Source organism: Tachypleus tridentatus, chromosome 13 (genome assembly GCF_004210375.1).
Source record: "Tachypleus tridentatus isolate NWPU-2018 chromosome 13, ASM421037v1, whole genome shotgun sequence".
Lineage (NCBI taxonomy): Eukaryota > Metazoa > Arthropoda > Merostomata > Xiphosura > Limulidae > Tachypleus > Tachypleus tridentatus.
Genome location: NC_134837.1, coordinates 3,586,344 through 3,658,432, shown reverse-complemented (window position 1 = coordinate 3,658,432; position 72,089 = coordinate 3,586,344).

Here is a 72,089-nt window from a genome sequence, read left to right as displayed (position 1 = left end):
AGAGCACAGAATGTGCTTATATATATGTACCTCAAACATTTACTACCTTTGTTTATCTTGGAATATTTTGATAATGTAAAATAATAATAAAAATTCCTTAGACTCTATTAATCTCTTCAAAGATACCACAGAATTATATTTACGAAATATTTATATATATATATATATATATTGGAAAAACAAGTAGAAAAATGGAAACCAGATTCAAGGAACACAAAAAGTCACCTTCGCACGTTTTCGAACACTGCAAGTCAAATAAACACAACATAACCATAGAAAACACTCAAATACTAAATAAAGAAACAAACATAAACAAACGCAAAATTAAAGAAGTCTTACTTATACAACAACTCAAGCACAAAATAAACAAATACAAAGAAATATCTTTATACCTATATTAATAAATATGTCCAACAACTAAGCACGCCCTCTACATTCCTACTCTCAACTACACAACCGCCTTCAAACATGTGGTCAGCTATAGGTCAGTATCTCTTTTTTTCTTTGTGAACCTAACGATAATCGAAGAAGGTCGAAACGGTGTTTGTTCCTCTACATAGTGTTTTCTTTATCCATACCAACCATTTTTACACACATAATATTAATTATTATACATTAAAAATTAAATACAACTACTTAAATAGATTAAAATAAAATGTAATTGCAGAATGTATATACATAATTAATCTAATCTTATAAGAACAATTCGTATAAGATGGTAAAGTGTCCCATAAAACCTTATATCTGCAAGCATACGTTTACATCTTCTTATCTTTGTTATACGTATTTATTCTACTTAACTCTGTTCTTTGAAATTGACGTCCAAGTGCTTGGGAGAATCCATAGAATGTTAACAACATGTTTGATCTAAGTTTGATATCATAGTTCGTGGCAGAAACTTGTTGTGATAGGAAAAGCAGTGTTCATTTTAGTGTTTGATTTGGTGTGTTGCTTTTTGTTTTCTTTGTAAATTTCACGCAATGCTTTGCGTACACGAGGGCAATTTGTGAAAGCCGTCCATATTTTAGCAGTGAAAGACTAGAGGAAAGGCAGATAGTCATCACCACCCACCGCCAACTCTTGGGTTACTCTTTCATCAACTAATAATGTGATTGACCGTCACATTATACAGCTCAAACGGCTGAAAGGACGAGCATGTTTACAGTTACGGGGATTCGAATTACGATTCGCTCGCCCTTTAACCCCTTGACCATGGCAGATCAAAATAAATAGTGACGCTATAACTGTTATTATGATTGGCTAGCCATCTGTACAATAACCGTTACGTAATTTTCAAATCGAGGATAGAGGACATGCTAACCAATGATATTCAGGTTGACAGGTAGTCCCAGTTAGTTAAAATTTAACGAAATGTACGAATGGTTGATTTATTTCGAAACTATCTTGAACTAGACAAGTTTAAAGTTTCGAAAAGTAATTACGATCAACTTACTTATGTGTTTTGAAGTGAACTGCTATTGAAAACAGAAGTCGTTCCAATGGACAAGTCACATCCAATTAAATCACCAGCTTATCGAATGTCTCCAGTTCTACCTTTCACGTAAAAGGCCGATTCACCTGTACATCAGAGTATATTATTTATTGTACTAGATGTAACCAGCTCTGTACTGACGAAACATACATAGATTTTATAAATGACAGATTCTATAAAAATCTCCGAGTTTTACACAACAACATCCTCGACCACTCAGTTCCCAGACAGTTTAACTAACCTGTACACAGTGGTACTAAAGACGTGAGGTACTCATTTTGTTACATGTATCCAACAACAAATATGGGCGCGAAAGTCTAGAACATAAACTTATATCTAAACTAACTACTACACACAGAACGTATTTATTACAAGTAATTACAAGTTCCATCTACATCTTTTTGCCGTTCCTATTAACTTGACACTGTCTACATATATTTCCATGGTTATTGTTACTATTAAATAAACGGCCCGGCGTGACCAGGTGGTTAAAGCACTCGACTCGTAATCCGTGGATCGCGGGTTCGAATCACCGTCGCACCAAACATGCTCTCCCTTTCAGCCGTAGTGGCGTTATAATGTGACGGTCAATCCCACTATTCGTTGGTAAAAGAGTAGCCCAAGAATTGGCGGTGGGTGGTGATGACTAGCTGCCTTCCCTCTAGTCTTACACTGCTAAATTAGGGACGGCCTAGATATCCCTCGTGCAGCTTTGCGGGAAATTCAAACCAATGAAATAAATAGTTTACCATTTTACGAATTCATTCTTCTTACTTTCTTGTTTCCTTATAATTTCTAGAATCCAAATTATATCACTTGAATACTTGTTTTCTGTTTTTAGTGTTCTTTATAGAACCACTTTAACAATGTGTTTCTTATAACAATATTTTTAACGCGTTTCACTCAGGTAGCCCGTGATTTAGAATCTCTACGTATTCTAACCCTCCAACTATTCTGTCTGAGCATTTTTTCTACATAACATGATTTAAACTGCCAGATGAAGGGCGTCTGCGTGAAACGTCACAAATACACGGTTTTGTCATATACGTGTTTTTACTTATTTTGAACACTTGGTTTCATAAGTTTTAAAATATCTTACTATTTCGTTAATATCAGTAATGTGCTGATAAAAAAACGATATATTATAATCTTCCAGTCGTCTAAAAATAGTCTCGGGGTTAGGTAGACTTTTGGTAGCATAGGAACAAATATATTTAACATTTAACAGGGATTATTTTATAGACTGAAACTTACGTGAAGGGACTACTAGCATGGCTGAACTAAACTCGATGTAGGAATACAATGAATAATTATAGAAGGGTTACCAGGGTGGTTTTCTCTGGATAAATTATGTTCCTTCCTGAAATTTCAAACTTGTTCTACACCACAGCAGATATAGTGCGTATTTCATGTTCGGTGAGTCAGGGATATATTCAGAACCCCAGACTATTCTATACTTTACTTGCAGGTTTTCCCTGATCGTTTCATATTTAACCCTGATGGGCAAGAGGTTTGTGTTTTGCTGTTTCTTTGTGTTCGACGTCAGCTTTTGTTATATGTGGTGAGTTTTCCTTCGATGTAGATTGGTATCCGGAACTGTATAGTATTATATCTGACAAACTACATAAGATTAAGTTGATTTGTAGCTCACAGCTACACAAAGGGTTATCTCCGTTCTATCTACCGGGTAGAATTTAACCTCCGATTTTAGCGTTGTACGCCTGGAGACTTAACACTGAGTTACCGGTGGCCATTACTCAGAGAACATTACTGAAAGCTAGGGAGGTATTTGTTACACGAATTAATTAACTGGTCATACAGTAGGGTTTTAACAAACTTCAAATATGATAAGTGTTTATAATTCTGTTTTCATTTAAAATTGTTGAGTTTAATTAACACACAATCAATATTTCAGTTAAATTAATTATTTGTTAAATTTGTAGTCAGTTCTACATATTAAACTAATTTAGTTAAGTTGAAATGTTAGAATATTTGTTCTATAAATAGTAGTTGTTAAAAATGACATAATAATATTTCATTTTCTGTTTAGATTAAGGTGAGTTTTGTGTCCGATATTATTATTAACCAACATTTCAGAAGTTTTATGATTTACGTACTTTGGTGGTCTGTAATTTTAGTTAAATAATGAAAAAAATGTATTTTGCTTTTAATTTCGATTTGTATATATTGTTATGTTGTAAATGAATATACTTTAGATCTCAAAGTAACTTAGTTGATTCATATATAAGATAAAGTTAATATTTCTGAGGGTCGCGGGGTCGCATACCCGTCGCACCAAATATGGTCACCTTTCAGCCGTGGGGGCGTTATAATATGACGATCAATCCCACTATTCGTGGGGTAAGGGAGTAGCCCAAGAATTGGCGGTGGGTGGTGATGGCTGGCTCCTCTAGTCTTACACTGCTAAATTACGGACGGTAGCGAACATAGCCCTCGAGTAGCTTTGCACGAAATTCAAAAAGCAAACTATCAACTTTGTCATTGTACGTGGATTAATAAATTATCAACATTATGTTGTTGTACGTGGATTAGTAAATTATCAACATTATGTTGTTGTACGTGGATTAGTAATAATATCAACAATATGTTGTTGTACGTGGATTAGTAATAATATCAACATTATGTTGTTGTACGTGGATTAGTAATAATATCAACTGTATGGATTACGTACCTCTAACATACATGTATAAATGCTGAAATAAAACAAATGATTTTTGTTCTGTGGTAGTGACATTTTTAGCTTATATTAATTTTCTTGAGAGATATAGACTTCATGATCTTAAAACTCTATACATACGTATAACAAATAACTTGTTGAGGATCATTGTTATTTATAATGCTATCCTAAAGCTTCATCAAACTTTAACATTAGTGCATTGCTACAGTGAACAGTAATATTCTATCGTTATATGATGTGTTTCAGTAGAGCACGTTTGTTTGTGGAATATACCACTTCTAGTAAACCACATTACACAGGGCCACTGCGAGAGACACTGTGGTAGACTGTGGAACGTTTTGTGGTCTGTTCCGTCGGCCAATCAGATCGTTCACATTGTACATACCAGCCTGATAAATCACTGGTTTTATTACTGATCACAAACCAGCCTGATAAATTACTGGTTTTATTACTGATCACAAAACTGTGAAGTGGCTTCCACAAAAATAATTCATTGGAGTTTCCAAACTTGCTTCTTTCTCTATATTCTTATGAGCTATAACTTTATATATATATATATATACAGTGATTATATAATGGTTTTACTTGACACGTATTTACATCTACAGACGGGTGTGTTTATGAATTTATCCCACACTAACTTTAATTTTTATGAAATGTATAAATAAAATGGTGAGCAGTGAAACCATGAGTTTCAGGGTTTCTATCAACAGTTTCCTTCTCTAAATTCATCTCCATGATATGAAGATGTAAGACTTTTACAGCATGTTAAACCAAAACACTGACTTTGTTATCACTGGAATAAACTGTTCATAAATTAACTGTTCATTACAATATGTTAATATTCTTTTCATGGTTATTATATTACAGCAGATTCAGTGTTGGTGTTTCCCATTGGTCAATTTGTAACATGTACAGGGTGGCCCGTAAGACCCTACCCATCCATATATTGTGTCCAAACAAAGTTATAATACTAATGATGAGTTGAAGGCAGCTGTTACCGCGGCATTTGGAACAATAACACCTGCTATGTTGAGGAAAATGTCTGACAGAACATGGCATCGCATATTATGCAGCGAGAATGAGGGACAGCACACAGATACACTGGATACATAAGATATATGGATGGGTAGGGACTTACGGGCCACCCTGTAGTAAGATTAAATGAGGGACAGCACACAGATACACTGGATACATAAGATATATGGATGGGTAGGGACTTACGGGCCACTCTGTAGTAAGATTAAATGAGGGACAGCACACAGATACACTGGATACATGAGATATATGGATGGATCGGGACACCCTGTAGTGTAAGTAGACATTTACTTCTATTAACTAAAGTGGGAACTTCTTTAACAGCTTACGTTCTTCTCTGGTAGTGAGAGGAACTAGAAAATATAGTGGTGTTATTGGTTTGAGAACTGTAAAATATAGTGGTGTTATTGGTTGAGAGAACTATAAAATATAGTGGTGTCGTCGTTTGTGAGGGGGACTGGAAATTATAGTGGTGTCATTGGTTGTGAGAACTGTAAAATATAGTGGTGTCATTGGTTGTGAGAACTGTAAAATATAGTGGTGTCATTGGTTGTGAGAACTGTAAAATATAGTGGTGTTATTGGTTGTGAGAACTGTAAAATATAGTGGTGTTGTTGGTTGTGAGGGGGACTGGAAATATAGTAGTATCGTTGGTTGTGAGAACTGTAAAATATAGTGGTGTTGTTGGTTGTGAGGGGGACTGGAAAATATAGTGGTATCGTTGGTTTTGAAGGGTACTAGAAAATATTGTGGTGTTCTGATAATTAATATGTAATTTTTTATTTCTTCTTGTGTAAAACTCCGCTTGTCATAATTAATATGTATTTTTATATCTTCTTGTGTGAAAATCTGCTTGTTATAATTAATATGTATTTGTTATTTCTTCTTGTGTAAAACTCCGCTTGTTGTAATTAATATGTATTTATTATTTCTTCTTGTGTAAAACTCCGCTTGTTATAATTAATATGTATTTGTTATTTCTTCTTGTGTAAAACTCCGCTTGTTATAATTAATATGTATTTTTATATCTTCTTGTGTAAAACTCCGCTTGTTATAATTAATATGTATTTTTTATTTCTTCTTGTGTAAAACTCCGCTTGTTATAATTAATATGTATTTTTATATCTTCTTGTGTAAAACTTCGCTTGTTATAATTAATATGTATTTTTATTTCTTCCTGTGTAAAAATCCGCTTGTTATAATTAATATGTATTTGTTATTTCTTCCTGTGTAAAAATCCGCTTGTTATAATTAATATGTCATCTTTTTTTCGGACCGTTTCAAACATTTCTTGTGTTGATGACCTCTTTTCATGAAAAGTAGTTCTATCTTCTTCACCTTGTTGAAACTCAAAACTCTAACTTTTTTGTAACCCACATCTTCTATGCGTCAATTAGAACTCGTCTAATACAAAAAAAAATCACGTATATTTTATGAGAGTAGAAATTATATTAAAATACGCTGATTCTTTACCAAACAACAACAACTGTTAATTTAGTATTAAAGAACTGTAGTTAAGTTGTTCACTCACTCTGTGTTGGGAACATTCAAGAAGAACAAGATGAGGTTAAAATCGTGAAGTTCTCACTGACATCTTGTACAATTGCGTTTTGCCATCTCTAACCCAATGTAACCCGAAAAGTACCAACATCAATGATCTGTACCACAGGTGTAATTTTCCGTAAGAAAAGAAAGGTTAAGTCAATGATTTTATGTAATAGGTCAAACATGGCATCTCGTGTAACTTGGTGTTTTGGCTCGAGATATTTCGCTCTGTATCGTTATTTCTGTCTATCACTCACGTGCGCAGTTAGTTGATCACGGAACATAGCGTCTGTTTCTTCTCGCGATGTAGCATGCACGTGAAACTTAGCACTTAACAACAATGTGCTTTACATTTCTATTGTATTTTCTTTCTCTAGTTTCGTCTTCTGCGTTAATTTATTTAATGCATCTCGGAGTGATTTCAGGATTCACCTTCATCTTAAGTTTTATTTTCTAGATATATCTCTTCCATCTGAGGATAGAGCACACGTCTTCTTTAGATAGGTAACATGTACCTCTTTTTGTGTTTTGTTATTGGGAACTACAAATGACCATTTGATATTTTCTTCTGAAAGTAGATTTATAAAAGAAGACTTCTTGTCTTTCAGAGTATTAACTTTCGATGAATTTTGTTCATTTGATTTCTGTTCGTTAGATAATAAAGTTATAACAATAAAACAGTGATATAAGCTACACTTTAATGGACAACAATGAACCAGCGGACTAAAACAGTAATATACTTTTATTGTTGTACGTAGATGAGAGAAGCAGTACATATCTCTTTCACATATAAACTACATGGACACTATGTGGACACCCGACCATCACACCCATATGTGCTTGTTGTACATCTCATTCCAAAACCATGGACATTAACATGAAGTTAGTCCCCCTTTTGATGCTATAATAACCCCCACTCCTCTGAAAAGGTTTTCACTAGATTTTGGAACATGGCTGCGGTAATTCGCTCCTATTCAGCCACGAGAGCTTTAGTGAAGTCGGGCACTGATGACGGGCTTCAAGGCCTGGCTTGCAGTTGGCGTTCCAATTCATCCCAAAGTTATTCGATGGGTTTGAGGTCAGGGCTCTGCACAGACCAATCATTTTTTTCCACACCAACCTCAGCAAACAGCGTCTTTATGCACAGGGGCATTGCCATGCTGAAACAACAAAAGAGTCTTCCCCAAACTGTTTTCACAAAGTTCGACGCACACAATTATCTAGAATGTCATTTATGTTGTAGCATTAAGATTTCCCTTCACTGGGATTAAAGAGCCTCGCCATGAAAAACAGCCCCAGACCATTATTCCTCCTCCACAAAACGTTACAGTTGGAATTATGCATTCAAGCAGATAGCGTTCTCTTGACATTCGCCAAACCAAAATTCGTCCGTCAGACTGTCAGATAGTGAAGCGTGATTCATTACTCCAGAGAACTCGTTTCCACTGCTCCAAAGTCCAATGATGGTGTACCATACACCACTCCAGCGGACGCTTGGCATTGCGCATGGTAATCTTAGGCTTGTGTGCGGCTACTCGGCCATGGAAACCCATTTCATGAAGCTCCCGACAAACGGTTCTTGTGTTTACGTTGCTTCCAAGGCAATTTGGAACCCTGTGGTGAGTGTTGCAACTACGGACAGACGAATTTTATGCGCTACGCGCTTCAGCACTCTGCGGTCCCGTTCTGTGCGCTTGTGTGGCCTACCGTTTCGTGACTGAGCTGTTGTCGCTCCTAGACGTTTCCACTTCACAATAACAGCACCTACAATTGACTGAGGCAGCTCTAGCAGGGCAGAAGTTTGACGAAAGACTTGTTGCAAGGTGGCATCCTATAACAGTGCCACGTTGAAAACCATTGAGCTCTTCAGTACAACCTATTTTACTGCCAATGTTTGTCTATGGAGATTGCATGGAGATTAATTTTATGCACCTGTTAGCAATGGGTGTGGCTAAAGTAGCCGAGCCCACTTACACGAAGGGGTGTCCATCTACTTTGGCTATGTAGTGTATTAGTGGGGATTACACATAAGACGAATCTGTAACGTCCTATTTGTTTGTGTGTGTGATACGTCAGCGAGACTGTTCAGGTTCCAACAATTAGCCTAGAGTAGAAATTATTCTTTGACGTGTAACCAGTATAAAAACTTATATATGTGAACATGTTACCAGTATTAACCATTGAACAACGTTATATATAATCACCAGGTGCAACACGGGTGACCAACCATTGAACAACATCATATATAACACCAGGTACAACACGTGTGACCAACCATTGAACAACATCATATATAATCACCAGGTGCAACACGTGTGACCAACCATTGAACAACGTTATATATAATCACCAGGTACAACACGTGTGACCAACCATTGAACAACATCATATATAATCACCAGGTGCAACACATGTGACCAACCATTGAACAACGTTATATATAATCACCAGGTGCAACACGGATGACCAACCATTGAACAACATCATATATAATCACCAGGTGCAACACGGATGACCAACCATTGAACAACATCATATATAATCACCAGGTGTAACACGGATGACCAACCATTGAACAACATCATATATAATCACCAGGTACAACACGTGTGACCAACCATTAAACAACGTCATATATAATCACCAGGTGCAACACGTGTGACCAACCATTGAACAACGTTATATATAATCACCAGGTACAACACGTGTGACCAACCATTGAACAACATCATATATAATCACCAGGTGCAACACATGTGACCAACCATTGAACAACGTTATATATAATCACCAGGTGCAACACGGATGACCAACCATTGAACAACATCATATATAATCACCAGGTGCAACACGGATGACCAACCATTGAACAACATCATATATAATCACCAGGTGTAACACGGATGACCAACCATTGAACAACATCATATATAATCACCAGGTACAACACGTGTGACCAACCATTAAACAACGTCATATATAATCACCAGGTACAACACGTGTGACCAACCATCAAAATTATAATACACCACAACTAACATTTATCACAAAAGAACAACAATATTAATATAGACCAGTACAGATATTTATTACGAAACAACAACAGTATTACAATAGACAGTGTAAACATTTATCTACAAAATAACAACAATATTACGAGAGACCAGTAGAAACATTTATCACAAAATACCAACAATACCACGATAAACCAGAACAAACATATATCTCAAAACAAGAACCTCAGAAAACATTCCATGTATCTCCTAGATAACGGAGTACCTTAGAAAATGGTACACATTTCTGCTGGGTTCCCTTACCGACGTGAACGTATATAGATTTTTGTGGCTACGTTCAATATTGTTTCTTTGTACACAAACGTTCTTATGATGAAATACCAAATACAATATATTAAATAACGACGTTTATTCCATATGTTAAACCTAGTGGGGTGAAGGGCCACCTGCGTCAGAGTTCCGAGCTAACGAACAGCGTCTTTTAAAACATTTATACACTGTATGATGTAATTATTAGGGGGTCCAAATGTTATTATTGTGTCCTGGGCCCCATTTGACCTAATCCGTCCCTAATTATTAGGAGGGACTCCAAATGTTATTATTGTGTCCTGGGCCCCATTTGACATAATCCGTCCCTAATATTAAGGGGCTCCAAATGTTATTATTGTGTCCTGGGCCCCATTTGACGTAATCCGTCCCTAATTATTAGGGGGGCTCCAAATGTTATTATTGTGTCCTGGGCCCCATTTGACATAATCCGTCCCTAATTATTAGGGGGGCTCCAAATGTTATTATTGTGTCCTGGGCCCCATTTGACATAATCCGTCCCAAATTATTAAGAGGGCTCCAAATGTTATTATTGTGTCCTGGGCACCATTTGACCTAATCCGTCCCTAATTATTAGAGGGGACTCCAAATGTTATTATTGTGTCCTGGGCCCCATTTGACATAATCCGTCCCTAATTATTAAGGGGGCTCCAAATGTTATTATTGTGTCCTGGGCCTCATTTGACCTAATCCGTCCCTAATTATTAGAGGGCTCCAAATGTTATTATTGTGTCCTGGGCCCCATTTGACGTAATCCGTCCCTAATTATTAGGGGGGCTCCAAATGTTATTATTGTGTCCTGGGCCTCATTTGACCTAATCCGTCCCTAATTATTAGAGGGCTCCAAATGTTATTATTGTGTCCTGGGCCCCATTTGACGTAATCCGTTCCTGATGTTAACGTTGCAAGTGAAAGAACGTCGTTCATATCATTTGTGTGAAAATACTTCCCTTAAAGACAATTGTGAAAATACGTGAGGGAGACACGAAGTGATATGGCAGGAAACTGTCATGTTATCCAATAGACAGGGCACATTTTAAGATCACTAATCGAAAATCGAACGAAAAATGTAAAGGAAGCTATTGAATGTGTGAGGTTAATAACCTTGGAGATTTTGTTAAACGAAAATTGAAACATATTCCGTGATCCGTTCCACACAACAAGAAACATGATTTCATACAATGATATTATTGTTAAATTAATATTTACAATGAATACTGCTATGTACTTTCACCTGGATTTATATATATATATATATGTATATTGTATTTGGGTTTGTTTGTAGTCAAGCACAAAGCTACACAACGATCTATCGACATTGTACCTATCAGAAGTATCGAAACTCGGTTTTTGGACTTATATCAGTAGAGGACAAACCCACTAGAAAATCTGTTCATTGCATCTAGTGTTTAAGGAAATACTCGTTGTATTTTTGTAAGTGTGATTTTCTGCACGTTAATATACAATATTTAAACACAGTATCCTCGTGTATCATCTCTTCAATATATTTTAAGCTACAGATAAAATTATTAGCTATATGTTGTGTGTGAAAGATGCATACTTCACTTTTGGTTTATCTCGCTTCTGTTACTCTGTACATTAGATTTATTCTTAAAATTATGAAATCTCTGTAAACAGTTACCGATGTTCAAGAAAATACGTACTCATATAAAGACGAGGCTCAAATTACATATCATCGTATGGACAGAAACTAAGCATGTTAGCCTATTTCTGTATTATATTGTAAATTATTTGTTGTAATAATTGTGACAGTTTGACCGGTTTTCTTGTAGTTTTCGTTTTTCTATTTTATAAAACTATTCTCCTATCAATCTAATATTCAGGCACATACAATGTGTAGGTAAAAACTACATACGTATCAAATAATACTAAGTCAAAACGTACAAACATATATTACTGACGTATTTTACGTCATTAACAATCGTGTCACAAAGACTAGGCCTAACTAAACCATCTAGACGACCTCGCTGACCACTCGCACCAGTTATACAGGTTCACACTAACAAAGATAACAAAATGTTTATTTAGGTTTGTTTCTGGAATTTCGCACAAAGCTACTCGAGGGTTATCTGTGCTAGCCGTCCCTAATTTTGTAGTGTAAGACTAGAGGGAAGACAGCTAGTCATCACCACCCACTCTTAGGCTACTCTTTTTACCAACGAAAAGTGGGATTGACCGTCACATTATAACGCCCCTACGGCTAGGAGGGTGAGCATGTTTAGCGCGACGCGGGCACGAACCCGCGACCGTCGGATTACAAGTCGCGCGCCTTACGCGCTTGGCCATGCCGGGCCCTGTTTGTTTAGGATGATAATTTAAAAATTATTAATTGTTAATCACATACAACCGACAGAAGATAAACCATTGTAAAAAATTAATATTTTAATGCGATAAAATCTCAGAAGTTTTCCTAATATTGAGGAATAGTACGTTATCAGCGTATTTGAGTTTTATGAATAATTGTAGAGAAATTTCATAAGACGATGCAAGTGATAATAACCTAACGATTACTTTGTTCTCGAATTTCGTGCAAAGCTACACCAGGGCTATCTGCGCTAGCCGTCCCTAATTTAGCAGTGTAAGACTAGAGGGAAGGCAGCTAGTCATCACCACCTACCGCCAACTCCTGGGTTACACTTTTACCAACGAATAGTGGGATTGACCGTCACATATAACGCCCCCCACGGGTGAAAGGTCGAGCATATTTGGAGTTATAAGGATTCGAACCCGCGACTCTCGGATTACAAATCGAACGCCTTTAGCACCTGGCCAATCCAGTCTCCTAACGATTACTGGTTATACCCTCTTCCCGGGTTGATATGGTTCTGTATAATACACGCATTGAACAATCTTACCAGTAGTGTATGTCATGTTTGTCGAAATAAAGGCAAAGAGTATGATAAGTATTCTTTATTTTAGATTTAATGTAACAACACCTAAGTAATAAAAAACTGTTGAGGTTTGAATATTCCTAGATTTTAATAAAAGTTTAGAATATTTAAATAATTGATATACAGATATATATACATATGATGAAAACATCTTAGGTTTCAAAACGTTGAGATTAAAACGAAGGTTTGTTTTTGCGTACAGCTACACGAGGGCTATCTGCTCTACTTAAGTTGTGTGAGACTAGACGGCAGGCAACTCTTAAAGTACTCTTTTACCAACGCATAGTGGGATTGACCTTAACATTATAACCCTCACACGGCTGAAAGGGGACGATGGGGATTCAAACCCGCGACACTCAGATTATAAGTCGAACACCTTAACGCACCTAACCATGCCGGGCCGTGAAGAAACGAAATAAAAACTGGTGATAGCTACACTTATAACATTAGCTAGCTGGGCTGCGTGTTAGTTTAACTTGGGCATAATGGATGATAAAAAGTACCATTTGTCTCGATATGTTATATCACGTTAGTTCCAAACATTATGGAGACACGAGGATGACTTGGGAACCCACTGCTGCTCGTGCACATTACATATAATTCCAAAGCAGAAAACGTGTAATCACATCCACTCTTCCAACAGTGATAAATGAAATACATAACACTCTTTTCAAATACTTCTTCTAAGGAACTTTCTGGTAATTTATAAAATTATCTCAGTAGGCAGATGTTAACAAGTGGTTATTTTTCCCTTTGATGAGCGACATCTCGTGGTAATATATTGAGATATTCGTGAATTCCTCCTTAGTTAAACTTTTGCTTTTTTTTGTCAAGAGCAAAAGTACACAACGAGCTTTCTGTGGTTTGCCCACCACGGGTATCGAAACATGAATTTTAGCGTTATAAACCGTCTAACGTACGACCGAACAACCCCAGACAATGTTATTTTGTTCTACAGCTAGCTTACTCTTTGATTTACTTACATTCTCTAATATAGTTTATCGACATGTGGTTTTAATTACTCTAGGCTATTAGTCATCGCAACGAGCCAACACGAATACTTAATACCATTCTGCTAATATGATCCTTAAGACTTCAATGCTAAAATATATGGTCAGTATTCATCATTCTATATTCAAGGAACAGATATTAACGTGTAGGTGATTTATGATCTTCAAGAAATTTTGACTCACGTGTGTGAATACTTACAAAGTTAAACTGCTGTCTTTTCTAACCGTTAGCTCTTTATTCCTGTCTCTTATAAATTATTATTTAGAAATTTTCTGTTGATATATGAAAATAACTTTACCAGCGTAACAAATAATAACTCAGAAGTAAAAATGTTGGCTGTTCTAAAATCTATTGACAGTTGAACGTATAAACTGCAGTATATCTTGGAGAAGATAAAACCTTACAGTACTAGGTTTATCTTAAAGCAATTTAAAATGTAATAACAATAATAATGTAAGTATAATATTGTTAAAGATATTTTCAAACTAATCAAAATCTCTCTTCGATACTCACTAAATTTAACATGATATGAATGAATCACACATGTAGATTTAATATCGATAGGTATTTTTTATAAAAACGTCACATCCGGATTTGTCTGGATTTATTTATTAAGCAGTAAAACATTCTTTTTATAAGTCATACTCGAGTGATTAAAATCGATTTCTTTCACAAAAACCGATAAAAACTCGTGTAACTTTCCATAAAAATCTAGAAAATGGACTAAAATACTAAAACTATAAATTGTACTGATCTGATATGTTAACGTACAACAAACTTATCTTATATGTTAACGTACAACAAACACGTCTTATATGTTAACGTACAACAAACTTATTTTATATGTTAACGTACAACAAACTTATTTTATATGTTAACGTACAACAAACACGTCTTATATGTTAACGTACAACAAACTTATCTTAAATGTTAACGTACAACAAACTTATTTTATATGTTAACGTACAACAAACTTATCTTAAATGTTAACGTACAACAAACTTATTTTATATGTTAACGTACAACAAACTTATCTTATATGTTAACGTACAACAAACTTATCTTATATGTTAACGTACAACAAACTTATCTTATATGTTAACGCACAACAAACTTATCTTATATGTTAACGTACAACAAACTTATTTTATATGTTAACGTACAACAAACTTATCTTATATGTTAACGTACAACAAACTTATCTTATATGTTAACGTACAACAAACTTATCTTATATGTTAACGTACAACAAACTTATTTTATATGTTAACGTACAAAAAACACGTCTTATATGTTAACGTACAACAAACTTATCTTATATGTTAACGTACAACAAACTTATCTTATATGTTAACGTACAACAAACTTATCTTATATGTTAACGTACAACAAACTTATCTTATATGTTAACGCACAACAAACTTATCTTATATGTTAACGTACAACAAACTTATTTTATATGTTAACGTACAACAAACTTATCTTATATGTTAACGTACAACAAACTTATCTTATATGTTAACGTACAACAAACTTATCTTATATGTTAACGTACAACAAACTTATCTTATATGTTAACGTACAACAAACTTATTTTATATGTTAACGTACAACAAACTTACTTTATATGTTAACGTACAACAAACTTATCTTATATGTTAACGTACAACAAACTTATTTTATATGTTAACGTACAACAAACTTATCTTATATGTTAACGTACAACAAACTTATCTTATATGTTAACGTACAACAAACTTATCTTATATGTTAACGTACAACAAACTTATCTTATATGTTAATGTACAACAAACTTATCTTATATGTTAACGTACAACAAACTTATCTTATATGTTAACGTACAACAAACTTATCTTATATGTTAACGTACAACAAACTTATCTTATATGTTAACGTACAACAAACTTATTTTATATGTTAACGTACAACAAACTTATCTTATATTTTAACGTACAACAAACTTATCTTATATGTTAACGTACAACAAACTTATTTTATATGTTAACGTACAACAAACTTATTTTATATGTTAACGTACAACAAACTTATTTTATATGTTAACGTACAACAAACTTATCTTATATGTTAACGTACAACAAACTTATCTTATATGTTAATGTACAACAAACTTATCTTATATGTTAACGTACAACAAACTTATCTTATATGTTAACGTACAACAAACTTATCTTATATGTTAACGTACAAAAACTTATCTTATATGTTAACGTACAACAAACTTATCTTATATGTTAACGTACAACAAACTTATTTTATATGTTAACGTACAACAAACTTATCTTATATGTTAACGTACAACAAACTTATCTTATATGTTAACGTACAACAAACTTATTTTATATGTTAACGTACAACAAACTTATTTTATATGTTAACGTACAACAAACAGGTCAAGTAATCACGTTATTCTAATAACGTTTCTAACAAAGATAAACCAAAAAACTTATAATGGACTTATTAAATAAGATAAACTTGTAAAGGACTTATTAAATAAGATAAACTTGTAAAGGACTTATTAAATAAGATAAACTTGTAAAGGACTTATTAAATAAGATAAACTTGTAATGGACTTATTAAATAAGATAAACTTGTAATGGACTTATTAAATAAGATAAACTTATAAAGGACTTATTAAATAAGATAAACTTGTAATGGACTTATTAAATAAGATAAACTTGTAATGGACTTATTAAATAAGATAAACTTGTAATGGACTTATTAAATAAGATAAACTTGTAAAGGACTTATTAAATAAGATAAACTTGTAATGGACTTATTAAATAAGATAAACTTGTAATGGACTTATTAAATAAGATAAACTTGTAATGGACTTATTAAATAAGATAAACTTGTAAAGGACTTATTAAATAAGATAAACTTGTAATGGACTTATTAAATAAGATAAACTTGTAATGGACTTATTAAATAAGATAAACTTGTAAAGGACTTATTAAATAAGATAAACTTGTAATGGACTTATTAAATAAGATAAACTTGTAAAGGACTTATTAAATAAGATAAACTTGTAATGGACTTATTAAATAAGATAAACTTGTAATGGACTTGGTTAATTTCTGTAAATAACATCTCACTAGTCCTTATATCACTTCTATGGAAGACAAACTCACGGCCATTTCTTCTGTCTGTCTGCATACAACAATAGCTCTTTCATAGATAAAGAAAGTAAAGTCCACAAACGACTGTAATTACGACGTGTTCACGTGCAAATGACAGTTTTATAATTCCAGGAGATTATTTACTTATATTCTAATCACAATAACAATCATAAAAACCAGACGAATACATAAAGAGTGTTTTCTTAATAAAACATATTTCATACTAGTTTACACTCGGAAATATATATATACACATATAATAATGTGTGTATAATAAATATATAATACTGTATGTATAATATACATATAATGCTGTATGTTTAATATACATATAATAATATAGTATGTATATTATTGTATGTATTATATATGTATAATACTCTATGTACATTATATATATTGTATTTTGTATATATTATACACTATGTATATATTCGTCTAACATTATGTTTCAACTGTGTTTTGTCACCTTTCTCTCTCTTTATGTACATAAAAGACGTATAACAAAACATTAAATTTCATACAGACAAACAGATATCGGTATAATGGTAACTGAGCTAGCTGTAGTAATATGGCTCGGCATGGCCAAGTGTGTTAAAGCGTTCGACTCGTAATCCGAGGGTCGCGGGTTCGAATCCTGGTCGCACCAAACATGCTCGCCCTTTCAGCCGTGGGTACGTTATAATGTGACGTTCAATCCCACTATTCGTTTGTAAAAAAAGTAGTCCAAGAGTTGGCGGTGGGTGGTGATGACCAGCTGCCTTCCCTCTAGTCTTACACTGCTAAATTAGGGACGGCTAGCACAGACAGCCCTCGAGTAGCTTTGTGCGAAATTCAAAACAATCAAACTGTAGTAATATAGAAAGTTATAATGCTACAAAAGATTTGAAAGAATGAAGTTGAAACCATAAAAGCTGTGTTACTCAAAAGTCTCTGTAATGGTGTTTGTCTCAACCAAAGTTGGAATCGTTTGATTTTAAAATTTTAAACAATTCAATATTTGTTGTTTTGACTTTATGTTTCAGTACATTAAAGTTTCTGTATTACTACAGCTAGTATTACTATTCTGTATTACTGCAGCCAGTCACGTTACGTATACATCAATCCATACTTGCCTTTATAAAATGTAAAGAAATTTTATTGTTATTGTTTGTTTGATTTTTATCAGCTGTATTTGTGTATGTGAACAACATGAGCATGTGGTGCACGCGATTCGATATGTGAACAACATGAACATGTGGTGCACGAGATTCGATTTTGTTTCTCATCAGGAACTTCACGAAGCTACACTCAAATCTAATTATGTGCCCTAGGTGTGTGTGTGTACATGGAGTATTAATATGAATACTTAAGTGAAATAAAACAAAATCATAGAAAAGACTGCGTTAAAAACAGTGAATCCAAACTTCTGACTAATGTTAGTTTGTTATAACCAAAAAGAAGACAAAACAAAACTGGAATGTATCCTGGTTTTTGAGGTGACTGCACAAGTACAACACACATTGCGGTGGGAGCACTCTGTCTATCAGTTTTAGCCTGCGTTCGCCAGTCTCATATAAAGAAATAAGACAAAGGAGAAATAAATAGTAATAACGATAGAAATTAAATTAAAATAATAGAAATTAGAAGATCAAGATGTGGGTCTCGAGCCAACAACGTCTCACATCTTCACTGCCTGCAGACAGTTGTATCCTTCGTCATTTTTTTGTACATTTGTCTGGAAAAAAAATCACTTACTTGTTTGCTACGTTACTTACAATACAATTTCATGAAATGATGAAATTCTGATGCATTCCATAAGCATGTAGAGATTTAGGCAACTTTATAAGTACAATAAGCTTTAGTTGTGGTCATTCATTACTGTGAAATACTCATTGTTAATATTCAAACATTTTAAAGGTGGTTTTAAACGGACAACTTGTATGGTTGCCATTTTGTTTCATCGCGAATCCTACTATTACGTAATGTCATTCTTAACGAGTATTGAAAGTGCGTTTAAAATTAGGGATTGTCTTGTTACGCGCAAGATTACACAATGGACCATCTGTGCTGTTCCTATCACAGTTATTAAAATAAGAAGGTAGTCACTTATCAAACTGATTATGTTAAGAATTACCAGAATATAATTGTTTTACTAAGCGCAGCTAAAAACATCTCAAACAATATCAACATTCCTGTAAATGTTAGCCTAACATTTTTGAACATTTAGCCTAACGTAATTTGAACTACTTTAAATTAAAATGATGTATGGATACACATACATATAACAAATGTGAAAACTTTATTGACTCAAAAAGGTAACAAAGAGAGCTTATAAGGCTAAAAATATGATTTCGATACCTGCGGTGGATAGAACACAAATAGCAGTAAACAAACAAACGAAAACATTCTACTTGGTTATCCAATGCAAATTTCAAAACAAATTATTTATTCTTCATACGCTTCCAAAGTGACTTCCTTCACCTCCCCTGTCCTGTTAATCACGTGTGGTTCACAGGTCATGACGCTGAAGAGCTTGAATAGAATATTTGATACACAGTTGCGTCTATTTGATATGCAGCTGGTGCTCCTGAACGTGGTAATAGAATCTGGTTTTGGTTCAACGTATGAGATTAGAAGAGACATTACATGTGGATGATGTTAAATGAATGTTACAGACTAGAAAATTAAACATGGCATAAATACAACAAATTACTTTGATAATTCTTTATATCCAACTTACCCGTTACACTAATTTTCCAACAAATGAATAATGGTTATAAAAAAATAACAAAAACATTCACGAGACACCAGAAATGCATGAAATTACTTAAAACAGAAAGCGGGTTAATTAAGAGTCAAATATTGTGCTTATATGATCCATAAAATAAACTTTAATCTTACAAAACGCTGTACGTTTCGCCGTGTTTCACAGTTTGAGTGTTTCTACACATTTATGTTCGTACTATGACCAAGTATTCGTGTTAAAAGACTTACGTAGGAATGTCGAAAATCCCAGTGTTCAGAAATCATTTTCATTCACCTTTCTAAAGATTTGTTCTACACAGTGTTTTTTTTTTTTTTTTATGAATTGTTTCGCGACGAGATGAGATGTCAGCCAATCTTTAATGGGCCATGAAATTACTCCCGCAATTTTGTTTTCTTGCATAACTTGAAGCAACAGAAAGAAGAACACATCAGCTCACTGCAGCCATTAACCGTCACGTTTCCCTCGTGTCCACGAGGATTGAACGTCATCTGCCGCTATTCACGTGCTGCTCAATGGCGCGGGTGTGTCAGGACAAGAGAATGTCGATCATGAGTTAGGCACGAGTGTCGGGAATTCTTCTCAAGATGGAGGCATGCAAGTAGTTATTTCATAAACGCCCTTACTGTTCACGAGACATGACAGTTTGGAAATTAGTTTTCTTAGTCTCGAGAAAAGTGGACAGGTAAGACACACATGCAAAGGATGGATACAAACACACCAAGAGAAATCATAATAAGGTATGTTTGGTTGTTGTTTTCCTCCTGATGCGAAATTAACTATACTTTATCACTCATTTATTTCTCTGTCGCTTCTGAAACAGAGTTGCTCGCTTTCAAAGACCATTATATAAGTTGTTCTAGAAGCATGAAAATAGCCAACAAGGAATGTCAAAAATATAGAATATTCATGTTCCTTTTCATTGGTTTTTAGAAATCTTAATATTAATGTTGAACGTTACGTTTTCTCTATGATATCTTTTATATTAAAAAGTTAGTGTTGTACTTACGGTTTAGAACGTTATAGTATAACGGTCAGGCATTCATAAAACAACAGGTATAAGGTTACGTTCTAACAGAATTTATCGTAACTAGAATAAGCTATTTTATGGCTGTTTATAGGTTGTGTAATAAAACCGATAATCGTTCGCTTATAGGTACGGTATGTAACATTCCTTTCCGACGCAAAAATTTATAAACTCATATCATAATATTGTGTTAAAATCATAAGTTTATAACTTCCAGACGGACGTATCCTATGCATTTAATGGTATTGGAAAAAATAATAATGTGGCTTAGCTTGGGGTACTAGGACCATGCATGAAACAGACCTGCAACAGGTTCTATACTAGCCGAGATAAGCAATATGCAACACCTTGTAACTAATAAGAATCCAGTAACATAATGATCAGTGGCTAAAACCGTCAACATGCCTTGAAATAATTAAGAATTATCTCCGTTTGGCAAAGCGACATGAATCACGTGCTCATATCCGTTCATCTCTTGCATACATTAAACAGCTGAAGAATGAATCGGGTGTTTATGCTATTCCATGGAAAGACACGACGACCAAGTTATTTATGTATTTATGACTGATCAAGTTGTTGAAACTAGAGATGGGAAACATAATGCTCTCGAATACTAGATGGATTATGAAAAGCCAACAAGAAGAAATTGTGTGTTTTATACATGACAGTTCAATAAATGAGGGTTTATTTTAAAATGAAAATATATGACAGAATGCACAATTGTCAGATAGAACAAGGCGTAACGTTGCGATGCGGACTCTGGTGTTGATATGATATATTCAATATTCTCAGCTCATGCATTAGCTGTCAAGACTCTTCAATAATGGAACGTTTCTGTACCGCTAAGATCAGGCTTCATATCATATCATATCATAACGTATGATCTAGTCGCAGTACACAGTGAAAACAGGAAAATTACCAAGGCTTCACTAACGTTTTGACACTAGGAGAAAGTCCTACAGTGATGTCATCAAGACTTCACTATCATTTCGTCACTAGAAGAAAGTCCTACAGTGATGTCATCTAGACTTCACTATCATTTCGTCATTAGGAGAAAGTCCTACAGTGATGTCATCAAGAGTTCACTATCATTTCGTCACTAGGAGAAAGTCCTACAGTGATGTCATCTAGACTTCACTATCATTTCGTCACTAGGAGAAAGTCCTACAGTGATGTCATCAAGACTTCACTATCACTTCGTCACTAGGAGAAAGTCCTACAGTGATGTAATCGAGACTTCACTATCATTTCGTCACTAGGAGAAAGTCCTACAGTGATGTCATCTAGACTTCACTATCATTTCGTCACTAGGAGAAAGTCCTACAGTGATGTCATCAAGACTTCACTATCATTTCGTCACTAGGAGAAAGTCCTACAGTGATGTCATCTAGACTTCACTATCATTTCGTCACTAGGAGAAAGTCCTACAGTGATGTCATCTAGACTTCACTATCATTTCGTGACTAGGAGAAAGTCCTACAGTGATGTCATCAAGACTTCACTATCACTTCGTCACTAGGAGAAAGTCTTACAGTGATGTCATCAAGACTTCACTATCATTTCGTCACTAGGAGAAAGTCCTACAGTGATGTCATCAAGACTTCCCTATCATTTCGTCACTAGGAGAAAGTCCTACAGTGATGTCATCAAGACTTCACTGTCATTTCGTCACTAGGAGAAAGTCCTACAGTGATGTCATCAAGACTTCACTTTCATTTCGTCACTAGAAGAAAGTCCTTCAGTGATGTCATCTAGACTTCACTGTCATTTCGTCACTAGGAGAAAGTCCTACAGTGATGTCATCAAGACTTCACTATCATTTCGTCACTAGGAGAAAGTCCTACAGTGATGTCATCAAGACTTCACTATCATTTCGTCACTAGGAGAAAGTCCTACAGTGATGTCATCAAGACTTCACTATCATTTCGTCACTAGGAGAAAGTCCTACAGTGATGTCATCAAGACTTCACTATCATTTCGTCACTAGGAGAAAGTCCTACAGAGATGTCATCAAGACTTCACTATCATTTCGTCACTAGGAGAAAGTCCTACAGTGATGTCATCAAGACTTCACTATCATTTCGTCACTAAGAGAAAGTCCTACAGTGATGTCATCAAAGACTTCACTGTAATTTCGTCACTAGGAGAAAGTCCTACAGTGATGTCATCAAGACTTCACTATCACTTCGTCACTAGGAGAAAGTCCTACAGTGATGTCATCAAGACTTCACTATCATTTCGTCACTAGGAGAAAGTCCTACAGTGATGTCATCAAGACTTCACTATCATTTCGTCACTAGGAGAAAGTCCTACAGTGATGTCATCAAGACTTCACTATCATTTCGTCACTAAGAGAAAGTTCTACATTGATGTCATCTAGACTTCACTATCATTTCGTCACTAGGAGAAACTCCTACAGTGATATCATCAAGACTTCACTATCATTTCGTCACTAGAAGAAAGTTCTACATTGATGTCATCTAGACTTCACTATCATTTCGTCACTAGGAGAAAGTCCTACAGTGATGTCATCAAGACTTCACTATCATTTCGTCACTAGGAGAAAGTCATACAGTGATGTCATCAAGACTTCACTATCATTTCGTCACTAGCAGAAAGTCCTACAGTGATGTCATCTAGACTTCACTATCATTTCGTCACTAGGAGAAAGTCCTACAATGATGTCATCTAGACTTCACTGTCATTTCGTCACTAGGAGAAAGTCCTACAGTGATGTCATCAAGACTTCACTATCACTTCGTCACTAGGAGAAAGTCCTACAGTGATGTCATCAAGACTTCCCTATCATTTCGTCACTAGGAGAAAGTCCTACAGTGATGTCATCAAGACTTCACTGTCATTTCGTCACTAGGAGAAAGTCCTACAGTGATGTCATCAAGACTTCACTTTCATTTCGTCACTAGAAGAAAGTCCTTCAGTGATGTCATCTAGACTTCACTGTCATTTCGTCACTAGGAGAAAGTCCTACAGTGATGTCATCAAGACTTCACTATCATTTCGTCACTAGGAGAAAGTCCTACAGTGATGTCATCAAGACTTCACTATCATTTCGTCACTAGGAGAAAGTCCTACAGTGATGTCATCAAGACTTCACTATCATTTCGTCACTAGGAGAAAGTCCTACAGTGATGTCATCAAGACTTCACTATCATTTCGTCACTAGGAGAAAGTCCTACAGAGATGTCATCAAGACTTCACTATCATTTCGTCACTAGGAGAAAGTCCTACAGTGATGTCATCAAGACTTCACTATCATTTCGTCACTAAGAGAAAGTCCTACAGTGATGTCATAAAGACTTCACTGTAATTTCGTCACTAGGAGAAAGTCCTACAGTGATGTCATCAAGACTTCACTGTCATTTCGTCACTAGGAGAAAGTCCTACAGTGATGTCATCAAGACTTCACTATCATTTCGTCACTAGGAGAAAGTCCTACAGTGATGTCATCAAGACTTCACTATCATTTCGTCACTAGGAGAAAGTCCTACAGTGATGTCATCAAGACTTCACTATCATTTCGTCACTAAGAGAAAGTTCTACATTGATGTCATCTAGACTTCACTATCATTTCGTCACTAGGAGAAACTCCTACAGTGATATCATCAAGACTTCACTATCATTTCGTCACTAGAAGAAAGTTCTACATTGATGTCATCTAGACTTCACTATCATTTCGTCACTAGGAGAAAGTCCTACAGTGATGTCATCAAGACTTCACTATCATTTCGTCACTAGGAGAAAGTCATACAGTGATGTCATCAAGACTTCACTATCATTTCGTCACTAGCAGAAAGTCCTACAGTGATGTCATCTAGACTTCACTATCATTTCGTCACTAGGAGAAAGTCCTACAATGATGTCATCTAGACTTCACTATCATTTCGTGACTAGGAGAAAGTCCTACAGTGATGTCATCAAACTTCACTATCACTTCGTCACTAGGAGAAAGTCTTACAGTGATGTTATCAAGACTTCACTATCATTTCGTCACTAGGAGAAAGTCCTACAATGATGTCATCAAGACTTCACTATCATTTCGTCACTAGGAGAAAGTCCTACAGTGATGTCATCAAGACTTCACTATCATTTCGTCACTAGGAGAAAGTCCTACAGTGATGTCATCAAGACTTCACTATCATTTCGTCACTAGGAGAAAGTCCTACAGTGATGTCATCAAGACTTCACTATCATTTCGTCACTAAGAGAAAGTCCTACAGTGATGTCATAAAGACTTTACTGTAATTTCGTCACTAGGAGAAAGTTCTACATTGATGTCATCTAGACTTCACTATCATTTCGTCACTAGGAGAAAGTTCTACATTGATGTCATCTAGACTTCACTATCATTTCGTGACTAGGAGAAAGTCCTACAGTGATGTCATCAAGACTTCACTATCATTTCGTCACTAGGAGAAAGTTTTACAGTGATGTCATCAAGACTTCACTATCATTTCGTCACTAGGAGAAAGTCATACAGTGATGTCATCAAGACTTCACTATCATTTCGTCACTAGCAGAAAGTCCTACAGTGATGTCATCTAGACTTCACTATCATTTCATCACTAGGAGAAAGTCCTACAGTGATGTCATCAAGACTTCACTATCATTTCGTCACTAGGAGAAAGTCCTACAGTGATGTTATCAAGACTTCACTATCATTTCGTCACTAGGAGAAAGTCCTACAGTGATGTTATCAAGACTTCACTATCATTTCGTCACTAGAAGAAAAACCTACAGTGATGTCATCTAGACTTCACTATCATTTCGTCATTAGGAGAAAGTCCTACAGTGATGTCATCAAGAGTTCACTATCATTTCGTCACTAGGAGAAAGTCCTACAGTGATGTCATCTAGACTTCACTATCATTTCGTCACTAGGAGAAAGTCCTACAGTGATGTCATCAAGACTTCACTATCACTTCGTCACTAGGAGAAAGTCCTACAGTGATGTAATCGAGACTTCACTATCATTTCGTCACTAGGAGAAAGTCCTACAGTGATGTCATTTAGACTTCACTATCATTTCGTCACTAGGAGAAAGTCCTACAGTGATGTCATCAAGACTTCACTATCATTTCGTCACTAGGAGAAAGTCCTACAGTGATGTCATCTAGACTTCACTATCATTTCGTCACTAGGAGAAAGTCCTACAGTGATGTCATCTAGACTTCACTATCATTTCGTGACTAGGAGAAAGTCCTACAGTGATGTCATCAAGACTTCACTATCACTTCGTCACTAGGAGAAAGTCTTACAGTGATGTCATCAAGACTTCACTATCATTTCGTCACTAGGAGAAAGTCCTACAGTGATGTCATCAAGACTTCACTATCATTTCGTCACTAGGAGAAAGTCCTACAGTGATGTCATCAAGACTTCACTGTCATTTCGTCACTAGGAGAAAGTTCTACAGTGATGTCATCAAGACTTCACTATCATTTCGTCACTAGGAGAAAGTCCTACAGTGATGTCATCAAGACTTCACTTTCATTTCGTCACTAGAAGAAAGTCCTTCAGTGATGTCATCTAGACTTCACTGTCATTTCGTCACTAGGAGAAAGTCCTACAGTGATGTCATCAAGACTTCACTATCATTTCGTCACTAGGAGAAAGTCCTACAGTGATGTCATTAAGACTTCACTATCATTTCGTCACTAGGAGAAAGTCCTACAGTGATGTCATCAAGACTTCACTATCATTTCGTCACTAGGAGAAAGTCCTACAGTGATGTCATAAAGACTTCACTGTAATTTCGTCACTAGGAGAAAGTCCTACAGTGATGTCATCAAGACTTCACTGTCATTTCGTCACTAGGAGAAAGTCCTACAGTGATGTCATCAAGACTTCACTATCATTTCGTCACTAGGAGAAAGTCCTACAGTGATGTCATCAAGACTTCACTATCATTTCGTCACTAGGAGAAAGTCCTACAGTGATGTCATCAAGACTTCACTATCATTTCGTCACTAGGAGAAAGTTCTACATTGATGTCATCTAGACTTCACTATCATTTCGTCACTAGGAGAAACTCCTACAGTGATATCATCAAGACTTCACTATCATTTCGTCACTAGAAGAAAGTTCTACATTGATGTCATCTAGACTTCACTATCATTTCGTCACTAGGAGAAAGTCCTACAGTGATGTCATCAAGACTTCACTATCATTTCGTCACTAGGAGAAAGTCATACAGTGATGTCATCAAGACTTCACTATCATTTCGTCACTAGCAGAAAGTCCTACAGTGATGTCATCTAGACTTCACTATCATTTCGTCACTAGGAGAAAGTCCTACAGTGATGTCATCTAGACTTCACTATCATTTCGTGTCTAGGAGAAAGTCCTACAGTGATGTCATCAAACTTCACTATCACTTCGTCACTAGGAGAAAGTCTTACAGTGATGTCATCAAGACTTCACTATCATTTCGTCACTAGGAGAAAGTCCTACAGTGATGTCATCAAGACTTCACTATCATTTCGTCACTAGGAGAAAGTCCTACAGTGATGTCATCAAGACTTCACTGTCATTTCGTCACTAGGAGAAAGTTCTACAGTGATGTCATCAAGACTTCACTATCATTTCGTCACTAGGAGAAAGTCCTACAGTGATGTCATCAAGACTTCACTTTCATTTCGTCACTAGAAGAAAGTCCTACAGTGATGTCATCTAGACTTCACTGTCATTTCGTCACTAGGTGAAAGTCCTACAGTGATGTCAGCAAGACTTCACTATCATTTCGTCACTAGGAGAAAGTCCTACAGTGATGTCATCAAGACTTCATTATCATTTCGTCACTAGGAGAAAGTCCTACAATGATGTCATCAAGACTTCACTATCATTTCGTCACTAGGAGAAAGTCCTACAGTGATGTCATCAAGACTTCACTATCATTTCGTCACTAGGAGAAAGTCCTACAGTGATGTCATCAAGACTTCACTATCATTTCGTCACTAAGAGAAAGTCCTACAGTGATGTCATCAAGACTTCACTATCATTTCGTCACTAGGAGAAAGTCCTACAGTGATGTCATCAAGACTTCACTATCATTTCGTCACTAGGAGAAAGTCCTACAGTGATGTCATCAAGACTTCACTGTCATTTCGTCACTAGGAGAAAGTCCTACAGTGATGTCATCAAGACTTCACTATCATTTCGTCACTAGGAGAAAGTCCTACAGTGATGTCATCAAGACTTCACTATCATTTCGTCACTAGGAGAAAGTCCTACAGTGATGTCATCAAGACTTCACTATCATTTCGTCACTAGGAGAAAGTTCTACATTGATGTCATCAAGACTTCACTGTCATTTCGTCACTAGGAGAAAGTCCTACAGTGATGTCATCAAGACTTCACTATCATTTCGTCACTAGGAGAAAGTCCTACAGTGATGTCATCAAGACTTCACTATCATTTCGTCACTAGGAGAAAGTCCTACAGTGATGTCATCAAGACTTCACTATCATTTCGTCACTAGGAGAAAGTTCTACATTGATGTCATCAAGACTTCACTATCATTTCGTCACTAGGAGAAAGTCCTACAGTGATGTCATGAAGGCTTAACTATCATTTCGTCACTAGGAGAAAGTCCTACAGTGATGTCATCAAGATTTCACTATCATTTCGTCACTAGGAGAAAGTCCTACAGTGATGTCATCAAGACTTCACTATCATTTCGTCACTAAGAGAAAGTCCTACAGTGATGTCATAAAGACTTCACTGTAATTTCGTCACTAGGAGAAAGTCCTACAGTGATGTCATCAAGACTTCACTGTCATTTCGTCACTAGGAGAAAGTCCTACAGTGATGTCATCAAGACTTCACTATCATTTCGTCACTAGGAGAAAGTCCTACAGTGATGTCATCAAGACTTCACTATCATTTCGTCACTAGGAGAAAGTCCTACAGTGATGTCATCAAGACTTCACTATCATTTCGTCACTAGGAGAAAGTTCTACATTGATGTCATCTAGACTTCACTATCATTTCGTCACTAGGAGAAAGTTCTACATTGATGTCATCTAGACTTCACTATCATTTCGTGACTAGGAGAAAGTCCTACAGTGATGTCATCAAGACTTCACTATCATTTCGTCACTAGGAGAAAGTCCTACAGTGATGTCATCAAGACTTCACTATCATTTCGTCACTAGGAGAAAGTCATACAGTAATGTCATCAAGACTTCACTATTATTTCGTCACTAGCAGAAAGTCCTACAGTGATGTCATCTAGACTTCACTATCATTTCGTCACTAGGAGAAAGTCCTACAGTGATGTCATCAAGACTTCACTATCATTTCGTCACTAAGAGAAAGTCCTACAGTGATGTCATAAAGACTTCACTGTAATTTCGTCACTAGGAGAAAGTCCTACAGTGATGTCATCAAGACTTCACTGTCATTTCGTCACTAGGAGAAAGTCCTACAGTGATGTCATCAAGACTTCACTATCATTTCGTCACTAGGAGAAAGTCCTACAGTGATGTCATCAAGACTTCACTATCATTTCGTCACTAGGAGAAAGTTCTACATTGATGTCATCTAGACTTCACTATCATTTCGTCACTAGGAGAAAGTCCTACAGTGATGTCATGAAGGCTTAACTATCATTTCGTCACTAGGAGAAAGTCCTACAGTGATGTCATCAAGATTTCACTATCATTTCGTCACTAGGAGAAAGTCCTACAGTGATGTCATCAAGACTTCACTATCATTTCGTCACTAAGAGAAAGTCCTACAGTGATGTCATAAAGACTTCACTGTAATTTCGTCACTAGGAGAAAGTCCTACAGTGATGTCATCAAGACTTCACTGTCATTTCGTCACTAGGAGAAAGTCCTACAGTGATGTCATCAAGACTTCACTATCATTTCGTCACTAGGAGAAAGTCCTACAGTGATGTCATCAAGACTTCACTATCATTTCGTCACTAGGAGAAAGTCCTACAGTGATGTCATCAAGACTTCACTATCATTTCGTCACTAGGAGAAAGTTCTACATTGATGTCATCTAGACTTCACTATCATTTCGTCACTAGGAGAAAGTTCTACATTGATGTCATCTAGACTTCACTATCATTTCGTGACTAGGAGAAAGTCCTACAGTGATGTCATCAAGACTTCACTATCATTTCGTCACTAGGAGAAAGTCCTACAGTGATGTCATCAAGACTTCACTATCATTTCGTCACTAGGAGAAAGTCATACAGTAATGTCATCAAGACTTCACTATTATTTCGTCACTAGCAGAAAGTCCTACAGTGATGTCATCTAGACTTCACTATCATTTCGTCACTAGGAGAAAGTCCTACAGTGATGTCATCTAGACTTCACTATCATTTCGTGACTAGGAGAAAGTCCTACAGTGATGTCATCAAGACTTCACTATCACTTCGTCACTAGGAGAAAGTCTTACAGTGATGTCATCAAGACTTCACTATCATTTCGTCACTAGGAGAAAGTCCTACAGTGATGTCATCAAGACTTCACTATCATTTCGTCACTAGGAGAAAGTCCTACAGTGATGTCATCAAGACTTCACTGTCATTTCGTCACTAGGAGAAAGTTCTACAGTGATGTCATCAAGACTTCACTATCATTTCGTCACTAGGAGAAAGTCCTACAGTGATGTCATCAAGACTTCACTTTCATTTCGTCACTAGAAGAAAGTCCTTCAGTGATGTCATCTAGACTTCACTGTCATTTCGTCACTAGGAGAAAGTCCTACAGTGATGTCATCAAGACTTCACTATCATTTCGTCACTAGGAGAAAGTCCTACAGTGATGTCATTAAGACTTCACTATCATTTCGTCACTAGGAGAAAGTCCTACAGTGATGTCATCAAGACTTCACTATCATTTCGTCACTAGGAGAAAGTCCTACAGTGATGTCATAAAGACTTCACTGTAATTTCGTCACTAGGAGAAAGTCCTACAGTGATGTCATCAAGACTTCACTGTCATTTCGTCACTAGGAGAAAGTCCTACAGTGATGTCATCAAGACTTCACTATCATTTCGTCACTAGGAGAAAGTCCTACAGTGATGTCATCAAGACTTCACTATCATTTCGTCACTAGGAGAAAGTCCTACAGTGATGTCATCAAGACTTCACTATCATTTCGTCACTAGGAGAAAGTTCTACATTGATGTCATCTAGACTTCACTATCATTTCGTCACTAGGAGAAACTCCTACAGTGATATCATCAAGACTTCACTATCATTTCGTCACTAGAAGAAAGTTCTACATTGATGTCATCTAGACTTCACTATCATTTCGTCACTAGGAGAAAGTCCTACAGTGATGTCATCAAGACTTCACTATCATTTCGTCACTAGGAGAAAGTCATACAGTGATGTCATCAAGACTTCACTATCATTTCGTCACTAGCAGAAAGTCCTACAGTGATGTCATCTAGACTTCACTATCATTTCGTCACTAGGAGAAAGTCCTACAGTGATGTCATCTAGACTTCACTATCATTTCGTGTCTAGGAGAAAGTCCTACAGTGATGTCATCAAACTTCACTATCACTTCGTCACTAGGAGAAAGTCTTACAGTGATGTCATCAAGACTTCACTATCATTTCGTCACTAGGAGAAAGTCCTACAGTGATGTCATCAAGACTTCACTATCATTTCGTCACTAGGAGAAAGTCCTACAGTGATGTCATCAAGACTTCACTGTCATTTCGTCACTAGGAGAAAGTTCTACAGTGATGTCATCAAGACTTCACTATCATTTCGTCACTAGGAGAAAGTCCTACAGTGATGTCATCAAGACTTCACTTTCATTTCGTCACTAGAAGAAAGTCCTACAGTGATGTCATCTAGACTTCACTGTCATTTCGTCACTAGGTGAAAGTCCTACAGTGATGTCAGCAAGACTTCACTATCATTTCGTCACTAGGAGAAAGTCCTACAGTGATGTCATCAAGACTTCATTATCATTTCGTCACTAGGAGAAAGTCCTACAATGATGTCATCAAGACTTCACTATCATTTCGTCACTAGGAGAAAGTCCTACAGTGATGTCATCAAGACTTCACTATCATTTCGTCACTAGGAGAAAGTCCTACAGTGATGTCATCAAGACTTCACTATCATTTCGTCACTAAGAGAAAGTCCTACAGTGATGTCATCAAGACTTCACTATCATTTCGTCACTAGGAGAAAGTCCTACAGTGATGTCATCAAGACTTCACTATCATTTCGTCACTAGGAGAAAGTCCTACAGTGATGTCATCAAGACTTCACTGTCATTTCGTCACTAGGAGAAAGTCCTACAGTGATGTCATCAAGACTTCACTATCATTTCGTCACTAGGAGAAAGTCCTACAGTGATGTCATCAAGACTTCACTATCATTTCGTCACTAGGAGAAAGTCCTACAGTGATGTCATCAAGACTTCACTATCATTTCGTCACTAGGAGAAAGTTCTACATTGATGTCATCAAGACTTCACTGTCATTTCGTCACTAGGAGAAAGTCCTACAGTGATGTCATCAAGACTTCACTATCATTTCGTCACTAGGAGAAAGTCCTACAGTGATGTCATCAAGACTTCACTATCATTTCGTCACTAGGAGAAAGTTCTACATTGATGTCATCTAGACTTCACTATCATTTCGTCACTAGGAGAAAGTTCTACATTGATGTCATCTAGACTTCACTATCATTTCGTGACTAGGAGAAAGTCCTACAGTGATGTCATCAAGACTTCACTATCATTTCGTCACTAGGAGAAAGTCCTACAGTGATGTCATCAAGACTTCACTATCATTTCGTCACTAGGAGAAAGTCATACAGTAATGTCATCAAGACTTCACTATTATTTCGTCACTAGCAGAAAGTCCTACAGTGATGTCATCTAGACTTCACTATCATTTCATCACTAGGAGAAAGTCCTACAGTGATGTCATCAAGACTTCACTATCATTTCGTCACTAGGAGAAAGTCCTACAGTGATGTTATCAAGACTTCACTATCATTTCGTCACTAGGAGAAAGTCCTACAGTGATGTTATCAAGACTTCACTATCATTTCGTCACTAGGAGAAAGTCCTACAGTGATGTCATCTAGACTTCACTATCATTTCGTCACTAGGAGAAAAATTCTACATTGATGTCATCAAGACTTCACTATCATTTCGTCAATAGGAGATTGTCCTACAGTGATGTCATCAAGGCTTAACTATCATTTCGTCACTAGGAGAAAGTCCTACAGTGATGTCATCAAGACTTCACTATCATTTCGTCACTAGGAGAAAGTCCTACAGTGATGTCATCAAGACTTCACTATCATTTCGTCACTAGGAGAAAGTCCTACAGTGATGTAATCAAGATTTCACTATCCTTTCGTCACTATGAGAAATTTCTACAGTGATGTCTTCAAGACGTCACTATCATTTCGTCACTAGGAGAAAGTCTTTCACTGCCTTGGACGCTGGGCTAATACCAATTAAGTAAACAAGTGAAAAGTCGATACGAATATTATATTTCAAACTCACACGAAACAAGTACAAAAAAGTCAGTTTATAACAGTATAAAATAACACAGTATGAAATGTTTTCACTAGAAGTGCACAAAGGTCAGTTGGTTTAACTGATTACTAAGAAGGAAGAACAACAGGATAGAATTGCTTACACTAGAGCTAGTTAGTGTAGAACCTAGGAACATCGACACCCTTTAAATGTTCATTTTATAGCCTATTAGCAGTCTTCTTTTGGGTTAATGAAACGTGCAGGTAAATTATTCACTCAGATTAACGAAGTTCCAGAGAATCTGATAATGACAAGATGGCGATGCGAACTGCACGTGACTCAGGTATAAAAAGTACTGGGATCCTGAGATTCGTGGACACAGGGAACAATAATCATTGTGTAGCTGAATCTTGACTGGATATCAAATACACAGCTTTCACTGAGCTGTAAACAACGTATTATTCTTGACGTGTAGATATAGAGAATGTTTTTACTCTCTTCTGCAGAATATTTTTAGCAGTGGTAATAATCTTTTCACTGAAGTCCACAGAATCCACGCTAAGAAAAGAGATATTCAAACTTGAAGAATATACCAATGAATAAAGGTGCATTACCTTCATGACATCTGTCAAAAAAGGGAAAATTTTGTTTTTAGGCTGAAAAAGAATATAGTAAATACACGTTCACATATATCCTTGTACAATAAGGATATCAATTAGGTTTATCGTAGACTACTGAACGATGGTAATAAAACGATTAATTAGGATAACTATTAACTTCTCTGAACGTTGGTAACTACATCAATTAGGGTTAGCATCATACCTGGTTAGTCTATTAATTGGAATAATTATATAAACCTGTTTTCGTTGATAAGTTTGGTTTCAATTGTTTGCCTTAAGCCTTACCAGGGCTATCTATGCTAGTCGTCCCTAATTTAGCAGTTTAAGACGAGATGGAAGGCAGCTTGTCATTACCACCCACCGCCAACTCTTGGGCTACTCTTTTACTAAAGAATTGTGAGTTGCATTATAACTCAACTCCCCCTAGGTTGAAAAGACGACAATGTTTTGTGGGATGTAGATTCGAACTCGTGATCAGCAGGTTGAGAAGTAATTTAAGTTAGTCAGTTGTATACACACCTGGTAACAGGTTAATGAGTTGGTTAGTTGTATACACTCCTGGTAACAGGTTAATGAGTTGGTTAGTTGTATACACACCTGGTAACAGGTTAATGAGTTAGTTAGTTGTATACACACCTGGTAACAGGTTAATGAGTTGGTTAGTTGTATACACACCTGGTAACAGGTTAATGAGTTGGTTAGTTGTATAAACATCTGGTAACAGGTTAATTAGTTAGTTAGCTGTATACACACCTCGTAACAGGTTAATGAGTTGGTTAGTTGTATACACACCTGGTAACAGGTTAATGAGTTGGTTAGTTGTATAAACATCTGGTAACAGGTTAATGAGTTGGTTAGTTGTATAAACATCTGGTAACAGGTTAATGAGTTGGTTAGTTGTATACACACCTGGTAACAGGTTAATGAGTTGGTTAGTTGTATACACACCTGGTAACAGGTTAATTAGTTAGTTAGCTGTATACACACCTGGTAACAGGTTAATGAGTTGGTTAGTTGTATACACACCTTGTAACAGGTTAATGAGTTAGTTAGCTGTATACACACCTGGTAACAGGTTAATGAGTTGGTTAGTTGTATACACACCTGGTAACAGGTTAATGAGTTGGTTAGTTGTATACACACCTGGTAACAGGTTAATGAGTTGGTTAGTTGTATAAACATCTGGTAACAGGTTAATGAGTTGGTTAGTTGTATACACACCTGGTAACAGGTTAATGAGTTGGTTAGTTGTATACACACCTGGTAACAGGTTAATTAGTTAGTTAGCTGTATACACACCTGGTAACAGGTTAATGAGTTGGTTAGTTGTATACACACCTTGTAACAGGTTAATGAGTTAGTTAGCTGTATACACACCTGGTAACAGGTTAATGAGTTGGTTAGTTGTATACACACCTGGTAACAGGTTAATGAGTTGGTTAGTTGTATACACACCTGGTAACAGGTTAATGAGTTGGTTAGTTGTATACACACCTGGTAACAGGTTAATGAGTTGGTTAGTTGTATACACACCTGGTAACAGGTTAATGGGTTGGTTAGTTGTATACACACCTGGTAACAGGTAGCAAGTAATCACACACTTCTCTTATTTGTTAGTATATGGTTAAGGTAATAACACCTCACCAAGCGCTGCTAATTAAATAGAATAATTAAATTAATTAATTAGTTTCACAAGCTAAGTTGCTGAGATTTTTATTTCACGGATTTCTGTAAAAATTATTTCGATAATGGGTTTAAGTAAATCTTTCATAAATCTTCCTATTTTTGACAGACATTTAACGCACATTTGTGTCGGTTTAAGTAAATCTTTCATAAATCTTCCTATCTTTGACAGACACTTAACGCACATTTGTGTCGGTTTAAGTAAACCTTTCATAAATCTTGCTATCTTTGACAGATATTTAACGCACATTTGTGTCGGTTTAAGTAAACCTTTCATAAGTCTTCCTATCTTTGACAGACATTTAACGCACATTTGTGTCGGTTTAAGTAAATCTTTCATAAATCTTCCTATCTTTGACAGACATTTAACGCACATTTGTGTCCAATTAAGTAAACCTTTCATAAATCTTCCTATCTTTGACAGACACTTAACCCATATTTGTGTTCTATATTTATCTGAATTCACAGACGGTTTGTTTTTAAATAAAACAATTATCCCACACATGCCAAAAAATGCTTGAACTGTGTAAACGCCCTTCCAATATGTCCCTGTGTAAATACCCTTCTAATATGTCCCTGTGTAAACACCCTTTCAATATGTCCCTGTGAAAACACCCTTCTAATATGTCCCTGTGTAAACGCCCTTTTAGTTTGTTCCTGTGTAAACGCCTTTGTAGTTTGTTTTTTCAATGCTAAACATTATTGTATCATGTGTTGTGATGTGATAATCATTTTATAAGAAAAACTGACCACTCATTAAAAAGAAGCGACTTATTAAACTTTACTGAACAGCCTAGTTCATAGGGTTAACTTGCAGTTTAGTTTTGTAACTTTTAAAACCCACACCTAAATACAGTTTAATGAAATAACACCTTCAAGGTAACAAAACAATGTGATGTTTGTCAGCCCAACGTAATAAATTAAACTTATTTTGACAGTGAATTGTTTCCTTCACCTTGTTCTGTCTCATGTCTCTGTTCTGGTTAATAGTAATATAAAGAAATAAAACCATATGTAGCGAAACATAATTCTCATCACCGAACAATTTATAACGTTTCTCACTCGATGCTGTAATAACTAGATTCTTCAGAAAACTTGCATGTTTTCTGCAACAATTTTACACGTAATTATTTAAGATGTATAACTCACATTAAACTTTAAACTCTTTAAAGTAGAAGTGACAGTGCTGTTCAGGTAGATTTGGACTCTGTTTTTTGCCTAACATTTACTGTTTTATTTATCTTAGCACAAAAGAAATATAATGGTACAGTCGTAAGACAGCATCTTGCAAACGTTAAAGGCTGGTTCAGCACCTAAATGTGCACTTCTATAGACTTTTACTGGTCTATAAAACTGTGACGAACACATCAGCGCCACAACATATATACGCGTCTTCTACAGTCCATTCTGTTTGGAAGCACACTAAAGAGAGAGGACTCGCCCCATAACTTAACACTTAACGGTGTGTTTTGATATTGTGTTCTTGTTACGCAACTGGCTTGAAATAGCCTACTTTTAGTACAGTGATTTTGTCACGCGTGTGGGCGGAAACACTAATACAAATACGCCCTCAACAGTATGCTGAAAAACGTAAATTTTTACTGTTTTTTATCGTAGCATGAGAATAGTTCTGGTGATACACGTATTGTTTATTACCACAGTCCATCTAAACCTTCCTGTTGTCTCAATGGATTTAAATAGTCCAACTTACACGTCCTCCGTAGCCTTAGATAAATTATGAAGGTCACTAACTGAGAGAGGACAACAAGTCTACAAATACACTACTAGGAAACACTAAGAACGTGGCCGCTATAATTAACACTAAGAACGTGGTCACTATAATTAACACTAAGATCGTGGCCGCTATAATTAACACTAAGAACGTAACCGCTATAATTAACACTATGAACGTAACCGCTATAATTAACACTAAGAACGTGGCCGCTATAATTAACACTATGAACGTGGCCGCTATAATTAACACTAAGAACGTGGCCGCTATAATTAACACTAAGAACGTGGTCACTATAATTAACACTAAGAACGTGGCCGCTATAATTAACACTAAGAACGTGGCCGTTATAATTAACACTAAGAACGTGACCTCTATAATTAACACTAAGATCGTGGCCGCTATAATTAACACTAAGATCGTGGCCGCTATAATTGGATGAAGTGAATAGAAGTGAATATCTTAAATACAAACTATATATTTAATAAAAAGTACATTACAATAATTAATGCAATAATAATTGATATTGGATGCTAAAATGTCGCTAGCTAGAATCCAGACATTTACTGTATAATAGCTATGAAATATACCAAACTTTTATTGTAAACTAAATCTGTTTTCCATTCTTTATGTAGTAGTATACTCATAAAACAAAAATGTCTTTGGTTATAAAGTCTTTTAACGTGTTTTATGGTTTTTAGTATCACACATCATCCTACTGACTATCCAAAACATATCAAACAAGAATAAACTGTTTGTTAATATTTACTTCCTGTCATAGTAAACCACCTAATTAGGGAAAATATAAATATATAACTGACAATCAGTATGCCTAGTTGAATATATATTTTACGCTATTATTTATAAAGATTAGAATATATTATTTCATCCCAGGTAATAACTATTTAATTAAGAAAATATACCACGTTTATATCAAGGTTGGATTACAGGACTGGAAGTGATGGTATCTGTCCATGTGGGTGGGTTTTCTGTATACAGTTACAGTTATTTGTCTTGTTTGTTTGTGGATGAGTATGTTAAGAAACGAAAGACTGTTTTCTTTCTCTATTTCCATAGTGAAGTGGATTCTTTTGTTTACGGAATTGAGATATTCTAAGAAGGCTGGAAAGTTTTCATGACCGTGGGGCCAAATAATTCAGTGACTAAACAAAAGAACAGAAAACATTTGCGATAAGACATCCATTGAAGCAGAATGCCTAAAGATCGTAGAGAGTTTTAAACAGAATGGTTACACCTCCTTCTTGAAGAAGACCACAACAGAAAGAAAAGATCACAAAGTTACCACCATTTACCTACAAGATTTCAGTGAAAAACTCAAACTTATAGCCAAAAAATTCAACACAGAAGACCGGTGGTAATTCTACAATACCTTAAGGTCCATTCTGGTAAAACAACAAACAGCGACCTACCAAAGAGAATCTCAAAAACGTCATCTATGTAATTCCGTGTTCCTACAATGATACATACATTGGAGAAACAGAAAGAAAACTCATGACAAGAATAAAAGAACATAAAGATAGTACAAGACTCATGAAAACACAAAATTCAGCCATTACAGAGCACGTGACGTTAACTGGACACAGAATAAACTGGGAGAAAACTAGAATCATCAACACAGACAAATTCTGGAAGACAAGAAATCTCAAAGAATTATTTTATATTAACACTATTAAACCTTCACTAAACAGAAATTCTGGAGTAGAGGTGAGTAACCTGTGTCTGCCATTGGTTGAATCTACAGGAAATCTCTCCTCCAATCAGAAACAGTGATAATCCAACCAATAATGACACGCTTGCACAATCCACCAGGACACTATAAAAGACCGTGAACACCTACACACATGGCTACACACATTTATCCGATTCTAGCCATATATTCCGATTCTAGCCATATATTGCTCACCAACCAAAAATATCGACATTAACTTCCTTCAAAAATGTGTTAATCGTAAACCCAAACCAATTATTATTGGAGACTTTAATTCACCGCACACAGAATTAAGGGGTAACAGAGACACACGCAGAGGATCCTGCATAAAAAATTTTATTTCTAGCAATAAAATGCACTTAATTAATGACAATACACCTACACACTTCTCAGCCGCTAACGGCTCATATGATGTACTCGATTTCATCATCGCACCCAAGGACATGGTTAATAGAATATCTAACTTTAAAGTGCATGATGAAATCACCAGTGACCACTTCCCGGTGTCATGTATGATTCACCCGCGCCACCCGGCTGTGGCGTACGTGACTCCTTCCGCATACACCTACACTGAAACAGACTGGCTCACTTTTAATGCCTCTCTGGACTCATACCTACCCCACCCAATCGAACATGTAAACAACAAAACAGAACTAGACAAATATGTTGATCAAATTACAGAAGCCATAAAGAAAGCCACAAAAAACACAATTCCTAAATCAAAAAGAAAACAATCACTTATTCAATGGACTCTAACACCAGAAATTCACGCACTAATAATCAAACGCAGACAATTACGACGAATACACTACATCACACGTGATCCACACATTAAAACAGAAATCAATAGAACAAATACAAAAATTAAACAAGAAATTAAAAAAGTCAGAGAAAACAATTGGCATAACTTCTGCAAGAACTTAGAAAAACCAAGAAAAACCAAAAGAATTCTGGAAAAAATTCAAGAGTATTGCGTCAGACAAAACACAAATCACATGTTACAACACATCACACACAACAATAAAATCGCAAGGACGGACGAAGAGAAAGCTGACTTATTAGCTGACTATTACAAATCCGCTTTTAGCGATTTAAACTCAGTAGATTTCGACACACAACACCAACACCATGTCAACAACTACATAAATGCAAACCAAGCTTCATTCTCACCAGGATTTCCCGGAGACACTAGAAGCATACTCAAATTCAATCAATAGAAAAATAACCATAACCGAACTAAAGATGAATATCAAAACTTGAAGAACACTTACCCCGGACATGACCAAATACCAAATATTATTCTCAAAAAAGTTCCACTCTCCTACTACAACACCTCACAAACATCATGAACATTTCATTAGCGACAGGGTATTACCCTGACACGTGGAAAAAACCATCATAACAACGATCCCCAAGAAACAAACTAACAGAACAAATCCAGATAATTTCCGCCCCATCAGTCTGTTAAGCTGCCTTGGCAAACTGATGGAGAGAATTATCTCCAACCGTCTCCTCCATTTTTGCGAATCAAACAACATCCTTCCAGAATCTCAAAATGCCTCCAGAAAAATAGACAAACAACAGATCACCTCACACGACTCACCGAATCAATATACAAAGCTTACAACAACAATCAAGTAACCATCGGGGTATTCCTAGATGTCAAAAAAGCATTCGACAGCGTTTGGCACAATGCCATCATATACAAACTAAACCACCTACAAATAAATCCTACGATAGTCAAATGGATTTCAAATTTTTTAACCAATAGAACAGCACAAGTAAAAGTCAATAAAACCATATCCAAATTATTTAATATAACGGCAGGAGTGCCCCAAGGATCAGTCCTCTCTCCACTTCTTTACATAATTTTCGTCAGTGACATACCTTTTCCAAATCTAACATACACACACAATTCACAATACGCAGATGACATCGCAATCTGGAGCACCTCCAGAAACCCAGTAATGGCCATGTCTCGCGTACAAGAATCACTAAACAACGTCTCAACATGGAGCAACAAGTGGAGGGTCGTGTTAAATCCGACAAAACACAAGCAATCACCTTCTATAGAAAACTAAAGAAGCAAAGAAAAAATCTAGGAAAAATAAATCTATCACTTGGAAACACAACCATCAACATGAGCAAAAACATCACATTCCTTGGCGTCACTTTCGACACAAAACTAACATGGAAAAACACATAAACAATATACACTCATCAATAAGAAAAGGATTTCATATCTAAAGACTATAACTGGAAAACAATCAAAATGCGCACCGAACACCATTATACAAATATACAAGGCTTACATCCGTCCACTAATAGAGTACGGATGTCAAGTAACATACAACATGTCAAACAACACACTCCAAAATCCAAGTGCAACAAAACAAAATATTAAAATCCGCATTCAGTTTACCATCTTTTACACCAACAAATTATCTACACCAAATTAGTAATTTACCAACTATAAGAGACAGAATAACAGAACTTTCTCTGAAATATTATCGAAAAGCAGAAAACAGAAACAAACTAACGGCATCACTACACAAATTATCAAGTGCACCAACAAAATACATATCACCATACAACATATTTCAAGAATCACAATCCACTCAACAAAGAGTTTAAATACATAAAACTATGTTATTAACATGAATTCCTTTTTTTTCAGGTACAGGGCACACGACAGGCAAAACTTTCGGCGCCTGTCGTGTGAAAGTGGGTTTTCTCGGGGTACTCCCGTTTCCCCCCACATCAAAATCTTCAGGCATTGGATTTCTAGATCCCAGCCCAGGCAACCTTTTTGCCAGACCCAGAATCGGGCCGTTTGATTTGATCTGAACTTGAATGAATTACATTCATGTTCACATCTACCCAACTTTTTCTTTTCGAGACAGGTCCCGACCTTTCCTTCTTTCCACTGCCACCTTTGCCTCCACCCAAAAGACCATTTAGTGAGACATTCCCCACCCAAAAAGTCAAGAATAATAACGATAATTAATTTATTAAAATAATAATAATAATAAAAAAACCACCACTTAATCCTAATAACAATTCACGAAAGGGGACGAAGAGGAACTATAAAGTTCCTGAACACCCCAGTTGGAGAGAGAACTCTTCTGATTTCTCTCTCTCTAAACTGAACCCCTGCCACGTTAGTTTAGTTTAGTTTAGTTTACACACATGGCTAACCAGCGAAGAAAAACTCACCGAAGAACAGCCAGTAGTTCCACCACCAAGACCACGTTTCTCAGTTGCACCAATGGGCTTCAAGTGTGGAAACAAGTTCATGATGAAGTTACCACCCGATCTACAAGACTGCAGCTAACAGTTTCCACGTACACCATCAACGTAGTTCATCAGTTTTTTTTTTTGTTTTTTTTAATTTTGTGTTTGTTTGTTTTTTCTTTCCCAGCTACTTCCGGGCACGGTCTGGGTAGATTATTCGGCGCCCAGGCCGTGAAAGTGGGTTTTCTCGGGGCACTCCCGTTTCCCCCCACAGCAAAATCTCTGGCATCGGACCTGAAGGTCCCAGCCTCATTCTGAAAAGGGCCGTTTTCCCAGTCAAGGGTATCTATTCAATTACAGTAAATTTTAAAAACCAATTCGCCAGCCGCCAGTGTACTCCATCCTCGAGCCAAGGTTTGGCTCACTTCACTTTCGCTGCTTTCGTCCAGTTCTCCCGTCCTTCCTCTCACTCACAAATACACCACTACACTTTTTTTTTTTTTTGAAATGTTAAAATAAAGTTCCACGAATATCTTAAAACATTTCTCATGTAAGGGGACGAAGAGGAACTACAAAGTTCCTGAACACCCCAGTTGAAGAGAGAACTCTTCTGATTTCTCTCTCTCTAAACTGAACCCCTGCCACGTTAGTTTAGTTTTATTTTTTTTAGTCACACATGGCTATAAGACTACGATCGAAACTCACCAAAATAGAAAGACTAGAGAGCCAAAGTCGCTCGCTGACACTTAGAAAGTTACCTTCTAGGCTCCGACAAGTGCAGTCCCTCTCCAATGAAAATTGGCCATATCTAACCCCTCCATAATTACTTGATGTAAATTCCCCAGCTATCCAGGGCAAAGTCAGAGTAGATTATTCAGCGCTCTGATCGTGAAAGTGGGTTTTCTCGGGGTACTCCCGTTTCCCTTACAACAAAATTTGGGCATTTCTTTATCCAGGCCCTGAAAAGGTGATCCGTTACCCTGTCCCTTCTCTTCATTGCATATGGAATCTAAGTTAATACGTTTCCCTACTCTACCCTATTTACCCTGCTCGTTACGTTAGTTTTGTTATTTTTTTCCTCACTTCGTCTCTCTGGCCTTCATTGCAACTACCCCGAAACACCCCCAAGTCGACCAGCAGAAATCTACCAAGTCACTAAGCAACCAAGTGTTTATCTTTCAATCACGGATGACATTAACCTTTTTTTTCATGCACGGGGCTGAAGAGAAACAGAAGTTTCTGAGCGCCCCGGGTTTGCCTTTGGAGTCTCTCCAAAGGTCTTTAAAGCCAAAACACTTACTAAGCTTAAAATAAAATAACACACACATTGGTTTCTTCCTGTTCTCCTCTGGCTCAATTGGTCTTCGTCTAACCCCAAGTCGACCACCAGAAATCAACCACAACATAAACAAACCAAGCTTTTACCTTACTCTTCAAGATTACTTTAACCTTCATACACGTGTGGGGCTGAAGAGGAACAATAGTTTCTGAGCGCCCCAAATTTGCCTTTGGAGTTTCCCCCTGAAACGTTTTTAAAACCTAGACGACTACCAAGTTTAAAATAAAAAAAAAACACACACACACATCATAACAGCTAAAGTAAAAATTAACAATGCAACATCTCACACCGTTCACCTCTCGGCAGGCGTTCACCAAGGATCTGTACTCAGCCCCTTTTTATATGTCATGTGTGTTAATGGCATTCCATTCCTGAAATTGACGTGTACCTCAATATGCCGACGACATAGCAGTATGGAGCACGTCACGTGAACCTCGAAAGTCCCACACTTCACAGTATAACAGCCTGGTGCAACACCTGTTGGGTAGCGCTCAATGCAGTCAAAACTCAGGCCATAATCTTCAAACGCAAAATCTCCAGGAAAAAGAAATTCATTTCAAAAATCAAACTGAAAATGATGAATATTGAGCTTCAATGTTTCCCCAGCCATAAAACTTCTAGTCATCACATTCAATAGGAAACTAACGTAAAACTTCTAGTCATCACATTCAATAGGAAACTAACGTAAAACTTCTAGTCATCACATTCAATAGAAAACTAACATAAAACTTCTAGTCATCACATTCAATAGGAAACTAACATAAAACTTCCAGTCATCACATTCAATAGGAAACTAACGTAAAACTTCTAGTCATCACATTCAATAGGAAACTAACATAAAACTTCTAGTTATCACATTCAATAGGAAACTAACATAAAACTTCTAGTCATCACATTCAATAGAAAACTAACATAAAACTTCTAGTCATCACATTCAATAGGAAACTAACGTAAAACTTCTAGTCATCACATTCAATAGAAAACTAACATAAAACTTCTAGTCATCACATTCAATAGGAAACTAACATAAAACTTCTAGTCATCACATTCAATAGAAAACTAACATAAAACTACTTTTATCATATACATTCGCCCAATCATAGAATACGGAAACATGATTACAGCAAACACACCTGTTAAACATCTAAAAATCTGAAACAAACCCAGAATCTCACCATTTGACTGGCATATCGTCTCCCTGCACGCACACCGACTGTTTACCTTGAGAAAGCAAGCAACATCACTGCTCTCAAGAATAGACTAATCTCTCTACCATTACAATTATATAAAAAAGCATGTAATCGTACCCAATTAACAAGACAACTTCCAGTACTAGCCGCCAGCCCGCGAACGTGATAGCGATATCTCTCTTTGTACAACTTTATTCACGCTCTGAATGAAAACTCAAATATCTAATCATATATGCCACTTAACTTTCAGTGTTGGGCACTGGTCGGGTAGATTATTCGGCGCCCCACCAGTGAAAGTGGGTTTATTCGGGGTACTCTTGTTTTTCCCCACGGCAAAATCTCAGTTTCATTGGATCTATAGATCCAAGCCCTGAAAAGAGGCCCGTCTTTGCGTTAAACTTTTCGTAAGACACAGTGACGTGTTTTAACTGTGTCGACGTGCTGGCTTTGTATCTCCCTGTTCTTTCCGCTGCGACCATATCTACGCCAAGATATCTTCGAGAAAGTGTAAGCTGAACTTCTAATCGCCGACTCTTTTCGCAGCTTCGACCGACGCTCATACAAGAGAAAGTAAAACTTGCCAACATCACAAGGTAACTTACTTCCACCACTGTAGTTTAAAAAATAAGTATTACTCCAGTCCAGTTAAGAAATTTTTAATTATGCGCTAATTTAACTCTAGCCGCGTGTGGGGTGAAGAGAAACAATTGTTTCTGACCGCCCCGGGTTATTATAATTTAACCCGAAACATACAAAGAAGTAGACACACACATACGACTTGAAGACTAACCCAAAACATACAAAGAAATAGACACACACATACGAATTGAAGACTACAGGCGGAAGACTTTCGAAACGTCTTCTTCCACACTTGTGTCTCCACAACAGGCAGTTGTCGTCCATTCTACAAAGTTTCATTCATTCATTTCAGCTTATAATCCTATCCTCTGAGTAACAACAACTATTAATCTTATCTTCTCAGTAACAACAACTATTAATCCTATCTTCTGAGTAAAAACAACTATTAATCTTATGTTCTCAGTAACAACAACTATTAATCTTATCTTCTGAGTAAAAACAACTATTAATCTTATGTTCTCAGTAACAACAACTATTAATCTTATCTTCTCAGTAACAACAACTATTAATCTTATCTTCTGAGTAAAAACAACTATTAATCTTATGTTCTGAGTAACAACAACTATTAATCCTATCCTCTGAGTAACAACAACTATTAATCTTATCTTCTGAGTAAAAACAACTATTAATCTTATCTTCTGAGTAACAACAACTATTAATCTTATCTTCTGAATAAAAACAACTATTAATTTTATCCTCTGAGTAACAACAACTATTAATCTTATCTTCTCAGTAACAACACTATTAATCTTATCTTCTGAGTAAAAACAACTATTAATCTTATCTTCTGATTAACAACAACTATTAATCTTATCTTCTGAGTAATAACAACTATTAATCTTATCTTCTGAGTAACAACAACTGTTAATATTATCTTCTGAGTAAAAACAACTATTAATCTTATCTTCTCAGTAACAACAACTATTAATCTTATCTTCTGAGTAACAACAACTATTAATTTTATCCTCTGAGTAACAACAACTATTAATCTTATCTTTTTAGTAACAACAACTAATAATCTTATCTTCTTGAGTAACAACAACTGTTAATCTTATGTTCTCAGTAACAACAACTATTAATCCTATCTTCTGAGTAAAAACAACTATTAATCTTATCTTCTCAGTAACAACAACTAATAATCTTATCTTTTTAGTAACAACAACTAATAATCTTATCTTCTTGAGTAAAAACAACTATTAATCTTATCTTTTTAGTAACAACAACTAATAATCTTATCTTCTGAGTAAAAACAACTATTAATCTTATCTTCTCAGTAACAACAACTAATAATCTTATCTTTTTAGTAACAACAACTAATAATCTTATCTTCTTGAGTAAAAACAACTATTAATCTTATCTTTTTAGTAACAACAACTAATAATCTTATCTTCTTGAGTAACAACAACTGTTAATCTTATCTTCTCAGTAACAACAACTATTAATCTTATCTTCTTAGTAACAACAACTAATAATCTTATCTTCTGAGTAAAAACAACTGTTAATCTTATCCTCTGAGTAACAACAACTATTAATCTTATCTTCTTGAGTAACAACAACTGTTAATCTTATCTTCTGAGTAACAACAACTACTAAATTTTGTTAGTTTCTAATTATACAATTGCAAAAATGAAACTAATATTTATTCAAAATGCTTAAAATTCAAATTTAGATTGAGTTTCGGCTCTTCTTTACCATCAGAAAAGTTAGTTTTTTTCATTTATTCAACAGCGAAGCGTTTCATTTTACGTGCATGTGGGTGGACAGAAGAGTTTATGATGCGCTAGCTAATCCGTCGTGCACCAAAAAGCCAAACAAGCCAGTCTTATATTTTGGTACAGTGACTTTATGGGGAAGTCAAATCAAAGATTATATGTATATATTGTATTGTTCGTTAAACATAACTTATCTACGTAAATATATATCGACTATTGTTCACGTGCTCGTTAATTTTCCACCAATTAGTGAACGCTGGATAATTCTTTTCATCCTTACTTGTCACAAAAGCGAGGCACCTTTCGCTCATTCAATGACATTGAATGAGACGTCACAACGTCTCCACCAATCAGCTACTCTAACAACGTCATCACTTGTATTATTCTCTTTAATATGCTAATTCCAAAAGTGCCCTTTATTTAAAAAAAAAAAATCAGTATTGAATCAGGTTTGGTATATATATAATATCTCTCTTTGTTTGCTTTCTTTTTCGTCCGCCATATTCACTACAGTAGTCACACTTCCTTCAGGTGAAGGTGCGCAAAAGGAATTTTTTTTTTCGTTGATATACGCATCTCTCGTCTGCTAGTCGAACCGGTAATTTTATCGTTAACATAAATTAAACGCAGACTTAACATTTTTGGTTAAGTTTGAGTTAACACTTAACTTATAATATAGTATTTTAGGCCTATTTATTTATAGGTCATTAACTGTACATCTACTGATACATCATATGTTAAACCTCACTCACTATTAGAATATCGTGCGTGAGAAAGGAAACAGTAGGCCTAGTCTATGCAAATAAAATTATGCTGTCTACCATAAAATAGACTACATGAAAAGAGTAAAGCTGACATTATAAAACTTATTGCGTAAAATTATCTACGTCAAGTCAGTGAATGTACTTTATCTTTTTTCTCCAGTGGCTTCTTACGCGGAAATGAATTTTATCTTCCGATAGATTACACAATACAATATTATATTTTGTTTACTCATGCGATGTGAATACGATATCACATTCATAAAAATATATTAAGTTCACATTAAAACAAATTCAACATAATATTACACACACATTTACGTTTGAAATTTTAATATTTGAGGAAGAATGACCACGGATATGGGAAATAGTACTAGGTTTATCCTGTTTTCCGAAATGGGTAGCAATACGTGTATAACATATTATAAATATTCACCACAAGGACCTATTTATCGTTGTCAGTGAATGAATAAACGTCGTTTATATGGAAACCCTTACTTAAAACTGATCGTAGTTTCAAACTTAATGTGTTTTTTTTTTATATTCACAAAATAATTTTACTTACTGAAATACGAAACGTGAAAAGGAGGTAGTGTTGTTGTTTTCTTTTATTAAAGTATCGGAACATATTAGTATTTAAATTCTACAAGGAGCCATTTAACGGTATCTAAATATATAAAATATGTTTATTAACACACAAGTGGAACGTTGATAGAAATAAACAGAAATATAAACAGAGAGAGACGAAAATGAAAAAAAAAAGTGTTTGAGTGTACTAAAAAACAACCAAACCGAATATTCAGATGCTGATTCGTATAACAACCAATAAAACGTGTTTACAGAAAGGGGCGTGCTCTTAATGAACCAATAAATATTTACCTAACTTCACTATTTTTATTTCGACGAAAACTGTTTGTGTAATCACTTGATGCTCTAATTATGCAATCAACTCTCTCGCTTCGCATCGTTCTCTCTGTAGATCAAATATTAAAGATAATTAATTTATTGAACCTTTATGTTTGTACTTGTTCGTAAAATACTCGTTTTCATTCACTACCTCTCACAAAATAATCTCAATATTTGAACTAAAAAATGGTATATATGGAGGCTGAGTGCGGAATAATCCTTACAGTCCAGTCATATTCTGTCTAACGAATGTGCATCTTGATATAGCCCTGCAGCATAGTTACCATTGCTAAAGAATCCGTCATGCTTAAATTAATTAAGCTTTTCATAATCCTTCTAATGTCCGTGGACGACAGTTTCCCTGCGCTAATTTTATTTCACAATTATTCAATTAATATTACAGCAGATTCTTTATCAGGAATTTGTGTTACTTTTACAAACCGAAATATTCTTGATCATGATGCGTTCAGTTGCCTGGGAAATGGATAGTTTATGTCGCCGAATTTTGTGTTCTTGGTATCTCACCTGTTCGAGAATGTGTGATTTGTTGATGTTCTCTCGCTAGATGGTCCTGCAATGCAAAGTTAATCCACATTTCTTTCTTTCACAATGCTATTAAAATCAAGGGATATTAAAGTCTTAGATAATGTAAGTTCAGAATCTAGCGCATACGTGATCCGCGTATATAAGTAAACCAAACGACGTCAATATGCAGTTCTGAAACAATCTGTTCGAGCCTCAAATTCATATCAGCAGTGTTTGTCGCATGACTCGTTAATCTGCATTTTAACGGTAGTTTTAACCTTACAGTATAGACTTTGAAAGTCTAAAACTAAAAACATGCAGTTTTTGGTTTGAAATTATGTTGTTGTTTTTTCTAAAAAATCAAAAATCCATAAAAAACTCGCATTCAGATAAATCTAATTATATCTATTGAACAAGGAGTCTTCATTATAAAGTATGGCAAGTTTATAACCTATAACAAATACTTGAACGTTCTTCATCTAATATTATTAGTTTTATTTTGATTTCGAATCTTTGCTAAGCCTAATTGTATCTATTCAACATGGAGTTTTCATTATAAGTCATTGCAAGTTCATAATCTATAACAAGTACTTGAACATTCTCCATCTGGTATTATTAGTTTTATTTTGATTTCGAATCTTTGCTAAGCCTAATTATGTTTATTGAACATGGAATCTTCATTAAAGAATACATCAAGTTTGTAACCTATAAGAAATACTTGAACGTTCTTCATCTAGTGTTATTAGTTTTATTTTGATTTCGAATCTTTGCTAAGCCTAATTATATCTGTTGAACGTGGAGGCTACACTATAAAATATTGCAAGTTTATAACCTGTAAAAAATACTTGAACGTTCTTCATCTAGTATTATTAGTTTTATTTTGATTTCGAATCTTCGCTACCATCATTGTTTTTCTACAAGTTTCCGAAAGCAGAGTTGGCATTCTTCCAAATAAAACTAATTTACTTTTTTTATATCTTTCAAAAAGATCGCCGATGTCAGACTTCTTAGGTCATAATTTTTGTAGATTTTGGACACACTACTGAAATTTTTGGTTCTAACCCAATACCATTTATAACTCATTTTTTTCTGAGAATGCTGTATTTTCAGGGTTAATCAGCCATATTACTAGTGTTTTTGGTATTATATGGAAATGCACCTATTTATCAATACGTTTGAAATTTGATATAGTGTTCTGTTTAAGTACTCTTTGTCATATACAGGCTAGTTAGTTGTTTTCCATATGTACATACACCTATTAACTTATGTGTCTGTCGGTTCTATTTTAACAGGAAAGACGATATAACTTCCCTGTCATTTCTTGACATTTGACACAGTTTTTCTGTAAGCTATCGTTATCACTAGTATTTCATAACAGCACTTTAACAAATTGTATTCACATCTCCCAGGTTTTTGGGGTTATGTCATTTCCACGAGGGGCGGGAAATAGTTATTGAACTTAAACAAGTGTGAACTTTCAAGTATCATTCTAGAATGCAAGAACAATAGAAAGAGTAAAATACCATATTGTTGTGAATAATCAAAATAATGTTTTGTTTTTAAATGTATCTGAACTGTACTACAATGGTCGACTTGTAATATTATGGTTCTGACGTAGTCGCAGGGGGACAGCACAATCGAGAGGGTCCAAGCGCCATATTTGTCTGGTTGTTTTCGGTGTTTGACATCATCAATTTAACAGAAAACAACAATATGCCGTAAACAGAATGTTGTGTTACATTATGCAAAAATCGTGGTGGGCACAGATTTCTGTCTAATGCGAGTAAAGAAAGAGAATGTTCGAAATCTCTGGATTCTGGCCATCAGAAGAACTGATCCTGAGGATAAGTTTCGTGTGAGGGATCCTGGATCAAGCCGTGTCGTGTGCCATGATCACTTCATAACGACAGATTACTACAGTAAAATATCTTTTGGTAATTATCATTCCAGTATTTTAAAACAAAAAAAATGACACCTACTACTTTCCTCTCCTAACTCAACCACCACCACCACAGGGGCCAAGGAACACACACATACATGTCTACACACTCACACACAATAACACATTCTCACACACACACCACCTGCCACCATCACTAATCAGTTTTTATTTTTTGCTTCTAGAGCCTTTATGACTTCATATGAACCCAATGTTGTCAATATTTAAAAGTATGACAAGTTGCACATCATAACATGTACATGTACAAGTGGATTTTAATGATACATATCTTTTATAAATAATTATCTTTCCTCAAGCAAAATGTTTGCGACCAAACGCAGTTCCAAGTGTGTTTCCGTGGACGGCTTCACAGACATCGGAAGAAAAGGAGAGGACAGCTCGCTAAACAAAACGTCTGAATCGGACTGCAACAGTGATGTCAAGCCAGGATGTCTAGCCAGAATGTCAAGCCAGGATGTCTAGCCAGGATGTCAAGCCAGGATGTCTAGCCAGAGTTCACATTCAATCCAGGAATTCATGGAGTGATATAATAACTTCAAAACTGTGCACGCTATGACATCTTGCTCGTGACATACAGTTTCAATATGACATATCTGTAACTTATAACTAAGTAAGCATAGTTCGTGTTCTTTATTTTGTCTGTTTTATATTAGGTTGTTCCACCTGTTCCGAACGTAATTAAAATACTCATCCATGACAAAACCCTAGCCTTCTTAAGCATAAAAATCAAAGAATGTTACAAGCTCACTATCACCATAAAACTGACATTGTTTTGTTTCGTCATGCACCTACTCTATACTTGTTTTTTGAAGCCTAGATGACAATGAAATCAATAACAAGGCCTATATTATCGCCCATTTAAAACTTCATGATTCACTTTAGGAAAAGAAAAATTGTAATACACAAATACAATACATACAAGGTATTTATATATCAGTTACTTCACGTTCCTAAACAAGTCACATACGACATATAAGGACCAAACGTTGCGTATTTACCCGGTAATAGTCCGCGTCCAGAGAAGGTAACAACAAACAAGGTGAAGGACCCTGACGATTGTGCTGCCACCGTGCGAATGCGGAAACGCGGTAGTTACGAGCTTTTCGTTATCTGCAGTATCTACTTTCATATAAAGTGCACTGAAAAAGTATAATTTTATTAAGGGTTTTAGATACGTAAAACACACTTTAGAAGTATTTTCGTATTTCCAGTCACTACTGTATCAATGAAACAACCTGACTGTATAGCCTCTGACATGTGTAGTTAGGTCTGATTTCAGTATTGTTTGGAAAAGTGAAACATTTAGTGTTAGCGGACCATAGAAAACAAATTTCTGTGTACGGAAGTTATTTATATATCCTCGCCCAGAAAATGGTCGTTTAGATCAAGATAGTCAATGAGTTAATCTTATTTCGTTCAAATTAATTCTATCCGAACCAGTTTCCATTAAACAATAATTTTTACCATTACCAGACTTTAAGAACTAAACTAAACATCATTTCAAAAAGTGTGACCTCTACCGTTTAATTTCAGTAATTATCAAATTTATTACAAATAAACCAAACTCATATATTTATTTTGAACTAGTTTCAGACCTCTGATTCCTGAGGTATTAAAGATGTTCGGACAAATATAACTAAGAAAATGGAATGGATGAACGTAAATAATAAATTTAACGGAACCTGAGAAGGAATAAAAAAAATACACTGAGATGAATGACGGAAGTAGGGCTATTGGTTCTCTGTTTTCTTACTGTTTATTCTTTGGTTCTCTCGTTTCTTATCGTCTTCCGTTCATTTACTGAACATTTTAGTGATCAGTTTTAATGTGCTGACAGTTGTAAACATGTTTTCATCTTTCAATTATGCAAATATATTAATATAACAGTAGTAATACCAAATGTACGAAATTGTTTATACTGTAGTCATGCATTGTTATATGTAATGTTATATGTTCTATTTGGATATAACAACAGTGATATATAATCAATAAAACGTTCTTGTACTGTAGTCGTATATTATTGTATGTAGTGTTATATGTTCTATTTGGATATAACAACAGTGATATATAATCTACAAAACGTTCTTGTACTGTAGTCGTATATTATTGTATGAAGTGTTATATGTTCTATTTGGATATAACAACAGTGATATATAATCTACAAAACGTTCTTGTACTGTAGTCGTATATTATTGTATGTAGTGTTATATGTTCTATTTGGATATAACAACGGTGATATATAATCAATAAAACGTTATTGTATTGTAGTCGTATATTATTGTATGTAGTGTTATATGTTCTATTTGGATATAACAACAGTGATATATAATCTACAAAACGTTCTTGTACTGTAGTCGTATATTATTGTATGAAGTGTTATATGTTCTATTTGGATATAACAACAGTGATATATAATCTACAAAACGTTCTTGTACTGTAGTCGTATATTATTGTATGTAGTGTTATATGTTCTATTTGGATATAACAACGGTGATATATAATCAATAAAACGTTATTGTATTGTAGTCGTATATTATTGTATGTAGTGTTATATGTTCTATTTGGATATAACAACAGTGATATATAATCAATAAAACAATATTGTATTGTAGTCGTATATTATTGTATGTAGTGTTATATGTTCTATTTGGATATAACAACAGTGATATATAATCTACAAAACGTTTTTGTAATGTAGTCGTATTTTATTGTATGTAGTGTTATATGTTCTATTTGGATATAACAACGGTGATATATAATCAATAAAACGTTATTGTATTGTAGTCGTATATTATTGTATGTAGTGTTATATGTTCTATTTGGATATAACAACAGTGATATATAATCAATAAAACGTTCTTGTACTGTAATCATATATTATTGTATGTAGTGTTATATGTTCTATTTGGATATAACAACAGTGATATATAATCAATAAAACGTTATTGTATTGTAGTCGTATATTATTGTATGTAGTGTTATATGTTCTATTTGGATATAACAACAGTGATATATAATCTACAAAACGTTCTAATCTTCTAGTCATTTGTGTACGTATTGATATATGTCCTCATGTGTACACTTATTAAATTAAATGCATGTTATTACATTAAAAGTGTGTTGTTATTTATACGTACACTTTTTATTACATTAAATGTGTGCTAGTTAATGCACTTAGTTACTTCGCGTAGTTCAACTAAAATGTTTAGTTCTTAGTTATGGAAAATATACTTTGGTTTTCAAAGTCTTTAATTCATTTCCTTTTCTTTTTTTTCATTAAACGAGTAGGAATCGTCCCCAGTCTCAGCTGAAAATAGATCTCCAATTATTCAATAGATGGAGCCTTTTGCTTTAAGTTTATACTTGAAAAATAAAATAAAAAGAAACAAACTCGGACATATTTTGATCCGCTGTGCTGCGTCGAAAAATATATAACGTTTTGTGTTTGCTTAGGGCCTATAATGAAAAGCTCTGCAAAACGACGTAAGCAGACATAAATATTGATTTATATTTATTTTGTTCTCATTATTGATTAAACTACGGATATTGGTTTTTGTTATAGGACAAATTACTTGTGTTTTAATTCTAAAAAGCTAAAATGTGAACGTTTAATAAGAATAATTGTTAAATTATACGAACGTAAGTTTAAATAAACTTTTTTACTAGGTTTAGTGATTAGATACTATTAATAGTAGGTATTATTAATTTTATTAATAGTTTGATATGGTATTTATTCGAATTTTATTTTTGTCACGGAACGGTAGAAATAACAAACAGACCTTAGAGAGTAATGTATATATGAATTATTTTGTTCTATGTTTTTGTAATATAGAGCGTAAAAAATACGCACAGCAAACTTTATTTCAAGATTAACTCGTAACGCATCTGAGGTAAACAATAAATCGACTTACTCTGGTCACGTTTCAAAAGAAATTGTGTTTTCTAAAGTAACTAATATGTAACTAGGATCGTTTGTTTTATCGCGGATATTTAAATGCACTGTGTTTATAGAAAATTAAATAAGATAGAATTAGGCTGGTGTGTTTTATCACGTTGTTCATTGCTTATCGTGAGAATTCAAAACCAAAAAAAAACAACTCTACGGTTTAAACTAAAGTGTGGTATTTCAGGCGTAAATAAGAAGTATCTAATAATATGTATCTTTCCTGAAAAAATACTTTAAGGTGTGCTCTAGAAACTAGAGCGTCATCGCACGTGCATATAGACTTTAGTGTAACTTGTTGTTGTGTTACTTATAGAGGACATAACAGACAGGAATCGTTTTGAACTTGTTGTTGTGTTACTTATGGAGGACATAACAGACAGGACTCGTTTTGAACTTGTTGTTGTGTTACTTATGGAGGACATAACAGACAGGACTCGTTTTGAACTTGTTGTTGTGTTACTTATGGAGGACATAACAGACAGGACTCGTTTTGAACTTGTTGTTGTGTTACTTTTGGAGGACATAACAGACAGGACTCGTTTTGAACTTGTTGTTGTGTTACTTATGGAGGACATAACAGACAGGACTCGTTTTGAACTTGTTGTTGTGTTACTTATGGAGGACATAACAGACAGGACTCGTTTTGAACTTGTTGTTGTGTTACTTATGGAGGACATAACAGACAGGACTCGTTTTGAACTTGTTGTTGTGTTACTTATGGAGGACATAACAGACAGGACTCGTTTTGAACTTATTGTTGTGTTACTTATGGAGGACATAACAGACAGGACTCGTTTTGAACTTGTTGTTGTGTTACTTATGGAGGACATAACAGACAGGACTCGTTTTGAACTTGTTGTTGTGTTACTTATGGAGGACATAACAGACAGGACTCGTTTTGAACTTGTTGTTGTGTTACTTATGGAGGACATAACAGACAGGACTCGTTTTGAACTTGTTGTTGTGTTACTTATGGAAGACATAACAGACAGGACTCGTTTTGATTTTCTTCCTCTTAACTCACACACAAACTTCAACTTCTCAGACAGTGTTAACAATTTGGTCGTCATAGCTGTGTATATCTTCAAATAACATCTAGTTTAAATTGTGTAAATAAAGTAACTAGGTGAGTATATTTGCTCACGTGGTTTAAAATAAACTATTTGATCAGTATATAATTGAATTATTATTTTGTCAGAATATTTAAATAAACGCTGTTTAGTGGGTGTAATAAAGTATAACCTTGATATACTGTCTTGTTTGATCCGGTGATCCACACAAAGCTGGGTCTAATCACTAATAACATTTGTCTCCCCAATTAATGATCTATAAAATTTGGAGTCAGGAGGATTCTTTGCAACAGAACACAAACCACCAACATCAAAAACACAACCCGATAGGATAGCCTTAAATCTGTATACATCTCGTATTAGAGAATAATTGTTTGTTTGCTTTATTAATAAGTTCAAAACTACAAATTAGACTACTTGTAATTTACCCTCCACGGGTAACAAAACCTGGTTTTTAACGTCATAAGTCATGAGATTTGTACGTTAGGCACTGGGGTGGGCTCAAAATGTATGTAACTCTTTATAAGTAAAATATAAAGAGGTTTGTGTAGCTAGTTACAAAACAAAATATAAAGAGGTTTGTGTAGCTAGTTACAAAACAAAATATAAAGAGGTTTGTATAGCTGGTTAGAAAACAAAATATAAAGAGGTTTGTGTAGCTGGTTACAAAACAAAATATAAAGAGGTTTGTGTAGCTAGGTACAAAACAAAATATAAAGAGGTTTGTGTAGCTAGTTACAAAACAAAATATAAAGAGGTTTGTGTAGCTGGTTACAAAACAAAATATAAAGAGGTTTGTGTAGCTAGTTACAAAACAAAATATAAAGAGGTTTGTGTAGCTAGTTACAAAACAAAATATAAAGAGGTTTGTGTAGCTGGTTACAAAACAAAATATAAAGAGGTTTGTGTAGCTGGTTACAAAACAAAATATAAAGAGCTTTGTGTAGCTAGTTACAAAACAAAATATAAAGAGGTTTGTGTAGCTGGTTACAAAACAAAATATAAAGAGGTTTGTGTAGCTGGTTACAAAACAAAATATAAAGAGGTTTGTGTAGCTGGTTACAAAACAAAATATAAAGAGGTTTGTGTAGCTGGTTACAAAACAAAATATAAAGAGGGTTGTGTAGCTAGTTACAAAACAAAATATAAAGAGGTTTGTGTAGCTGGTTACAAAACAAAATATAAAGAGGTTTGTGTAGCTGGTTACAAAACAAAATATAAAGAGGTTTGTGTAGCTAGTTACAAAACAAAATATAAAGAGCTTTGTGTAGCTAGTTACAAAACAAAATATAAAGAGGTTTGTGTAGCTGGTTACAAAACAAAATATAAAGAGGTTTGTGTAGCTGGTTAGAAAAAAATGCTTAATGTATACAACTGAAAACAAGGTTTAAAATAAAGAATTAGGTTTATAAAGTATCAATTGTATATATTCTCATACATTTTAGTATAAACTATATATATAAAGTGTAAAATTAACACTCATCTGCTTCGTTAGAGGTAAACATTCTGTTACTTGGTGTAGATAATTTTATATCTTATCACATGTTACTAAGTAAACTATTTACACAGATCCTGTATTGTATATAGAAATTAGTTGTTTATATCCTGTATTGTATATAGAAATTAGTTGTTTATATCCTGTTACAAGTTTTAACTAAGCTGTGGCTGTTAAAAAATATAATTAGTATTTAGTAACAAATAAACTTTTGTTGAGAAGTGACAGTTTAAACATATTAATGAAACCTAGATATTAACATTGTATGCTCATCTGATTAACCAGGTGACTTCTGTTGTATTTTTTTTAACGTAAAGGTACGCATTGGACTATCTTATTTCTATCCACTGAAGACAATCGAGTTGTAAATAATAACATTGCATGTTTCTCTGATTAACCATAGAACTTCTGTTGTGGTTGTTTTTCTTAACATAATGGTACAGAATGGACAATCTTATCTCTGTCAACCGAAGAGAATCGAGTCCCATATAATAACATTGTATGTCTGTCTGATTAACCAGAGAACTTCTGTTTTGTTTATTTTCAACGTAAAGATACAAAATGGACTACCTTCTCTTTGTCCACCAAATAGAATCGAGTTCTAGATATTAACATTGTGTGTCTGTGTGATTAACCACATAACTTCTGTTGTGTTGTTTTTCTTAACGTAAAGGTACACAATGGGTTTTGTGCACTTTCTTCATCTCGGGAATTGAATCCCAGTCTTAGCAAGCTCACAAACATTTAACAGAGTGCTCTTATGAAGCTTAAAGTTTAAAATAAGCCGTTTGTTTACAGTTAAATACGGAGTAATTTGGACCTGGTATGTATGTATAACTAGATGTGTGAATTACGTCACAAAATTTAAAATAACTAGTTAGGCCTATTGTACATAGAACAATTGGGTGGGTTTTGTTACGTGTGGTATTCACAGAGGTACTAATAACCTTATGTTCGTTTGAACACAAGTATAAAGCTACACGATAAATAAGCTGTACACTCTGCCCATTAAGGGTAACGAAACATGTTTTCTAGTGCAAACATATCGCTGTGCCACTTAATGGTTAAACTTACGTGTTAAAATTACAATACAATAATAACACTTAATTAATTGTGTTAATTGCGTGATAATGAATACAGCTGATGAGGACATCTCGAGAGAACTTGAATTAACAGACCTTGGCAACATTAGATCTTCCAAAATGATAGGTTTTAGGTATAGATAACGTTTATTCTAGTTAGGCAGATATATCAAATTAGATAGATTAATTACTGGAAAAATCTGATCAGAAGGTAGTACTAATAATCCAAGTAGCCAAAACCTGATATAAATATGTATTTTACGTTCTAAAAATATTGTAAGAACAATACCCCTACAACAAAAGGTGCAAATAAGACACATCCAGCCATTCTTTATTTAATACAAAATACATCTTTAAATAATGATAAAATAATACAAAAATAAAGCGTGGACACTCCTTAACAATGTGTAAGTAAGTATTTATAACATATAATACATAACAATATACTCCTTAACATTGTGTAAGTAAGTATTTATAACATATAATACATAACAATATACTCCTTAACATTGTGTAAGTAAGTATTTATAACATATAATACATAACAATATATTCCTTAACAATGTGTAGGGCCTGGCATGGTCAAACGTGTTAAGGCCTTCGACTCCTAATCCACGGGTTCGTATCCCGGTCGCACCAAACATGCTCACTCTTTCAGCCGTGGGGGCGTTATAATGTGACGGTCAATCCCACTATTCGTTGGTAAAAGAGTGGCTCAAGAGTTGGCAGTGGGTGTTATAGTTATCACTATAACTACCAATTAAACAATGAACCAACTTTTGATGTCCAGTAGAACGAACCAGCAAGGCTCGTCGAACTATGGATCTTTGTCCGTTATTTCGGGGCAGGGCTACTTTGTAGTGAGAGTGGGATTCTAGGGTAGGGCGAAACGTACACTAAGACTATTTACATATTGTACATAAACTAATGTAGGCATATTACACTAAGTTTCCCTTTAATATATTGTAATCTCAGCTAATTTGTAAAGACCAGTAAATCACAAATATTCTTGACATTAAATTAGAAATATTCTCTAACCAGCTTAACTTGAAATACATTTTTACACGTAAATAATAGCCAAGCTAGATTATACTTATATAAACATGTAAAGAGTAGGGTAAAACCTCAGATTTTATTTCTCATTTTCCTATACACAAAGAAAACAGGGTCTTAGCTGATCCTCATTTTGTCTTTCTTAACTGAACAGCTTTCATAACACATCTTTACAGGACTAAGACTTTTACAAAATGGGTCTCTTTTTTTAGTGTCACATTTTAAAAACCTGACTACTTTAATCCTGTTCGTTTTTTTCGATTGAAATGTTTCGAACATAAACACAATTACACATTTTTCTCTGTAATGCACATTCAACAATAGAACAATAGTTACACTGTTGAAAACATCTAGAAGAAATAACCTTATGTCAGGTGTGTTAATATCCTAGTTTCTTTTAAAAGTTTGTTTGTTCAGAATTCAGCACAAAGGCACACAAATGGCCATCTGTAGTTTGCTCACTACGGGTATCGAGACTCAGTTTCTAACTGTGTGAGGCCTGGCATGGCCAAGCGCGTAAGGCGTGCGACTCGTAATCCGAGGGTCGCGGGTTCGCGCCCGCGTCGCGCTAAACATGCTCGTCCTCCCAGTCGTGGGGGCGTATAATGTGACGGTCAATCCCACTATTCGTTGGTAAAAGAGTAGCCCAAGAGTTAGCGGTGGGTGGTGATGACTAGCTGCCTTCCCTCTAGTCTTACACTGCTAAATTAGGGACGGCTAGCACAGATAGCCCTCGAGTAGCTTTGTGCGAAATTCCAAAACAAACAATTCTAACTGTGTGAGTCCGATAACATACCGATGCGTCACTTCTTTGTGGGTGACTGAAATGCGTGGTCATGGTCTACCCTAAAAGGTATTTTCTCATAAACACATTCAGGTGTAACAAGCATATAGAAACTCTCATGGTTGTCAGTAAGATCGCCATTACCTCAGGATCTGTCAAGATTCCATCACTCTTACAAAACAACACCTGTGTGTTTGTGTTAAGATTCCATCAGTCTTACAAAACAACACCTGTGTGAGTTTGTGTTATGATTTCACCAGTTTTACAAAACAACACCTGTGTGTGTTTGTGTTAAGATTCCACCAGTCTTACAAGACAACACCTGTGTGTGTTTTTTTAAATATCCATGGTGTAATTTCACTCTTGCTTTTTGTGTATGCTTACGTTTTCAACAACGAACTGAAACGTAGACAATATATCATCAACAAATCACTTTCCACCAAACTCCTCCCAGTCGTAGTTTAGTCAGCTTCTATAGACATATTACACTTGCCAAGTGGCATGATGTGAAACTGTAGCATCCATTCTGACATGACAGTATCCATATCCCAGTTTTAAAGTGTTAAACCAAGCAGAGCATCTAAACCCATCCAGTCACTTGTGTGTAAGAACTTTGTAATTCACTTCGTTTTCCTGATAATCAGACATTTTATGAATACATGGGTTTATCTGAGTTGAGGCAAACTTTTGTTGTTCAAACAAGCTGGTACCGAAAAAATAGATATTAATCCAGGAAGCATTTGACTAATCTGTTAAAGTAGCTGTGTCGGACATGATGCAACAAAAGCAATCATTTTTGGAAAGCTTGTTCCAACTACGTCATTTATGTCCTCATCCAGTTTCAATTAGAATATCACAAAGTCCACACTTCCATATCAATATTGGAAGTTGGCTTCACTTGAACAGATATGTGTTTGAGAAAATTCAGTAGAAAATCTTAGTTATGTAGAATATAGACATCCCATCGTTGAAGAAAAAAAACTATTGAGGTATTAATCACTACATATCTATTGGCCAATAGGGAACTTGTTTGCTACTGGAGAACTCTATAAAACAAGACTATAGCGTTTTCCAATGGCAATGTCCAAGAAAGTATTCAGTAACTCTTAAGAGATAATAATGTTGCCAACAAGATAATTTCAAGACATTCAATGAAACTGTCATATCTCTTTCAGGTCCTGAAAACATGGGAATTGTTTTTAGTAAATAAGGAAGGCATGGATGTAAGTTAAGTCAAAGAGAAAACTATTTAAGTCTAACCACATGGAGACTTTAGTTACAAGAGAAGTCACTAAAATACAGATACATGCAGTTCTCACTTACAAAAGGAGTCACAAATGACACAGATAACATGGAGTTCTTAGTTACAAGACGAGTCACTAAAGGACACAGATACATGGAGGTCTTAGTTACCAAAGGAGTCACTAAAGGACACAGATACATGGAGTCTTTAGTTACAAGAGGAGTCACTAAAGGACACAGATATATGGAGTTCTTAATTAGAAGAGGAGTCACTGAAGGACACAGATACATGGAGTTCTTAGTTACAAGAGAAGTTACTAAAAACACAGATCCACTGCTGGCCAAAATCTTAAGGACAATGAACGTAAGAAAAAATATACATTTTGCGTTGTTAGAGTCAACCACTTATTTGAGTAGAGCTTTGAAAGATAAAAATAAAAATAATTTTTTTTTAGCGTTTAATAGGAAAATGTGAACACTATGAAATTAGGAAATATCAGTTGGTCAAACGTGTAAGACCATACCAAAAAGAAGTCCTAAACAGGGTAGGAAATGGCCAAGGAGAGATCTCAGTAGTGAGTTGCACAGCTGTCATTGCGAATAACTGCAAACATTCGCTTTGGCATGGTTGATATAAACGTTTGCAGAAGGCTGGCTGGAATGTTATTCCAAGTAGTGAAGATGGTTTCACGAAGATCATGCACTGTTTAAAATGGACGTCCATTTCTATAGAATTCCCATGTCATTCAGCCCCAAACATTTTCAATGGGTTTCAGTTCGGGGTAACACGCTGGATGGTACAAAAGAATCAGGTTATTCGCCATGAAAAAGTCCTTTGTCCTGCATTGTGGATTGCAGCGTTGTCCTGTTGAGAGATCCAGTCATTTCCACACAAGCGAGGTCCTTCAGTCAAACATGCCAATGTAGCCAGCTGCTGTTTGACTCCTCTGTATACCTTGAAGCTCCATGGTTTAATGGAAGGAGAAAGCACCCCAGATTATGATGGAACTTCCTCCACTGTGTCATGTAGAAAATGTCTCTGTTCGGATATCTATATCGAACCAGTAACGTTGGAAGCCATCTGGACAATCTAGGCTAAACTTTTTCTCATCAGAGAACAAAACCTTCTTCCACTTTTCTACGTCCCATGTTTGATGCTTCTCAGCAAAGTTTAACCGAGCTGTTTCGTGGTGTGGAAGGAGGCGTGGCCTTTGAAGACGTTTATGGTTTTAAAAGCCTTTCTCTCGTAGATACCGTCCATCCACTTGAAATTCTCGTTCCTTATCCATCAGGGTCTTTTAAGAAATTTGTAACAGCAGTTTTACTACGTCCAATCTCACCAGCGATAGTTGAGAGAGACCTTGTTTTTGGAACTCGACAATTCTGCCACGTTCAAACTTTGACAACGTTTTAGCCTTTGCCATGTTTTACCTAATGTAACACAGGAGATGTCAGTGGAGGATGTTCACAATGCTAATGCTTGAACACAAATGACTAAATTTCGTTACGTGTTTACCGATTAATGCTTCGTTTCAGTTTGGTGTTAAACTTTTAACCAGCTAGTATTTAGGATAATTTCATAGTGTTCACATTTTCCATATTAAATGCTAAAAAAGTTTTTTATATTTTTATTTTCCCTTTTCTTATTTTCATCTTTCGAAGCTCTATTTAAATAAGTGGTTGAGTCTAACAACGCAAATTGCGTATTCTTTATTTATGTTAATTGGCCTTAAGATTTTGGCCAGCAGTGTAAGAAACCTCACAAAAGTATTTACAACTACAGGAAGGCAGACTGCGTCTGAGGCCATGTATAACAGTAAGTTATTTTATTCTTAAATACTGTGTATTGATGTATTTTGTAGTGGACAGCACGAATATTAATTTAGGATTGATTCACCTTAGATGAAGGTATTAATTTGACTAAATTCTACCTATATTTATTTATTTTGGGGTACTAAGTTAGAGAGTAAGTCGAATTCATTAGCACATAGATGGCGCTACGTGGTGCTTTGCTTTCTTTCGACAAATGGCTGAAAACCTTAAAGTGATGGGTGCTAGAAGTGAATTATTAGACAATCTGTCAAATATTGTAAGCATGTACCACGATATGTAATGTTAATAAATATATATATCTCCATGTATTGAAAATATGTGTTTATATATTTTTGGGCAATCTATAATATTACTTAACCTTTACATCAATGTTAACGATGAATATTTTAAGCTATAGTAATGTGTTAAAGTGTTAAGATAAGAGAATATTCCCAGGTTTATAAATTACACTTCACAATAACTACAGTAATGTGTTAAAGTGTTAAGATAAGAGAATATTTCCAGGTTTGTAAATTACATTTCATAATAGCTACAGTAAGGTGTTAAAGTGTTAATATAAGAGAATATTCCCAGGTTTATAAATTACAGTTCACAATAGCTACAGTAAGGTGTTAAAGTGTTAATATAAGATAATATTCCCAGGTTTATAAATTACAGTTCACAATAGCTACAGTAAGGTGTTAAAGTGTTAAGATAAGAGAATATTTCCAGGTTTGTAAATTACATTTCATAATAGCTACAGTAAGGTGTTAAAGTGTTAAGATAAGAGAATATTTCCAGGTTTGTAAATTACACTTCATAATAGCTACAGTAAGGTGTTAAAGTGTTAATATAAGAGAATATTCCCAGGTTTATAAATTACAGTTCACAATAGCTACAGTAAGGTGTTAAAGTGTTAAGATAAGAGAATATTTCCAGGTTTGTAAATTACATTTCATAATAGCTACAGTGAGGTGTTAAAGTGTTAAGATAAGAGAATATTTCCAGGTTTGTAAATTACATTTCACAATAACTACAGTAAGGTGTTAAAGTGTTAAGATAAGAGAATATTTCCAGGTTTGTAAATTACATTTCATAATAGCTACAGTAAGGTGTTAAAGTGTTAAGATAAGATAATATTTCCAGGTTTGTAAATTACATTTCACAATAACTACAATAAGGTGTTAAAGTGTTAAGATAAGAAAATATTTCCAGGTTTGTAAATTACATTTCACAATAACTACAGTAATGTGTTAAAGTGTTAAGATAAGAGAATATTTCCAGGTTTGTAAATTACACTTCATAATAGCTACAGTAAGGTGTTAAAGTGTTAATATAAGAGAATATTCCCAGGTTTATAAATTACAGTTCACAATAGCTACAGTAAGGTGTTAAAGTGTTAATATAAGATAATATTCCCAGGTTTATAAATTACAGTTCACAATAGCTACAGTAAGGTGTTAAAGTGTTAAGATAAGAGAATATTTCCAGGTTTGTAAATTACATTTCATAATAGCTACAGTAAGGTGTTAAAGTGTTAAGATAAGAGAATATTTCCAGGTTTGTAAATTACATTTCACAATAACTACAGTAAGGTGTTAAAGTGTTAAGATAAGAGAATATTTCCAGGTTTGTAAATTACATTTCATAATAGCTACAGTAAGGTGTTAAAGTGTTAAGATAAGATAATATTTCCAGGTTTGTAAATTACATTTCACAATAACTACAATAAGGTGTTAAAGTGTTAAGATAAGAAAATATTTCCAGGTTTGTAAATTACATTTCATAATGGCTACAGTAAGGTGTTAAAGTGTTAATATAAGAGAATATTCCCAGGTTTGTAAATTACATTTCATAATAGCTACAGTAAGGTGTTAAAGTGTTAAGATAAGAGAATATTTCCAGGTTTGTAAATTACATTTCACAATAACTACAGTAAGGTGTTAAAGTGTTAAGATAAGAGAATATTTCCAGGTTTGTAAATTACATTTCACAATAACTACAGTAAGGTGTTAAAGTGCTAATATAAGAGAATATTCCCAGGTTTGTAAATTACAGTTCACAATAACTACAGTAAGGTGTTAAAGTGTTAAGATAAGAGAATATTTCCAGGTTTGTAAATTACATTTCATAATAGCTACAGTAAGGTGTTAAAGTGTTAAGATAAGAGAATATTTCCAGGTTTGTAAATTACATTTCACAATAACTACAGTAAGGTGTTAAAGTGTTAAGATAAGAGAATATTTCCAGGTTTGTAAATTACATTTTATAATAGCTACAGTAAGGTGTTAAAGTGTTAAGATAAGAGAATATTTCCAGGTTTGTAAATTACATTTCACAATAACTACAGTAAGGTGTTAAAGTGTTAAGATAAGAGAATATTTCCAGGTTTGTAAATTACATTTCACAATAACTACAGTAAGGTGTTAAAGTGCTAATATAAGAGAATATTCCCAGGTTTGTAAATTACAGTTCACAATAACTACAGTAAGGTGTTAAAGTGTTAAGATAAGAGAATATTTCCAGGTTTGTAAATTACATTTCATAATAGCTACAGTAAGGTGTTAAAGTGTTAAGATAAGAGAATATTTCCAGGTTTGTAAATTACATTTCACAATAACTACAGTAAGGTGTTAAAGTGTTAAGATAAGAGAATGTTTAGTCATTCTTTCATTTTATCAGACTAATTCTTCCATGTCATTACAGAATGTAAATTTGAACCTTATGGTAATATTTCACTGATTCCTGATAACAATTGAATGAACCACGATAACAATACTTATCATTATTTAGAATTCCCAGATACTTGTACCAAGGGCATGTCATAAGAGTCCTACTTGAATGAACATATTGATAAAATTTAAGGTGTGAAATAACTGTCATGGTACCCATATGGTACAACAATGTTTAACACTATATTGAGTTTTGTTGTCATGCCACGGCCCTAAAAATGTAGAGAATTGTCTCTGGAGCAGGTAGTTTGCATAAAAGTTTTACGTGATGCTGGTTGGGCTCTTTGACGAATTACTGCAGACTTTAAATGCTCCCCAAACACTGTAACACAAGCTAGCGAGACCGAGACAACTTAGTTTGAAAATAGGAAAGGAAAAGCAAAACTCAATGATAGTGATGTAAAGTATCTTTATTTATCCAGCTTTCAGGGCAGAAGTAAGACTGTTACTTATATCAAACACGAGATAAACAACCATGCATCAAATGACAGAAAACTGTCCAGCTCTACATTATCAAGTAGCTTTAAGATAATGGAATATTTTATCGCGTAGCAGATAAAACCTTTACTTCGATCTTCAAGTACTGTTAAGAAATTACATTTTGCTAGAAAAGTACAAAATACGGACTGTTTATGATTGGGAAAAGTTTTATGGATGGATGAGTCCAAGTTTTAAATTTTTGTTTCGAAGCGTAGTTTCCACATCTAGAGGAAGAAAGTTGAAGATACTTACCTCACTTTTTCGCACCTACCATGAAGCATGGAGTCCCAGTTTGATGATTTGGGGGTGTTTTTCTACCGAGGCGACAGGGCACATTTGCAAAATAGATAGAATAATGGACTAGCGCAAGTACCATGAAATGTTGGTCCATCATAGTATACCCAGTTTTTGCATATTATTGAAACAGTATTTTACTACTCATAAGACAATGACCACCAAAACTCATTCAACCAAGAAGGAAATTACTAATCTGTTTAAGTTATTCAAATGATACAATGGTCCCCGCAGAGCCTTGATAGCAGGCCTGAGATTTGATTGATTAATAACTTGACAAATCAAAGGTTTCTTTCAAAGACACTTTATAGGAGTGTATTAGACACATTTGGAGTAAACTTCTAAATGACACTTTGATTAAATATGTTACAACAATGCATGAAAGAGAGTCTGCAGTTATTAAAACAAAAGGGGGCCACAAATTATTAACAGTTTGCTGAACTCAAGCACTAACACCGAGTTTCTGTTGTACTAAATATGAACATTAATAAACTTTTGATGTTTCACCTGTGATTTACCTTTTACCGTTCCTTGAAAGTTGTCTGAAATCTGACATCTGACTTTGTCCTAATACTTTTGTACAGTACTGTTAATCAAACTGTAATTGTACACCCTGAGGCAATAAGTGGCACATGGATAACAGATATATTGTATCCTAGTCCTGTCTATATGCGCAGTGTTTTCAGTAGTCTGTATCTACATGGGTGTGGGTTCTTGTTGTCCAATTCAAATTGTTGCATTTATTTCCATAAGAACAATATCACATTAAACCAGCTTCGCAGGAAGTTTTTCTTATTTTATTCACTTCAAATGATGTTGTTCTTCTGGTTAGAAGCTACAGGCTATTGTATGAATCTATTTCTACAATATTAGATTTTTATTCCCTTATTAGAAGCGGTCTCTGTTTCCATGACCACTATATAATAGAAGACTCACATGCATGAGAATGGTATCCATGTTATATGAGGTCATGAAAGTCAATGACCCACTTTGGAAGCATGGCATCATTCTGGTCAAGTGTATGTCTCGTAAGAAGCATACTGGTATGTTCGCAGATGCTTGGAAGACATATCCTATTGGCTAAATACGTGTGTATCAAATATCTATATAATTTACACGTGAAAAGCTTCACCATATGTGTTTTTTTTTCGCAGAATGTATTTGTAGCCAATACGTTATAATTTTAAAATATATATTTCTTGTGGAACTTTTACCAATACAAAACAAGTTACTCAAACACTTTCAATCCGGACATAAGCAATATTTAAACAAATTATTCTTATTGTTCTCTCTGGCTGTTTGTGTTTCATTTAAACTGTTCATTTGTCTGACAACCCTACCAGAAATTACTTGAATCTTTTGGTAGCTCAGGAACCACTTAAATCTTATGGAAGCTCAGAGATCACTTGAATCTTATGGTAGTCCAGGAATCACTTGTATCTTATGGTAGTCCAGAAATCACTTGTATCTTATGGTAGCTCAGGAACCACTTTAATTTTATGGTAGCCGAGAAGCCAGTTGAATCTTGTGGTAGCTCAGGAACCACTAGAATCTTATGATAGCCGAGAAACCACTAAATCCTTATGGTAGCTCAGGAACCATTTGAATCTGATAGTAGTCCAGGAGTCACTTTAATGGTAGTCCAGAAGCCTATTGTTAAAGATCTTTTACCTACTAACACTTTAGTGTTTCTCTCAATTTCCTAAGGTTGGAGGATCTACACAATAATCCGGTTAAACTGGCAACATTTTCACTCCTGATGCCAATTGGTACCCTGTCTGATGAAGTTTTTAAAGGTGTTTTAGTCGTCATTGTAATGTTGATCATTACGATTACTTATTCATTGTTAAATGACGTTAAATACGTCTTTCACTTTTTTATATTTAATTATTGTTATAAGTTTATTTTTTGAAATTAGTCTCGTGAAAAGAACGGTTCACTGTGTTGTTGATTTTATCTTTCACAAAGAGATTAAGAAACGGTTACGTGTGACGTTTCATAAAGCACTGAAACTTCAGGATTGTAATGTCTAAAAGACATTTTGTCATTTATATTGTTTCTTGTAAAACTACATATTAATATGGAATATTTGGTGAAGGGGCTCCATCATGTGTTCTTCTACTATAAAATATGTAAATACTTAACCAATCTTATGAGGTCCATCTTCATAATATACCTGTTATGTACAGTCCGATACACATGTAATTCTGCGAAAAGCAAGGACAAAGTCGAACAGATACTCGGCTAAGTGGAACAGATACTCAACTAAGTGGAACAGATACTCAACTAAGTGGAACAGATACTCGGCTAAGTGGAACAGATACTCGGCTAAGTGGAACAGATACTCAACTAAGTGGAACAATACTCGGCTACGAGGAACAAATACTCAACTAAGTGGAACAGATGCTCGGCTAAGTGGAACATATACTCGGCTAAGTGGAACAGATACTCAACTAAGTGAAACATACTCGGCTAAGTGGAACAGATACTCGGCTGAGTGGAACAGATACTCAACTAAGTGGAACAGATACTCAACTAAGTGGAACAGATACTCAACTAAGTGGAACAGATACTCGGCTAAGTGGAACAGATACTCAACTAAGTGGAACAATACTCGGCTACGAGGAACAAATACTCAACTAAGTGGAACAGATACTCAACTAAGTGGAACAGATACTCGGCTAAGTGGAACAGATACTCAACTAAGTGGAACAATACTCAACTAAGTGGAACAGATACTCGGCTAAGTGGAACAGATACTCAACTAAGTGAAACATACTCGGCTAAGTGGAACAGATACTCGGCTGAGTGGAACAGATACTCAACTAAGTGGAACAGATACTCGGCTAAGTGGAACAGATACTCGGCTGAGTGGAACAGATACTTAACTAAGTGGAACAGATACTCAACCAAGTGGAACAAATACTCAACTAAGTGGAACAAATACTCAACTAAGTGGAACAAATACTCAACTAAGTGGAACAAATACTCAACTAAGTGGAACAGATACTCGGCTAAGTGGAACAGATACTCGGCTAAGTGGAACAAATACTCAACTAAGTGGAACAGATACTCAACTAAGTGAAACAGATACACGGCTAAGTGGGACAGATACTCGGCTAAGTGGGACAGATACTCAACCAAGTGGAACAAATACTCAACTAAGTGGAACAGATACTCGGCTAAGTGGAACAGTTACTCGGCTAAGTGGAACAGTTACTCGGCTAAGTGGAACAGATACTCGGCTAGTTTCCGATCTATTTGATTTGTTCTTTCTACATCGTTCGTTTCAAAAGTTTAAGTTAGATATCAATCGTTCGTATCAACATAAACTAAGGCTGTGAGTGTGTGAATATTTGCTTCATTTCTGTTTAGCTCAGAAACAGCTGTAGCTTAGTTAAGCTTTAAAACTATCTCACACTTACAGAGCTATACAGAGAAACCGACTTTTGGGACTGTAGTCGACTTGTCATTCTTTATCCATAGCAATCTCCGTTTGATACTACAGAGTTTTGGGGCTGTAGTGGACTTGTTATCCTTTATCCATAGCAATCTCCGTTTGATACTACAGAGTTTTGGGGCTGTAGTGGACTTGTTATTCTTTATCCATAGCAATCTCCGTTTGATACTACAGAGTTTTGGGGCTGTAGTGGACTTGTTATCCTTTATCCATAGCAATCTCCGTTTGATACTACAAAGTTTTGGGGCTGTAGTCGACTTGTTATCCTTTATCCACAGCAATCTCCGTTTGAGACTACAGAGTTTTCGAATGGGAAAACTATATTGTTTGACAAGATTTGGTCAGATTATTGTTGAATTGTCACTTCAAATGTAGGGAACTTGAGTAGAGTTCACTTGCTTGTTTCGAATAAGTTTCAGGTATCGTTTTACTAAATGTTTTCTATTCTATCCGAAACGTCAGTTGCAGGTTCTGTACATTCCAAAATGGAAGTTTATGACCTTCTTTATAAGAGTAACTCCCAAATTATTATATATTATATAAGCCTATACAATAAAGTGATAAATTGTTCCCCCTGGGCTTGAAAGGGATGAAAAGAAAATTTCTAGTGAGATACAAGTAAATTCTGATAATAAATTAAAGACACGGTCTAAATGGCTACTTGCGATAATCATGTTTGTGCTTGAAATAATAAAAAATATTTGTATCTCCGACTTCTACCAATAGTTTGAGTGTGATGCTTCTCCATACTGGGTATGTGGGGGAATCCATAGTTACGTCATCAGTGCTTGTCAGCCAATCAGCGCTCGCGTAGATGGGTATTTCTCGTTTTTTAACCGGCTTAGAAACACCTATTCACAAGATGGAAAAAAAGAGGCCTCGTGCACCAGATTGTCTTGTTTCTAGCAAATCTAAAAGGACTAAAACTGTGAATCAAAAATTTAGGAAAGAGTATAGTGCAAAATATCCGGTCATTGCATCAAAAGTCAGTGACAGTCATGTGTTTTGTACAGTTTCTCACATCGAATTTTCTGTGGCGCATGGCAGGATAAACGATTGTTCCAGACATACAAAATCGGCATGTCACCAACAAAAGGCTGAGACGAAGACAAAAACGATGCAGATAACGACATTTATGAG